This window comes from Phyllobates terribilis, unplaced genomic scaffold (genome assembly GCF_046119375.1).
Source record: "Phyllobates terribilis strain yellow unplaced genomic scaffold, ASM4611937v1 Scaffold_8__6_contigs__length_399053987, whole genome shotgun sequence".
Lineage (NCBI taxonomy): Eukaryota > Metazoa > Chordata > Amphibia > Anura > Dendrobatidae > Phyllobates > Phyllobates terribilis.
In genome coordinates this window covers 387,640,106-387,706,539 of record NW_027362768.1, presented here as the reverse complement: position 1 = coordinate 387,706,539, position 66,434 = coordinate 387,640,106, and the positions used below count along the sequence as shown (strand labels likewise).

Sequence of the window (66,434 nt, the reverse complement as noted above, 5' to 3'; positions counted from 1 at the left end):
ATATAACCTCCAGACATTACACCATATGTGACTGATATCAGCTCCTCTTATAACGCTCCAGTACTGATATAACCTCCAGACATTACACCATATGTGACTGATATCAGCCCCTCTTATAACGCTCCAGTACTGATATAACCTCCAGACATTACACCATATGTGACTGATATCAGCCTCTTATAACGCTCCAGTACTGATATAACCTCCAGACATTACATCCTATGTGACTGATATCAGCTCCTCTTATAATGCTCCAGTACTGATATAACCTCCAGACATTACACCATATGTGACTGATATCAGCCTCTTATAACGCTCCAGTACTGATATAACCTCCAGACATTACATCATATGTGACTGATATCAGCTCCTCTTATAATGCTCCAGTAGTGATATAACCTCCAGACATTACACCATATGTGACTGATGTCAGCCCCTCTTATAACGCTCCAGTACTGATCTAACCTCCAGACATTACATCACATGTGACTGATATCAGCTCCTCTTATAACGCTCCAGTACTGATATAACCTCCAGACATTACACCATATGTGACTGATATCAGCCCCTCTTATAACGCTCCAGTACTGATATAACCTCCAGACATTACATCATATGTGACTGATATCAGCCTCTTATAACGCTCCAGTACTGATATAACCTCCAGACATTACATCATATGTGACTGATATCAGCCTCTCTTATAACGCTCCAGTACTGATATAACCTCCAGACATTACACCATATGTGACTGATATCAGCTCCTCTTATAATGCTCCAGCACTGATATAACCAACAGACATTACACCATCTGTGACTGATATCAGCCTCTTATAACACTCGAGTACTGATATAACCTCCAGACATTACACCATATGTGACTGATGTCAGCCCCTCTTATAACGCTCCAGTACTGATATAACCTCCAGACATTACACCATATGTGACTGATGTCAGCCCCTCTTATAACGCTCCAGTACTGATATAACCTCCAGACATTACACCATATGTGACTGATATCAGCCCCTCTTATAACGCTCCAGTACTGATATAACCCCCAGACATTACACCATATGTGACTGATATCAGCCCCTCTTATAATGCTCCAGTACTGATATAACCTCCAGACATTACACCATATGTGACTGATATCAGCCCCTCTTATAACGCTCCAGTACTGATATAACCTCCAGACATTACACCATATGTGACTGATATCAGCCCCTCTTATAATGCTCCAGTACTGATATAACCTGCAGACATTACACCATATGTGACTGATATCAGCCCCTCTTATAACGCTCCAGTACTGATATAACCTCCAGATATTACACCATATGTGACTGATATCAGCCCCTCTTATAACACTCCAGTACTGATATAACCTCCAGACATTACACCATATGTGACTGATATCAGCCTCTTATAATGCTCCAGTACTGATACAACCTCCAGACATTACACCATATGTGACTGATATCAGCCCCTCTTATAACGCTCCAGTACTGATATAATCTTCTGCCATTACACCATATGTGACTGATATCAGCCTCTTATAACGCTCCAGTAGTGATATAACCTCCAGACATTACATCATATGTGACTGATATCAGCCCCTCTTATAACGCTCCAGTACTGATATAACCTCCAGACATTACATCATATGTGACTGATATCTCCCTCTTATAACGCTCCAGTACTGATATAACCTCCAGACATTACACCATATGTAAATGATATCAGCCCCTCTTATAACGCTCCAGTGCTGATATAACCTCCAGACATTACACCATATGTGACTGATATCAGCCTCTTATAATGCTCCAGTACTGATATAACCTCCAGACATTACACCATATGTGACTGATATCAGCCCCTCTTATAACGCTCCAGTACTGATATAACCTCCAGACATTACATCATATGTGACTGATATCAGCTCCTCTTATAACGCTCCAGTACTGATATAACCTCCAGACATTACATCATATGTGACTGATATCAGCTTCTTATAACGCTCCAGTACTGATATAACGTCCAGACATTACATCATATGTGACTGATATCAGCCCCTCTTATAACGCTAGAGTACTGATATAACCTCCAGACATTACATCATATGTGACTGATATCAGCCCCTCTTATAACGCTCCAGTACTGATATAACCTCCAGACATTACATCATATGTGACTGCTATCAGCCCCTCTTATAACGCTCCAGTACTGATATAACCTCCAGACATTACATCATATGTGACTGATATCAGCCTCTTATAACGCTCCAGTACTGATATAACCTCCAGACATTACATCATATGTGACTGATATCAGCCCCTCTTATAACGCTCCAGTACTGATATAACCTCCAGACATTAATTCATATGTGATTGATATCAGCCTCTTATAACGCTCCAGCACTGATATAACCTCCAGACATTACATCATATGTGACTGATATCAGCTCCTCTTATAACGCTCCAGTACTGATATAACCTCCAGACATTACATCATATGTGACTGATATCAGCCTCTTATAACGCTCCAGTACTGATATAACCTCCAGACATTACACCATATGTGACTGATATCAGCCCCTCTTATAACGCTCCAGTACTGATATAACCTCCAGACATTACATCATATGTGACTGATATCAGCTCCTCTTATAACGCTCCAGTACTGATATAACCTCCAGACATTACATCATATGTGACTGATATCAGCCTCTTATAACGCTCCAGTACTGATATAACCTCCAGACATTACATCATATGTGACTGATATCAGCTCCTCTTATAACGCTCCAGTACTGATATAACCTCCAGACATTACATCATATGTGACTGATATCAGCCTCTTATAACGCTCCAGTACTGATATAACCTCCAGACATTACACCATATGTGACTGATATCAGCCTCTTATAACGTTCCAGTAGTGATACAACCTCCAGACATTACACCATATGTGACTGATATCAGCCTCTTATAACGCTCCAGTAGTGATATAACCTCCAGACATTACACCATATGTGACTGATATCAGCCTCTTATAATGCTCCAGTACTGATATAACCTACAGACATTACATCATATGTGACTGATATCAGCCTCTTATAACGCTCCAGTGCTGATATAACCTCCAGACATTACACCATATGTGACTGATATCAGCCCCTCTTATAACGCTCCAGTACTGATATAACCTCCAGACATTACACCATATGTGACTGATATCAGCCTCTTATAACGCTCCAGTACTGATATAACCTCCAGACATTACACCATATGTGACTGATATCAGCCTCTTATAACGCTCCAGTACTGATATAACCTCCAGACATTACATCATATGTGACTGATATCAGCCTCTTATAACGCTCCAGTACTGATATAACCTCCTGACATTACATCATATGTGACTGATATCAGCCCCTCTTATAACGCTCCAGTACTGATATAACCTCCAGACATTACATCATATGTGACTGATATCAGACCCTCTTATAACGCTCCAGTACTGATATAACCTCCAGACATTACACCATATGTGACTGATATCAGCCCCTCTTATAACGCTCCAGTACTGATATAACCTCCAGACATTACATCATATGTGACTGATATCAGCCCCTCTTATAACGCTCCAGTACTGATATAACCTCCAGACATTACACCATATGTGACTGATATCAGCCTCTTATAACGCTCCAGTACTGATATAACCTCCAGACATTACATCATATGTGACTGATATCAGCCTCTTATAAGGCTCCAGTACTGATATAACCTCCTGACATTACATCATATGTGACTGATATCAGCTCCTCTTATAACGCTCCAGTACTGATATAACCTCCAGACATTGCACCATATGTGACTGATATCAGCCTCTTATAACGCTCCAGTAGTGATATAACCTCCAGACATTACACCATATGTGACTGATATCAGCCTCTTATAACGCTCCAGTACTGATATAACCTCCAGACATTACACCATATGTGACTGATATCAGCCTCTTATAACGCTCCAGTACTGATATAACCTCCAGACATTACATCATATGTGACTGATATCTGCCTCTTATAACGCTCCAGTACTGATATAACCTCCAGACATTACACCATATGTGACTGATATCAGCCTCTTATAACGCTCCAGTACTGATATAACCTCCAGACATTACACCATATGTGACTGATATCAGCCTCTTATAACGCTGCAGTACTGATATAACCTCCAGACATTACATCATATGTGACTGATATCAGCCCCTCTTATAACGCTCCAGTATTGATATAACCTCCAGACATTACACCATACGTGACTGATATCAGCCCCTCTTATAACGCTCCAGTACTGATATAACCTCCAGACATTACACCATATGTGACTGATATCAGCCTCTTATAACGCTCCAGTACTGATATAACCTCCAGACATTACATCATATGTGACTGATATCTGCCTCTTATAACGCTCCAGTACTGATATAACCTCCAGACATTACACCATATGTGACTGATATCAGCCTCTTATAACGCCCCAGTACTGATATAACCTCCAGACATTACACCATATGTGACTGATATCAGCCTCTTATAACGCTCCAGTACTGATATAACCTCCAGACATTACATCATATGTGACTGATATCAGCCCCTCTTATAACGCTCCAGTATTGATATAACCTCCAGACATTACACCATATGTGACTGATATCAGCCCCTCTTATAACGCTCCAGTACTGATATAACCTCCAGACATTACATCATATGTGACTGATATCAGTCCCTCTTATAAAGCTCCAGTACTGATATATCCTCCAGACATTACACCATATGTGACTGATATCAGCCTCTTATAACGCTCCAGTATTGATATAACCTCAAGACATTACATCATATGTGACTGATATCAGCCTCTTATAACGCTCCAGTACTGATATAACCTCCAGACATTACACCATATGTGACTGATATCAGCCCCTCTTATAACGCTCCAGTACTGATATAACCTCCAGACATTACACCATATGTGACTGATATCAGCCTCTTATAACGCTCCAGTACTGATATAACCTCCAGACATTACACCATATGTGACTGATATCAGCTCCTCTTATAACGCTCCAGTACTGATATAACCTCCAGACATTACATCATATGTGACTGATATCAGCCCCTCTTATAACGCTCCAGTACTGATATAACCTAAAGACATTACACCATATGTGACTGATATCAGCCCCTCTTATAACGCTCCAGTACTGATATAACCTAAAGACATTACACCATATGTGACTGATATCAGCCCCTCTTATAACACTCCAGTTCTGATATAACCTCCAGACATTACACCATATGTGACTGATATCAGCCTCTTATAACGCTCCAGTACTGATATAACCTCCAGACATTACACCATATGTGACTGATATCAGCCTCTTATAACGCTCCAGTACTGATATAACCTCCAGACATTACACCATATGTGACTGATATCAGCCTCTTATAACGCTCCAGTACTGATATAACCTCCAGATATTACATCATATGTGACTGATATCAGCCCCTCTTATAACGCTCCAGTACTGATATAACCCCCAGACATTACATCATATGTGACTGATATCAGCTTCTCTTATAGCGCTCCAGTACTGATATAACCTCCAGACATTACACCATATGTGACTGATATCAGCCTCTTATAATGCTCCAGTACTGATATAATCCTTGGGGTGTGGCTGGCGCTGCCCTTTTGGGGGCGCACTTCCTTCTTGGGTTCGGGCGGCGTGAATGATTTTGTATGACATCACTTGTTGTGGGCGGGGCTGTGAGATCTTGCAGCCAATCAGGATGTTTATTCATTGTTTACTTTTCACACTTTTGGGGATGAAATGTAGATAAAGTTACAGTTCCCGGCGCGGTCTGATGGCGGCTGCTCCGTCCTCTGTGCCGCGGCTTCGTCTTCACTTGTGTCTGATTCTTTTTGGCTTTAGAGATTGTGGGAAATTGAAATGTAAATGAACACAAATAGGACAATCATCTGAAAAAATACAAAATACCGCCCCCCCCATTATAACTGCAGCCCCCGATCACCGCTGCTGAATTATAGAGAATCACAGCAACCGGGAGATGTATGCCCCTCCCCCACCATGCACATTACTCCCTCCCCCGCAGTTACATGTGGAGGGCTGCTACATGACAACTATTGTCTCAGACTTGCAAATGGTTGTCAGACTCCACCCACTTATGACATGTCTCTATACAGTCATGTGACCACTAAGCTCCACCCATGCTGGACATGATGCATCATGGGACACCAGAGATGTTCGCCCCCTTCTGTGAGCAGTCTCTGCCGCGCCATCCTGTGTAGCATCGACACTGGAACTGGGGCCACACGGCGTCCATGCCGGGGCGCCTTCTGTTGACCATGTAGCCTTTTCCCTGAGGGTCCTTCTCAATGGTGAAGATTTGGGGATCGAGGTGCAGGTGGTCATCGGAATACGAGCGTCTGCGCACGCAGCGTCCATTCCCGGAGCACCGGCCTCTGCTGCACATCGATACGGCGGTGGTGACGTTCTTCAGGTAGCGGCCCAGAGTCTCGTCTACGTACGACTTCACAGCCAGACAGGAATCCTGCAAACGGCAGCACATGGGGTCACAGCGGCCGAGAAGCCCCCAATCACGAGCCCCATCATGGCAGATGAGGAGCCCCCAATCACCAGCCCCATCATGGCAGGTGAGAAGACCCCAATCACCAGCCCCATCATGGCAGGTGAGAAGACCCCAATCGCCAGTCCCATCATGGCAGGTGAGAAGCCCACAATCACTAGCCCCATCATGACAGGTGAGAAGACCCGAATCACCAGCCCCATCATGACAGGTGAGAAGCCCCCAATCATCAGCCCCATTATGGTAGAGGAGAAGCCCCCAATCACCAGCCCCATCATGGCAGGTGAGAAGCCCCCAATCACCAGCCCCATCATGACAGGTGAGAAGACCCGAATCACCAGGCCAATCATGGCAGGTGAGAAGCCCCCAATCACCAGCCCCATCATGGCAGATGAGAAGCCCCCAATCACCAGCCACAACATCAAGCGAGTGAGACGCCCCCAATCACCAGCCCCATCATAGCTTGTGAGAAGCCCACAATCACCAGCCCCATCATGATAGGCGAGAAGCCCCCAATCACCAGCCCCATCATGACAGGTGAGAAGACCCGAATCACCAGCCCCATCATGACAGGTGAGAAGCCCCCAATCACCAGCCCCATCATGACAGGTGAGAAGCCCCCAATCACCAGCCCCATCATGACAGGTGAGAAGCCCCCAATCATCAGCCCCATTATGGTAGAGGAGAAGCCCCCAATCACCAGCCCCATCATGGCAGGTGAGAAGCCCCCAATCACCAGCCCCATCATGACAGGTGAGAAGCCCCCAATCACCAGCCCCATTATGGTAGAGGAGAAGCCCCCAATCACCAGCCCCATCATGGCAGGTGAGAAGACCCCAATCACCAGCAACATCATGTGGGTGAGAAGCCCCCAATCACCAGCCCCATCATGGCAGGTGAGAAGCCCCCAATCACCAGCCCCATTATAGTAGAGGAGAAGCCCCCAATCACCAGCCCCATCATGGTAGGTGAGAAGCCCCCAATCACCAGCCCCATCATGGCAGGTGAGAAGCCCCCAATCACCAGCCCCATCATGACAGGTGAGAAGACCCGAATCACCAGGCTAATCATGGCAGGTGAGAAGCCCCCAATCACCAGCCCCATCATGGCAGATGAGAAGCCCCCAATCACCAGCCACAACATCATGCGAGTGAGAAGCCCCCAAACACCAGCCCCATCATAGCAGGTGAGAAGCCCACAATCACCAGCCCCATCATTATAGGTGAGAAGCCCCCAATCACCAGCCCCATCATGACAGGTGAGAAGACCCGAATCACCAGCCCCATCATGACAGGTGAGAAGCCCCCAATCACCAGCCCCATCATGACAGGTGAGAAGCCCCCAATCACCAGCCCCATCATGACAGGTGAGAAGCCCCCAATCACCAGACCCATCATGACAGGTGAGAAGCCCCCAATCACCAGCCCCATCATGACAGGTGAGAAGCCCCCAATCATCAGCCCCATTATGGTAGAGGAGAAGCCCCCAATCACCAGCCCCATCATGGCAGGTGAGAAGCCCCCAATCACCAGCCCCATCATGACAGGTGAGAAGCCCCCAATCACCAGCCCCATTATGGTAGAGGAGAAGCCCCCAATCACCAGCCCCATCATGGCAGGTGAGAAGACCCCAATCACCAGCAACATCATGTGGGTGAGAAGTCCCCAATCACCAGCCCCATCATGGCAGGTGAGAAGCCCCCAATCACCAGCCCCATTATAGTAGAGGAGAAGCCCCCAATCACCAGCCCCATCATGGTAGGTGAGAAGCCCCCAATCACCAGCCCCATCATGGCACGTGAGAAGCCCCCAATCACCAGCCCCATTATGACAGGTGAGAAGACCCGAATCACCAGGCTAATCATGGCAGGTGAGAAGCCCCCAATCACCAGCCCCATCATGGCAGATGAGAAGCCCCCAATCACCAGCCACAACATCATGCGAGTGAGAAGCCCCCAAACACCAGCCCCATCATAGCAGGTGAGAAGCCCACAATCACCAGCCCCATCATGATAGGTGAGAAGCCCCCAATCACCAGCCCCATCATGACAGGTGAGAAGACCCGAATCACCAGCCCCATCATGACAGGTGAGAAGCCCCCAATCACCAGCCCCATCATGACAGGTGAGAAGCCCCCAATCACCAGCCCCATCATGACAGGTGAGAAGCCCCCAATCATCAGCCCCATTATGGTAGAGGAGAAGCCCCCAATCACCAGCCCCATCATGGCAGGTGAGAAGCCCCCAATCACCAGCCACATCATGACAGGTGAGAAGCCCCCAATCACCAGCCCCATTATGGTAGAGGAGAAGCCCCCAATCAGCAGCCCCATCATGGCAGGTGAGAAGACCCCAATCACCAGCAACATCATGTGGGTGAGAAGCCCCCAATCACCAGCCCCATCATGGCAGGTGAGAAGCCCCCAATCACCAGCCCCATTATGGTAGAGGAGAAGCCCCCAATCACCAGCCCCATCATGGTAGGTGAGAAGCCCCCAATCACCAGCCCCATCATGACAGGTGAGAAGACCCGAATCACCAGGCCAATCATGACAGGTGAGAAGCCCCCAATCACCAGCCCCATCATGGTAGGTGAGAAGCCCCCAATCACCAGCCCCATCATGACAGGTGAGAAGACCCGAATCACCAGGCCAATCATGGCAGGTGAGAAGCCCCCAATCACCAGCCCCATCATGACAGGTGTGAAGCCCCCAATCACCAGCCCCATCATGGCAGGTGAGAAGACTCCAATCACCAGCAACATCATGTGGGTGAGAAGCCCCCAATCACCAGCCCCATCATGGCAGGTGAGAAGCCCCCAATCACCAGCCCCATTATGGTAGAGGAGAAGCCCCCAATCACCAGCCCCATCATGGCAGATGAGAAGCCCCCAATCACCAGCCACAACATCATGCGAGTGAGAAGCCCCCAAACACCAGCCCCATCATAGCAGGTGAGAAGCCCACAATCACCAGCCCCATCATGATAGGTGAGAAGCCCCCAATCACCAGCCCCATCATGACAGGTGAGAAGACCCGAATCACCAGCCCCATCATGACAGGTGAGAAGCCCCCAATCACCAGCCCCATCATGACAGGTGAGAAGCCCCCAATCACCAGCCCCATCATGACAGGTGAGAAGCCCCCAATCATCAGCCCCATTATGGTAGAGGAGAAGCCCCCAATCACCAGCCCCATCATGGCAGGTGAGAAGCCCCCAATCACCAGCCACATCATGACAGGTGAGAAGCCCCCAATCACCAGCCCCATTATGGTAGAGGAGAAGCCCCCAATCAGCAGCCCCATCATGGCAGGTGAGAAGACCCCAATCACCAGCAACATCATGTGGGTGAGAAGCCCCCAATCACCAGCCCCATCATGGCAGGTGAGAAGCCCCCAATCACCAGCCCCATTATGGTAGAGGAGAAGCCCCCAATCACCAGCCCCATCATGGTAGGTGAGAAGCCCCCAATCACCAGCCCCATCATGACAGGTGAGAAGACCCGAATCACCAGGCCAATCATGACAGGTGAGAAGCCCCCAATCACCAGCCCCATCATGGTAGGTGAGAAGCCCCCAATCACCAGCCCCATCATGACAGGTGAGAAGACCCGAATCACCAGGCCAATTATGGCAGGTGAGAAGCCCCCAATCACCAGCCCCATCATGACAGGTGAGAAGCCCCCAATCACCAGCCCCATCATGGCAGGTGAGAAGACTCCAATCACCAGCAACATCATGTGGGTGAGAAGCCCCCAATCACCAGCCCCATCATGGCAGGTGAGAAGCCCCCAATCACCAGCCCCATTATGGTAGAGGAGAAGCCCCCAATCACCAGCCCCATCATGGCAGGTGAGAAGCCCACAATCACCAGCCCCATCATGATAGGTGAGAAGCCCCCAATCACCAGCCCCATCATGACAGGTGAGAAGACCCGAATCACCAGCCCCATCATGACAGGTGAGAAGACCCGAATCACCAGCCCCATCATGACAGGTGAGAAGCCCCCAATCACCAGCCCCATCATGACAGGTGAGAAGCCCCCAATCACCAGCCCCATCATGACAGGTGAGAAGCCCCCAATCACCAGCCCCATCATGGCAGGTGAGAAGACTCCAATCACCAGCAACATAATGTGGGTGAGAAGCCCCCAATCACCAGCCCCATCATGGCAGGTGAGAAGCCCCCAATCACCAGCCCCATTATGGTAGAGGAGAAGCCCCCAATCACCAGCCCCATCATGACAGCTGAGAAGCCCCCAATCGCCAGCCCCATCATGACAGGTGAGAAGCCCCCAATCATCAGCCACATTATGGTAGAGAAGCCCCCAATCACCAGCCCCATCATGGTAGGTGAGAAGCCCTCAATCACCAGCCCCATCATGGCAGGTGAGAAGCCCGCAGTCACCAGCCCCATCATGACAGGTGAGAAGACCCGAATCACCAGCCCAATCATGGCAGGTGAGAAGCCCCCAATCACCAGCCCCATCATGACAGGTGAGAAGCCCCCCATCGCCAGCCCCATTATGGTAGAGGAGAAGCCCCCAATCACCAGCCCCATCATGGTAGGTGAGAAGCCCGCAGTCACCAGCCCAATCATGACAGGTGAGAAGACCCGAATCACCAGCCCAATCATGACAGGTGAGAAGCCCCCAATCACCAGCCCCATCATGACAGGTGAGAAGCCCCCAATCACCAGCCCCATTATGGTAGAGGAGAAGACCCCAATCACCAGCAACATCATGTGGGTGAGAAGCCCCCAATCACCAGCCCCATCATGGCAGGTGAGAAGCCCCCAATCACCAGCCCCATTATGGTAGAGGAGAAGCCCCCAATCACCAGTCCCATCATGGTAGGTGAGAAGCCCCCAATCACCAGCCCCATCATGGCAGGTGAGAAGCCCCCAATCACCAGCCCCATCATGGCAGGTGAGAAGCCCACAATCGCCAGCCCCATCATGGTAGGTGAGAAGCCCCCAATCGCCAGCCCCATCATGGTAGGTGAGAAGCCCCCAATCACCAGCCCCATAATGCTAGTGAGAAGCCCCCAATCACCAGCCCCATCATGACAGCTGAGAAGCCCCCAATCACCAGCCCCATCATGCGGGTGAGAAGCCCCCAGTCACCAGCCCCATCATGGTAGGTGAGAATCCCCCAGTCACCAGCCCCATCATGGTAGGTGAGAAGCCCCCAGTCACCAGCCCCATCATGGTAGGTGAGAAGCCCCGAATCACCAGCCCCATCATGAGGGTGAGAAGCCCCGAGTGACCAGACTCATCACATGACTATGACATTTGGGGGTCACATAGTGACCAGCAGAGTGACAGAGGGTCCCACAGTAGCCGGGTACTGTGGTATCTGGTCTCTTGGGGGGGATACACTGTAAATTACAGCCGTGCAGATGTTAAATCCACAGAATGTCCATTTCTGGGGCGAATTTCCCCCTTTCCAATATATAAAGCAGCAGCAGATCCACAACTTGTCCTCATGGATCTCTAGGAAATCTGCAGCGGAGCATGTACAGCAGTGTTCAGAATAACATCAGTGTGTCAAACACATGAGCTCAGCACAGAATCTTTCTCCTAGTTGTTATTTCCAGCATTGGGAACATTGCTCGCTGTTTTCTAATTCACAACATGAAGAGAAATGTAGATAATTTTTAGCTACTTTACAGAAAATAAAAAAAAATGACCATTGTTCTGTTCTACAATACAGCAGTGTCCGCATTTGTCTTTACAATCTCACAATATGTCCTCTTCTCTCTTTTTTTGAGGATTTCGCATTCCTGTGAATCACTAAGCTATTATTTAGTTGTATATCACAGTTTTTTAGAACTGCTTCACATCTATGTTGCATAGAGTCAACCAACTTCTGGTCCCGGTCAGCTGTTATTCCAGCCCAGGATGATTTCACTACATCCCACAACTTTTTGGCATTTTTTGGCTTTGCCTCAGAAACGGCATTTTTGATGTCACCCCACAAGTGTTCTATCAGATTAAGGGCTGAGGATTGGGCTGGCCACTCCAGAACCTCAATTTTGTTGGACTGGAACCAAGATTTTGCGTGTTTAGGGTCGTTGTTTTGTTCAAACACCCATTTCAAGGGCATATCCTCTTCAGCGTAAGGCAACACATGACCTCTTCAAGTATTTTAATATATGCAAACTGGTCCATGATCCTTGGTAAGTGGTAAATAGGTCCAGCACCATAGTAAGAGAAGCATGCACATATCATGAGGCTTCCACCATGCTTCACTGTCTTCAGGGTGTACTGTGGCTGAATGCAGAGTTTGGGGGTCGTCTGATGAACTGTCTGCGGCCCATGGACCCAAAAAGAACAATTTTATTTTCATCACTCCACAAAATGTTTCTCCATTTCTCTTTAGGCCAGTTGATGTGTTCTTTGGCAGATTGTATCCGCTTCAGTACATGTCTTTTTTTAACAGTGGACTTTGCGGGGACTTCTTGGTAAGAGATTAGCTTCACACAGGCGTCTTCTGAACAATGTCTGGAACGACCCATATTTCTCAGGCTTTCAAGGAGAAATGCATGTACAACATGTGCTGCTTCACCCTTATATAAGGGCCGCCTGATTCACACCTGTTTCCTCACAGAATGATTGACCCCCACACTCAGGGTCGGTCTGGGCTGGCGGGATACCGGGAAATTTCCCGGTGGGCCCCGCCCCTGCTGCAGAGTAGAGGGGGGAGAAGAGAACAAAAAAAAATCCTGCGGTTTTAAGGGGCACGGGCCCTTTAAAAGCACAGGCACAGTGTATGCAGGGACGCGCGCACACGCAGCGTTCATTACCTGAACCACCGCGGCGCACGTCCCAGTGAAGCAGCTGAAGCTGCGTGTCTCCCTTCCCCGGCCGGCGTATGACGTCATCGTCATGCGCCTGCTGTGAAGGAGGCGCGCAACTCAGGAGAAGGAGGACACCGCACGGGATCGCAGGAAGGTAAGAGGTGTGTGTGTGTGTGTGTGTGTAATGGTCTGGACACACAAGGCGGGGGCCAGCAGGACACACAAGGGGGGGCCCAGCTGGACAGACCCACAAGGGGGGGGCCCAGCTGGACAGACACACAAGGGGGGGCCAAGTTGGACAGACACACAAGGGGGGGGCCCAGCTGGACAGACACACAAGGGGGGGGCCAAGCTGGACAGACACACAAGGGGGGGGCCCAGCTGGACAGACACACAAGGGGGGGCCCAGCTGGACAGACACACAAGGGGGGCCCAGCTGGACAGACACACAAGGGGGGGGCCAAGCTGGACAGACACACAAGGGGGGGCCCAGCTGGACAGACACACAAGGGGGGGCCCAGCTGGACAGACACACAAGGGGGGGGCCAAGCTGGACAGACACACAAGGGGGGGGCCCAGCTGGACAGACACACAAGGGGGGGCCCAGCTGGACAGACACACAAGGGGGGGCCCAGCTGGACAGACACACAAGGGGGGGCCCAGCTGGACAGACACACAAGGGGGGGCCCAGCTGGACAGACACACAAGGGGGGGCCCAGCTGGACAGACACACAAGGGGGGCCCAGCTGGACGGACACACAAGGGGGGCCCAGCTGGATGGACACACGAGGGGGGGCCCAGCTGGACGGACACACGAGGGGGGGCCCAGCTGGACGGACACACGAGGGGGGGCCCAGCTGGACGGACACACGAGGGGGGGCCCAGCTGGACGGACACACGAGGGGGGGCCCAGCTGGACGGACACACGAGGGGGGGCCCAGCTGGATGGACACACGAGGGGGGGCCCAGCTGGACGGACACACGAGGGGGGGCCCAGCTGGACGGACACACGAGGGGGGGCCCAGCTGGACGGACACACGAGGGGGGGCCCAGCTGGACGGACACACGAGGGGGGGCCCAGCTGGATGGACACACGAGGGGGGCCCAGCTGGACGGACACACGAGGGGGGGCCCAGCTGGACGGACACACGAGGGGGGGCCCAGCTGGACACACGAGGGGGGGCCCAGCTGGACACACGAGGGGGGGCCAAGCTGGACACACGAGGGGGGGCCAAGCTGGACACACGAGGGGGGAACCCTGGCTGGACACGCAAGGGGGGGGGCCCTGGCTGGACACGCAAGGGGGGGAGCCTTGGCTGGACACGCAAGGGGGGAGCCCTGGCTGGACACGCAAGGGAGGGGAGCCCTGGCTGGACACACAAGAGGGAGCCCTGGCAGGACACACAAGGGGGAACCAAGGTGGACCCAGGCAAAGGGGGGTAGGCAGGATGGGTATATGGGGGGGGCAGGATGGATATATGGGGGGGGGCAGGATGGATATATGGGGGGCAAGATGGATATATGGAGGCCAGGATGGATATATGGGGGGGGGCAAGCTGGACTTATGGAGGCCAGGATGGATATATGGGGGGGGGGCAGGCTGAACACATGGAGGCCAGGATGGATATATGGGGGGGGCTAGGATGAATATGTGGGGGGGCAGACTGGCACATGGGGGGGCTAGGATGGGTATATGGGAGGGGGCAGGCTCGATACACATGTGCTAGGATAAATATATGGAGGGGTCACACTAGACAAATGGTGGCCAGAAGGGACATATGGGGTGCCTGGCTAGACAAGGGACTTAATTACTGTTTGGGAGCCAGATTGAGGAACATACTTTATTAGTTTATGGTGACCAGTGGGGAACATTATTACTTTAGATTCCAATTATTATTACATTATTACTTCTGTAATATAATTTACTTTTTAGGAAATTGTTTTCCATGGGATGTGACAAAAGAGAGGTCCTGTTACTGTGCAGGACGGCACTATGTTGCTTTTTTTCTTCAACTGGTGTAGTGTAGAAGTCGGGGGGAAAAGTGGGAATATTCTCTAGAAGAGATCAGTTATTAATAACTGTGTGTTATTTTCTGCAGAGATGATTCCTGGCTGGAAGAAGTGATGGCCGTCTGTGCCAGATGAAGAAGAAAAGCGAAGATGAAGGACTTCACCTAGAGACGTCACTGGTGAGTCAGTGTATTACATGTACACTTACACTACACACGTGGTCAAAATTGTTGGTACTCCTCGTTTAATGAAAGAAAAACCCACAATGGTCACAGAAATAACTTCAATCTGATAAATTACAAATTTTTGAAAATGAAGAGATGAAGGTCAGACATTGATTTTCTGCTTCCACAGAATTTAAAAAAAAATTAACCTCATGAAATCGGCCCGGACAGAAATGATGGTTCTTCTTCTTAACTTAATATTTTGTTGAACCTTTTGAGGCGATCACTGCGATCAGACGATTCCTGTAACTGTCAATGAGACTTCTGCGCCTCTCGACAGGTATTTTGGAGACTCCTCATGAGCAAACTGCTCCAGTTGTCTCGTGGTTGAAGGTTGCCTTTTCCAGAATGTTTCAGCTCTTTCCAAAGATGCTCAATAGGATTGAGGTCAGGGCTCATAGAAGCCACTTCAGAATAGTCCAATGTTTTCCTCTTAGCCATTCTTGGGTGTTTTTAGCTGTGTGTTTTGGGTCATTATCCTGTTGCTAGACCTGCGACTGAGACCAAGCTTTCTGACACTGGGCAGCACATTTCTCTCTAGAATCCCTTGATATTCTTGAGATATCATTGTACCCTGCACAGATTCAAGACACCCTGTGCCAGATGCAGCAGAGCAGCCCCAGAACACAACATAGCCTCCACCATGTTTCACAGTAGGGACAGTGTTCTTTTCTTGATATGCTTCATTTTTCCATCTGTGAACATAGAGCTGATGTGCCTTGCCAAAAACTTCAATTTTTGTCTCATCTGTCCATAGGACATTCTCCCAGAAGCTTTGTGGCTTGTCAACATGTAGTTTGGCAAATTTCAGTCTGGCTTTTTTACTATTTTTTTTTTCAACAATGGTGTTCTCCTTGGTCGTCTTACATGAAGTTCACTTTGGATCAAACAACGGTGGATAGTACGATCTGACACTGATGTTCCTTGAGCTTGAAGTTCACCTTTAATCTCTTTAGAAGTTATTCTGGGCTCTTTTGTTACCATTCATATTATCCGTCTCTTTGATTTGTCATCAATTTTCCTCCTGCACCCACGTCCAGGGAGGTTGGCTACAGTCCCATGGATCTTAAATTTCTGAATAATATGTGCACCTGTAGTCACAGAAACATCAAGCTGCTTGGAGATGGTCTTATAACCTTTACCTTTTAACATGCTTTTCTATAATTTTCTTTCTAATCTCCTGAGACAACTCTTTCCTTTGCTTCTTCTGGTCCATGTTGAGTGTGGTACACACCATGTTACCAAACAACACAGTGAGTATCTGTAGCCCTATATACAGGCACAGTGAGTATCTGTAGCTCTATATACAGGCACAGTGAGTATCTGTAGCCCTATATACAGCACAGTGAGTATCTGTAGCCCTATATACAGCACAGTGAGTATCTGTAGCTCTATATACAGCACAGTGAGTATCTGTAGCTCTATATACAGGCACAGTGAGTATCTGTAGCCCTATATACAGGCACAGTGAGTATCTGTAGCTCTATATACAGCACAGTGAGTATCTGTAGCCCTATATACAGGCACAGTGAGTATCTGTAGCCCTATATACAGCACAGTGAGTATCTGTAGCTCTATATACAGGCACAGTGAGTATCTGTAACCCTATATACAGCACAGTGAGTATCTGTAGCTCTATATACAGCACAGTGAGTATCTGTAGCCCTATATACAGGCACAGTGAGTATCTGTAGTCCTATATACAGGCACAGTGAGTATCTGTAGCCCTATATACAGCACAGTGAGTATCTGTAGCTCTATATACAGCACAGTGAGTATCTATAGCTCTATATACAGGCACAGTGAGTATCTGTAGCTCTATATACAGCACAGTGAGTATCTGTAGCCCTATATACAGGCACAGTGAGTATCTGTAGCTCTATATACAGCACAGTGAGTATCTGTAACCCTATATACAGCACAGTGAGTATCTGTAGCTCTATATACAGCACAGTGAGTATCTGTAGCCCTATATACAGCACAGTGAGTATCTGTAGCTCTATATACAAGCACAGTGAGTATCTGTAGCTCTATATACAGCACAGTGAGTATCTGTAGCCCTATATACAGGTACAGTGAGTATCTGTAGCCCTATATACAGCACAGTGAGTATCTGTAGCCCTATATACAGGCACAGTGAGTATCTGTAGCTCTATATACAGCACAGTGAGTATCTGTAGCTCTATATACAAGCACAGTGAGTATCTGTAGCTCTATATACAGCACAGTGAGTATCTGTAGCCCTATATACAGGTACAGTGAGTATCTGTAGCCCTATATACAGGCACAGTGAGTATCTGTAGCTCTATATACAGGCACAGTGAGTATCTGTAACCCTATATACAGGTACAGTGAGTATCTGTAACCCTATATACAGGCACAGTGAGTATCTGTAGCTCTATATACAGCACAGTGAGTATCTGTAGCTCTATATACAAGCACAGTGAGTATCTGTAGCTCTATATACAGCACAGTGAGTATCTGTAGCCCTATATACAGGCACAGTGAGTATCTGTAGCCCTATATACAGCACAGTGAGTATCTGTAGCTCTATATACAGGCACAGTGAGTATCTGTAGCCCTATATACAGCACAGTGAGTATCTGTAGCTCTATATACAAGCACAGTGAGTATCTGTAGCTCTATATACAGCACAGTGAGTATCTGTAGCCCTATATACAGCACAGTGAGTATCTGTAACCCTATATACAGGCACAGTGAGTATCTGTAGCTCTATATACAGCACAGTGAGTATCTGTAGCTCTATATACAAGCACAGTGAGTATCTGTAGCTCTATATACAGCACAGTGAGTATCTGTAGCCCTATATACAGCACAGTGAGTATCTGTAGTCCTATATACAGCACAGTGAGTATCTGTAGCTCTATATACAGGCACAGTGAGTATCTGTAGCTCTATATACAGCACAGTGAGTATCTGTAGCCCTATATACAGCACAGTGAGTATCTGTAGCTCTATATACAGCACAGTGAGTATCTGTAGCCCTATATACAGGCACAGTGAGTATCTGTAGCCCTATATACAGCACAGTGAGTATCTGTAGCTCTATATACAAGCACAGTGAGTATCTGTAACCCTATATACAGGCACAGTGAATATCTGTAACCCTATATACAGCACAGTGAGTATCTGTAGCCCTATATACAGCACAGTGAGTATCTGTAGCCCTATATACAGCACAGTGAGTATCTGTAGCCCTATATACAGGCACAGTGAATATCTGTAACCCTATATACAGGCACAGTGAGTATCTGTAACTCTATATACAGGCACAGTGAGTATCTGTAACCCTATATACAGGCACAGTGAATATCTGTAACCCTATATACAGGCACAGTGAGTATCTGTAACCCTATATACAGGCACAGTGAGTATCTGTAGCCCTATATATAGCACAGTGAGTATCTGTAGCTCTATATACAAGCACAGTGAGTATCTGTAACCCTATATACAGGCACAGTGAATATCTGTAACCCTATATACAGGCACAGTGAGTATCTGTAACTCTATATACAGGCACAGTGAGTATCTGTAACCCTATATACAGGCACAGTGAGTATCTGTAGCCCTATATACAGCACAGTGAGTATCTGTAGCCCTATATACAAGCACAGTGAGTATCTGTAACCCTATATACAGGCACAGTGAATATCTGTTACCCTATATACAGGCACAGTGAGTATCTGTAGTCCTATATACAGCACAGTGAGTATCTGTAGCTCTATATACAGGCACAGTGAGTATCTGTAGTACTATATACAGGCACAGTGAGTATCTGTAGCCCTATATACAGGCACAGTGAGTATCTGTAGCTCTATATACAGGCACAGTGAGTATCTGTAGCCCTATATACAGCACAGTGAGTATCTGTAGCTCTATATACAGGCACAGTGAGTATCTGTAGCTCTATATACAGCACAGTGAGTATCTGTAGCCCTATATACAGGCACAGTGAGTATCTGTAGCTCTATATACAGGCACAGTGAGTATCTGTAGCTCTATATACAGGCACAGTGAGTATCTGTAGTCCTATATACAGGCACAGTGAGTATCTGTAGCTCTATATACAGGCACAGTGAGTATCTGTAGCTCTATATACAGCACAGTGAGTATCTGTAGCCCTATATATAGCACAGTGAGTATCTGTAGCCCTATATACAGCACAGTGAGTATCTGTAGCCCTATATACAGGCACAGTGAGTATCTGTAACCCTATATACAGGCACAGTGAGTATCTGTAGCCCTATATACAGCACAGTGAGTATCTGTAGCCCTATATACAAGCACAGTGAGTATCTGTAACCCTATATACAGGCACAGTGAATATCTGTTACCCTATATACAGGCACAGTGAGTATCTGTAGTCCTATATACAGGCACAGTGAGTATCTGTAGCTCTATATACAGCACAGTGAGTATCTGCAGCCCTATATATAGCACAGTGAGTATCTGTAGCCCTATATACAGCACAGTGAGTATCTGTAGCCCTATATACAGGCACAGTGAGTATCTGTAACCCTATATACAGGCACAGTGAGTATCTGTAGCCCTATATACAGCACAGTGAGTATCTGTAGCCCTATATACAAGCACAGTGAGTATCTGTAACCCTATATACAGGCACAGTGAATATCTGTTACCCTATATACAGGCACAGTGAGTATCTGTAGTCCTATATACAGCACAGTGAGTATCTGTAGCTCTATATACAGGCACAGTGAGTATCTGTAGTACTATATACAGGCACAGTGAGTATCTGTAGCCCTATATACAGGCACAGTGAGTATCTGTAGCTCTATATACAGGCACAGTGAGTATCTGTAGCCCTATATACAGCACAGTGAGTATCTGTAGCTCTATATACAGGCACAGTGAGTATCTGTAGCTCTATATACAGCACAGTGAGTATCTGTAGCCCTATATACAGGCACAGTGAGTATCTGTAGCTCTATATACAGGCACAGTGAGTATCTGTAGCTCTATATACAGGCACAGTGAGTATCTGTAGTCCTATATACAGGCACAGTGAGTATCTGTAGCTCTATATACAGGCACAGTGAGTATCTGTAGCTCTATATACAGGCACAGTGAGTATCTGTAGTCCTATATACAGGCACAGTGAGTATCTGTAGCTCTATATACAGGCACAGTGAGTATCTGTAGTCCTATATACAGGCACAGTGAGTATCTGTAGCTCTATATACAGCACAGTGAGTATCTGCAGCCCTATATATAGCACAGTGAGTATCTGTAGCCCTATATACAGCACAGTGAGTATCTGTAGCCCTATATACAGGCACAGTGAGTATCTGTAGCCCTATATACAGGCACAGTGAGTATCTGTAGCCCTATATACAGCACAGTGAGTATCTGTAGCCCTATATACAGCACAGTGAGTATCTGTAGCCCTATATACAGCACAGTGAGTATCTGTAGCCCTATATACAGCACAGTGAGTATCTGTAGCCCTATATACAGCACAGTGAGTATCTGTAGCCCTATATACAGCACAGTGAGTATCTGTAGCTCTATATACAGCACAGTGAGTATCTGTAGCCCTATATACAGCACAGTGAGTATCTGTAGCCCTATATACAGCACAGTGAGTATCTGTAGCCCTATATACAGCACAGTGAGTATCTGTAGCCCTATATACAGCACAGTGAGTATCTGTAGCCCTATATACAGCACAGTGAGTATCTGTAGCCCTATATACAGCACAGTGAGTATCTGTAGCCCTATATACAGCACAGTGAGTATCTGTAGCTCTATATACAGCACAGTGAGTATCTGTAGCTCTATATACAGCACAGTGAGTATCTGTAGTCCTATATACAGGCACAGTGAGTATCTGTAGCTCTATATACAGCACAGTGAGTATCTGTAGTCCTATATACAGCACAGTGAGTATCTGTAGCTCTATATACAGGCACAGTGAGTATCTGTAGCCCTATATACAGGCACAGTGAGTATCTGTAGCCCTATATACAGGCACAGTGAGTATCTGTAGCCCTATATACAGCACAGTGAGTATCTGTAGCTCTATATACAGGCACAGTGAGTATCTGTAGCCCTATATACAGCACAGTGAGTATCTGTAGCTCTATATACAGCACAGTGAGTATCTGTAGCTCTATATACAGCACAGTGAGTATCTGTAGCCCTATATACAGGCCCACTGACTGATTACAAGATTGTAGACACCTGTGATGCTAATTAGTGGACACAACTTTATTTAACATGTCCCTTTTGTCACATTATTTTCAGGGGTACCATTATTTCTGTCCAGGCCGATTTCATGAGTTTAATTTTTTTTTTAAATTCAGTGGAAGCAGAAAAGCAATGTCTGACTTTCATTTGTTCATTTTCATAGATTTTTAATTTATTATTACTTTTGTCAGATTCAAGTTATTTCTGTGACCATTGTGTGTTTTTCTTTCATTAAACGAGGGGTACCAACAATTCTGACCACGTGTGTATATAGTATATACAGAACTCCTGTGTATGTCACTGGTGATCACTATATTATGTATACACTATATACAGAGCTTCTGTGTATAATGTCACTTGTGACCACTGTATTACCTGTGCACTATATACAGAGCTCCAGTGTATAATGTCACTGGTGATCACTGTATTACCTGTACACTGACATTATATACAGAGCTCCTGTGTATAATGTCACTGGTGATCCCTGTATTACCTGTACACTATACACTATATACAGAGCTCCTGTGTATAATGTCACTGGTGACCACTGTATTACCTGTACACTATATACAGAGCTCCTGTGTATAATGTCACTGGTGACCACTGTATTATCTGTACACTATATACAGAGCTCCTGTGTATAATGTCACTGGTGACCACTGTATTACCTGTGCAATATATACAGAGCTCCTGTGTATAATGTCACTGGTGACCACTGTATTACCTGTACACTATATACAAAGCTCCTGTGTATAATGTCACTGGTGACCACTGTATTATCTGTACACTATATACAGAGCTCCTGTGTATAATGTCACTGGTGACCACTGTATTACCTGTGCACTATACACTATGTACAGAGCTCCTGTGTATAATGTCACTGGTGACCACTGTATTACCTGTACACTATATACAGAGCTCCTGTGTATAATGTCACTGGTGACCACTGTAATACCTGTACACTAAATACAGAGCTCCAGTGTATAATGTCACTGGTGATCACTGTATTACCTGTACACTGACACTCTATACAGAGCTCCTGTGTATAATGTCACTGGTGAACCCTGTATTACCTGTACACTGACACTATATACTGAGCTCCAGTGTATAATGTCACTGGTGGTCACTGTATTACCTGTACACTGTACACTATATACAGAGCTCCTGTGTATAATGTCACTGGTGATCCCTGTATTACCTGTACACTGACACTATATACAGAGCTCCTGTGTATAATGTCACTGGTGATCCCTGTATTACCTGTACACTGACACTATATACAGAGCTCCTGTGTATAATGTCACTGGTGGTAATAACAGTGTTGTTAGTATTGTGGTTTGTATTCATGATCAGTAGTATTTGGTCACTTTGGGGTGGTAATATGTGGTCTGGTCATGGTGTGGCCGTATTTGTTCCTTGTATGTAGTATTATTCGGTCACTATGTGGTGGTAATATGTGATCTAGTCATGGTGTGGCGATATTTGTCTCTTTTGTATGTGGTATTATTGGTGTTGATATAGTGGACTGTGTTGTGTATGGCAGTCATTTTGTTCTTGCTGATATTAACTAGGAAAAGATTTTTTTCCATTAGGCCACAGCCCCACCATCAGTGTTCGGTCAGTATTTTTTCTCAGGAGTAGCTGCCAAAACCAGGAGGGGGTGATAAATACAGAATTGGTGACTTGTTTCTATTATACCTTTTCTCTGATTGTTCCTCACCTGGTTTTGGCTCCCACTCCTGAGAAAAAATACTGACCAAATACTGATAGTGGGGCCGCAGCCTTAGAGATTAAATACTTGGACCAGAGCGGCAGAGATGCACTTACAGGGGTTCTCTGGTGAAAACAAGTAATCACCTCTCCACAGGATCAGTGATGATATTGATTGGTGGGGGTCTGACCGCTGGGACACAATCGGCAGAATGTGGAGCTTTTCTCCCCATTAGACTGGAGCGGCATGTGAGATGCGACCACTGATCCATTCATTCCTAAAGTGGCTGTGAGCGCTGCTCTTTTTTGGAAGCTGCATTTTAAAATGGGGATAAGTGTCCTGTCAGGGATGAAACTTCCCCATTCTTCTGATAGGCGCGTTTTCCAATGTTCGGACCCAAACGATCAATAAGTGATCACCGATCCTGTGGATCCCATGGATCGGTGATAACTTGTTTTAACCAAAGAAGCCCTTTAATGCAAACTACCGTAATTGTACATCCCAGTTATAGTGTGCACAGTGTATGTGCCGGAGCCGCCAGTCAATGCTCCACTATAATAGGGATAGTGGATAACAGATATTTGCATATGGCTGTAGGTGGGCCCCTAGAGTCAGTTCTCCCTGTGGGCCCCAGACACCCCAGTCCGACCCTGCTCACACTGCTATTATATTGAACACCCCGTGCAATTAATTATTCAGATACACAGAGTCAGAAACCTGCAGATCATGAATGCGGAGTCTGGGGGTTTCTTACAATCTACTGCGCCGACTGGTAAGTTGTGTGACATGTGGTGATAGAATTTATACCAAAACCAGCGATTAATCATAGAATCATAGAATCATAGAATGTAGAGTTGGAAGGGACCTCCTGGGTCATCTGGTCCAACCCCCGGCTCAAAGCAGGATTCACTAGATCATCTCAGACAGATGTCTGTCCAGCCTCTGTTTGAAGACGTCCATTGAAGGGGAACTCACCACCTCTCGTGGCCGCCTGTTCCACTCATTAATCACCCTAACTGTCAAAAAGTTTTTTCTAATATCTAATCTGTGTCTCCTCCCATTTAGTTTCATCCCATTGCTTCTAGTCTTTCCTTGTGCAAATGAGAATAAAGATGATCCTTCTACAATGTGACAGCCCTTGACATATTTGTAGACAGCTATTAAGTCTCCTCTCAGTCTTCTTTTTTGCAAGCTAAACATTCCCAAATCCTGCAACCGTTCCTCATAGGACATGGTTTGCAGACCAGTCACCATTCTGGTCGCTCTTCTCTGAACTTGCTCCAGTTTGTCTATGTCTTTTTTAAAATGTGGTGCCCAAAACTGTACACAGTATTCCAGATGAGGTCTGACCAAAGAGGAGTAAAGACCGATAATGACTTCACGTGATCTAGACTGTATGCTTCTGTTAATACATCCCAGAATTGTATTTGCCTTTTTTGCTGCTGCATCACACTGTTGACTCATGTTCAGTCTATGATCTATTAGTATACCTAAGTCTTTTTCACATGTACTGTTGCTTAGCTCTATTCCTCCCATTCTGTATATGCTTTTTTCATTTTTATTGCCCAGATGTAGTACTTTGCATTTTTCCCTGTTAAAAACCATTCTGTTGGTTGCTGCCCACTGCTCCAGTTTATTTAGGTCTTTTTGAATCCTCTCTCTCTCTTCTCTAGTATTAGCTATCCCTCCTAGCTTTGTGTCATCAGCAAATTTAATCAGTTTACCCTCAATTCCTTCATCTAAATCATTGATAAAGATGTTGAACAATACAGGTCCCAGGACGGAGCCCTGTGGTACCCCACTGGAGACATTCATCCAGCTGGATGTGAAGCCATTTACAACCACCCTTTGAGTCCGATCACTAAGCCAGTTATGAATCCACCTAACAGTTGCCTGGTCCATTGCATACTTGGTCATTTTTTCAATAAGGATGATGTGAGATACTTTGTCAAATGCTTTGCTGAAGTCAAGATATACTATATCTACAGCATTTCCCTGATCCACCCAGTCAGTGATTCTGTCATAGAAGGAAATTAAGTTTGTCTGTCATAATGGCTGCTGGTATTCTGAACACTACTGTATGTGGACATAGTGATTTTCATGACTGGGAATCTCTCCTGATGGTTTGTTACAATGTACCAGTCGGGCCGACTGTATAAAGCCTAGTTCAGACTTCATGCACGGACCGGCCGCAGGTCTCCTCATAGGATGTCTGAGGCCAGGAGACCCCCGGCTGCTCCGTGCACCCATGTCTGAATGAGGCCTGAAGAGGATCCTGTACACAGATGTAGCAAACCCTCAGCTGTGAGCAGTGTAAGGGCCGGTCAGCTAGAAAGTATGATCACCTTGCTGGAGCTGTAGTCTGAGTTCCCCCATAAGATGACTCCAGTGGCCCCCATAGCTGCGCTCTGCCCAATCGTCTGGATGAGATCGTCCTACAGGAGAACAAGCAACATGGAGGATGATCAGTGGTAGCATGATAGGATTAGATACAGCTCAGCAGGCGGTATCACACAGGAGAGGATTAGATACAGCTCAGCAGGCGGTATCACACAGGAGAGGATTAGATACAGCTCAGCAGGCGGTATCACACAGGAGAGGATTGGATACAGCTCAGCAGGCGGTATCACACAGGAGAGGATTAGATACAGCTCAGCAGGCGGTATCACACAGGAGAGGATTAGATACAGCTCAGCAGGCGGTATCACACAGGAGAGGATTAGATACAGCTCAGCAGGCGGTATCACACAGGAGAGGATTAGATACAGCTCAGCAGGCGGTATCACACAGGAGAGGATTAGATACAGCTCAGCAGGCGGTATCACACAGGAGAGGATTAGATACAGCTCAGCAGGCGGTATCACACAGGAGAGGATTAGGTACACAGCTCAGCAGTCAGTATCACACAGGAGAGGATTAGATACACGGCTCAGCAGACAGTATCACACAGGAGAGGATTAGATACACGGCTCAGCAGACAGTATCACACAGGATAGGATTAGGTACACAACTCAGCAGTCAGTATCACACAGGAGAGAATTAGATACAGCTCAGCAGGCAGTATCACACAGGATAGGATTAGATACACGGCTCAGCAGGCAGTATCACACAGGAGAGGATTAGGTACACAACTCAGCAGTCAGTATCACACAGGAGAGGATTAGATACAGCTCAGCAGGCAGTATCACACAGGATAGGATTAGATACATGGCTCAGCAGACAGTATCACACAGGAGAGGATTAGATACAGCTCAGCAGACAGTATCACACAGGATAGGATTAGATACACAGCTCAGCAGACAGTATCACACAGGATAGGATTAGATACATGGCTCAGCAGACAGTATCACACAGGAGAGGATTAGATACAGCTCAGCAGACAGTATCACACAGGAGAGGATTAGATACAGCTCAGCAGGCAGTATCACACAGGATAGGATTAGATACATGGCTCAGCAGACAGTATCACACAGGATAGGATTAGATACAGCAGTCAGTATCACACATGATGGGATTAGATACAGCAGTCAGTATCACACATGATGGGATTAGATACAGCAGGCAGTATCACACATGATACGATTAGATACAGCAGGCAGTATCACACATGATACGATTAGATACAGCAGGCAGTATCACACATGATGGAATTAGATACAGCAGGCAGTATCACACATGATGGGATTAGATACAGCAGGCAGTATAACACATGATGGGATTAGATACAGCAGGCAGTATCGCACATGATGGGATTAGATACAGCAGGTAGTATGACACATGATGGGATTAGATACAGCAGGCAGTATGACACATGATGGGATAAGATACAGCAGGCAGTATCACACATGATGGGATTAGATACAGCAGGCAGTATCACACATGATGGGATTAGATACAGCAGGCAGTATGACACATGATGGGATTAGATACAGCAGGCAGTATAGCACATGATGGGATTAGATACAGCAGGCAGTATAACACATGATGGGATTAGATACAGCAGGCAGTATAACACATGATTGGATTAGATACAGCAGGCAGTATCACACATGATGGGATTAGATACAGCAGGCAGTATGACACATGATGGGATAAGAGACAGCAGGCAGTCTCACACATGATGGGATTAGATACAGCAGGCAGTATGACACATGATGGGATTAGATACAGCAGGCAGTATGACACATGATGGGATTCGATACAGCAGGCAATATCACACATAATGGGATTAGATACAGCAGGCAGTATGACACATGATGGGATTAGATACAGCAGGCAGTATCACACGTGATGGGATTAGATACAGCAGGCAGTATCACACATGATGGGCTTAGATACAGCAGGTAGTATGACACATGATGGGATTAGATACAGCAGGCACTATCACACATGACGGGATTAGATACAGCAGGCAGTATCACACATAAGATTAGATACAGCAGGCAGTATCACACATAATTGGATTAGATACAGCAGGCAGTATGACACATGATGGGATTAGATACAGCAGGCAGTATCACACATGATGGGATTAGATACAGCAGGTAGTATGACACATGATGGGATTAGATACAGAAGGCGGTATCACACATGATGGGATTAGATACAGCAGGCAGTATCACACATGATGGGACTAGACACAGCAGTCAGTATCACACATGATGGGATTAGATACAGCAGGCAGTATGACACATGATACGATTAGATACAGCAGGCAGTATCACACATAAGATTAGATACAGTAGTCAGTATCACACATGATGGGAATAGATGCAGCAGGCGGTTTCACACATGATGGGATTAGATACAGCAGGCAGTATCACACATGATGGGATTAGATACAGCAGGCGGTATCACACATGATGGGATTAGATGCAGCAGGCAGTATCACACATGATGGGATTAGATACAGCAGGCAGTATCACACAATGGGATTAGATACAGCAGGCGGTATCACACATGATGGGATTAGATACAGCAGGCGGTATCACACATGATGGGATTAGATACAGCAGGCGGTATCACACATGATGGGTTTAGATACAGCAGGCGGTATCACACATGATGGGATTAGATACAGCAGGTAGTATCACACATAATATTAGATTCAGCAGGCAGTATCACATGATGGGATTAGATACAGCAGGCAGTATGGCACATGATGGGATTAGATACAGCAGGCACTATCACACATGATGGGATTAGATACAGCAGGCACTATCACACATGATGGGATGAGATACAGCAGGCAGTATCACACATGATGGGATTAGATACAGCAGTCAGTATCACACATGATAAGATTAGATACAGCAGGCAGTATCACATAAAATTAGATACAGAAGTCAGTATCACACATGATGGGATTAGATGCAGCAGGCAGTATAACACATAATGGGATTAGATACAGCAGGCGGTATCACACATGATGGGATTAGATACAGCAGGCAGTATCACACATGATGGGATTAGATACAGCAGGCGGTATCACACATGATGGAATTAGATACAGCAGGCGGTATCACACATGATGGGATTAGATACAGCAGGCAGTATCACACATGATGGGATTAGATACAGCAGGCAGTATCACACATGATGGGATTAGATACAGCAGGCGGTATCACACATGATGGAATTAGATACAGCAGGCGGTATCACACATAATGGGATTAGATACAGCAGGCACTATCACACATGATGGGATGAGATACAGCAGGCAGTATCACACATGATGGGATGAGATACAGCAGTCAGTATCACACATGATGGGATTAGATACAGCAGGCAGTATCACACATGATGGGATTAGATACAGCAGGCGGTATCACACATGATGGGATTAGATACAGCAGGCGGTATCACACATGATGGGATTAGATACAGCAGGCGGTATCACACATGATGGGATTAGATACAGCAGGCGGTATCACACATGATGGGATTAGATACAGCAGGCGGTATCACACATGATGGGATTAGATACAGCAGGCGGTATCACACATGATGGGATTAGATACAGCAGGCGGTATCACACATGATGGGATTAGATACAGCAGGCAGTATGACATGATGGGATTAGATACAGCAGGCGGTATCACACATGATGGGATTAGATACAGCAGGTAGTATGACACATGATGGGATTAGATACAGAAGGTGGTATCACACATGATGGGATTAGATACAGAAGGCGGTATCACACATGATGGGATTAGATACAGCAGGCAGTATCACACATGATGGGACTAGACACAGCAGTCAGTATCACACATGATGGGATTAGATACAGCAGGCAGTATGACACATGATACGATTAGATACAGCAGGCAGTATCACACATAAGATTAGATACAGCAGGCGGTATCACACATGATGGGATTAGATACAGCAGGCAGTATGACACATGATACGATTAGATACAGCAGGCAGTATCACACATAAGATTAGATACAGTAGTCAGTATCACACATGATGGGAATAGATGCAGCAGGCGGTTTCACACATGATGGGATTAGATACAGCAGGCAGTATCACACATGATGGGATTAGATACAGCAGGCGGTATCACACATGATGGGATTAGATGCAGCAGGCAGTATCACACATGATGGGATTAGATACAGCAGGCAGTATCACACAATGGGATTAGATACAGCAGGCGGTATCACACATGATGGGATTAGATACAGCAGGCGGTATCACACATGATGGGATTAGATACAGCAGGCGGTATCACACATGATGGGTTTAGATACAGCAGGCGGTATCACACATGATGGGATTAGATACAGCAGGCGGTATCACACATGATGGGATTAGATACAGCAGGCGGTATCACACATGATGGGATTAGATACAGCAGGCGGTATCACACATGATGGTATTAGATACAGCAGGCGGTATCACACATGATGGGATTAGATACAGCAGGCAGTATCACACATGATGGGATTAGATACAGCAGGCAGTATGACATGATGGGATTAGATACAGCAGGCGGTATCACACATGATGGGATTAGATACAGCAGGTAGTATGACACATGATGGGATTAGATACAGAAGGTGGTATCACACATGATGGGATTAGATACAGCAGGCGGTATCACACATGATGGGATTAGATACAGCAGGCGGTATCACACATGATGGGATTAGATACAGCAGGCGGTATCACACATGATGGGTTTAGATACAGCAGGCGGTATCACACATGATGGGACTAGATACAGCAGGCGGTATCACACATGATGGGATTAGATACAGCAGGCGGTATCACACATGATGGGTTTAGATACAGCAGGCGGTATCACACATGATGGGATTAGATACAGCAGGCGGTATCACACATGATGGGATTAGATACAGCAGGCGGTATCACACATGATGGGACTAGATACAGCAGGCGGTATCACACATGATGGGATTAGATACAGCAGGCGGTATCACACATGATGGGTTTAGATACAGCAGGCGGTATCACACATGATGGGATTAGATACAGCAGGCGGTATCACACATGATGGGTTTAGATACAGCAGGCGGTATCACACATGATGGGATTAGATACAGCAGGCGGTATCACACATGATGGGATTAGATACAGCAGGCGGTATCATACATGATGGGATTAGATACAGCAGGCAGTATCACACATGATGGGATTAGATACAGCAGGCGGTATCACACATGATGGTATTAGATACAGCAGGTGGTGTCACACATGATGGGATTAGATACAGCAGGCAGTATCACACATGATGGGATTAGATACAGCAGGCAGTATGACATGATGGGATTAGATACAGCAGGTAGTATGACACATGATGGGACTAGATACAGAAGGTGGTATCACACATGATGGGATTAGATACAGCAGGCAGTATGACACATGATGGGATTAAATACAGCAGTCAGTATCACACATGATGGGATTAGATACAGCAGGCAGTATGACACATGATACGATTAGATACAGCAGGCAGTATCACACATAAGATTAGATACAGAAGTCAGTATCACACATGATGGGATTAGATGCAGCAGGCAGTATCACACATGATGGGATTAGATACAGCAGGCGGTATCACACATGATGGGATTAGATACAGCAGGCGGTATCACACATGATGGGATGAGATACAGCAGGCAGTATCACACATGATGGGATGAGATACAGCAGGCAGTATCACACATGATGGGATTAGATACAGCAGGAGGTATCACACATGATGGGATTAGATGCAGCAGGCGGTATCACACATAATGGGATTAGATACAGCAGGCGGTATCACACATGATGGGATTAGATACAGCAGGAAGTATCACACATGATGGGATTAGATACAGCAGGCAGTATGACATGATGGGATTAGATACAGCAGGCGATATCACACATGATGGGATTAGATACAGCAGGCGATATCACACATGATGGGATTAGATACAGCAGGCGATATCACACATGATGGGATTAGATACAGCAGGCGGTATCACACATGATGGGATTAGATACAGCAGGCGGTATCACACATGATGGGAGTAGATACAGCAGGCGGTATCACACATGATGGGATTAGATACACTGCTCAGCAGTATCACACAGGATGGGATTAGATGCACAGCTCAGCAGTATCACACATGATGAGATTAGATAGAGCAGGCGGTATCACATAAAATTAGATACAGAAGTCAGTATCACACATGATGGGATTAGATACAGCAGGCAGTATAACACATAATGGGATTATATACAGCAGGCGGCATCACACATGATGGGATTAGATACAGCAGGCAGTATCACACATGATGGGATGAGATACAGCAGGTGGTATCACACATGATGGGATTAGATACAGCAGGCGGTATCACACATGATGGGATTAGATACAGCAGGCGGTATCACAGATGATGGGATTAGATACAGCAGGCGGTATCACACATGATGGGATTAGATACAGCAGTCGGTATCACACATGATGGGATTAGATACAGCAGGCGGTATCACACAGGATGGGATTAGATACACTGCTCAGCAGTATCAGACAGGATGGGATTAGATACAGCAGGCAGTATAACACATAATGGGATTAGATACAGCAGGCGGCATCACACATGATGGGATTAGATACAGCAGGCGGTATCACACATGATGGGATTAGATGCAGCAGGCGGTATCACACATGATGGGATGAGATACAGCAGGCAGTATCACACATGATGGGATGAGATACAGCAGGCAGTATCACACATGATGGGATGAGATACAGCAGGCAGTATCACACATGATGGGATTAGATACAGCAGGCAGTATCACACATGATGGGATTAGATACAGCAGGCGGTATCACACATGATGGGATTAGATATAGCAGGCGGTATCACACATGATGGGATTAGATACAGCAGGCGGTATGACACATGATGGGATTAGATATAGCAGGCGGTATCACACATGATGGGATTAGATACAGCAGGCGGTATGACACATGATGGGATTAGATATAGCAGGCGGTATCACACATGATGGGATTAGATACAGCAGTCGGTATCACACATGATGGGATTAGATGCAGCAGGCGGTATCACACAGGATGGGATTAGATACACTGCTCAGCATTATCACACAGGATGGGATTAGATGCACAGCTCAGCAGTATCACACATGATGAGATTAGATAGAGCAGGCGGTATCACATAAAATTAGATACAGAAGTCAGTATCACACATGATGGGATTAGATACAGCAGGCAGTATAACACATAATGGGATTAGATACAGCAGGCGGCATCACACATGATGGGATTAGATACAGCAGGCAGTATCACACCTGATGGGATGAGATACAGCAGGTGGTATCACACATGATGGGATTAGATACAGCAGGCGGTATCACACATGGTGGGATTAGATACAGCAGGCGGTATCACAGATGATGGGATTAGATACAGCAGGCGGTATCACACATGATGGAATTAGATACAGCAGTCGGTATCACACATGATGGGATTAGATGCAGCAGGCGGTATCACACAGGATGGGATTAGATACACTGCTCAGCAGTATCAGACAGGATGGGATTAGATACAGCAGGCAGTATAACACATAATGGGATTAGATACAGCAGGCGGCATCACACATGATGGGATTAGATACAGCAGGCGGTATCACACATGATGGGATTAGATGCAGCAGGCGGTATCACACATGATGGGATGAGATACAGCAGGCAGTATCACACATGATGGGATGAGATACAGCAGGCAGTATCACACATGATGGGATGAGATACAGCAGGCAGTATCACACATGATGGGATTAGATACAGCAGGCAGTATCACACATGATGGGATTAGATACAGCAGGCGGTATCACACATGATGGGATTAGATATAGCAGGCGGTATCACACATGATGGGATTAGATACAGCAGGCGGTATGACACATGATGGGATTAGATATAGCAGGCGGTATCACACATGATGGGATTAGATACAGCAGGCGGTATGACACATGATGGGATTAGATATAGCAGGCGGTATCACACATGATGGGATTAGATACAGCAGTCGGTATCACACATGATGGGATTAGATGCAGCAGGCGGTATCACACAGGATGGGATTAGATACACTGCTCAGCAGTATCACACAGGATGGGATTAGATGCACAGCTCAGCAGTATCACACATGATGGGATTAGATACAGCAGGCAGTATCACACATGATGGGATTAGATACAGCAGGCGGTATCACACATGATGGGATTAGATACAGCAGGCAGTATCACACATGATGGGATTAGATACAGCAGGCAGTATCACACATGATGGGATTAGATGCAGCAGGCGGTATCATACATGATGGGATTAGATACAGCAGGCGGTATCACACATGATGGGATTAGATACAGCAGGCGGTATCATACATGATGGGATTAGATACAGCAGGCAGTATCACACATGATGGGATTAGATACAGCAGGCAGTATCACACATGATGGGATTAGATACAGCAGGCAGTATCACACATGATGGGATTAGGTACAGCAGGCGGTACCACACATGGGGGCTTAGATGCGGTGGAGCAGAGCACGCTGTCCTTACCGCTGTGAGGAAGTCCATGCTGTGGGTGTACACGATGCGGGCATAGGGCAGGACGGGGAGCTCTGCGCCCCCTGGCAGCTGGGACACTCTGATGGCTTCCTGCAGGCGGTGCCTGATGAATGGCCGCACGTGGCCCGAGCCCTGCAGCTCTCTCCCCAGGTAGATGTGCGGGTACAGGGCCCGGCTGATGTTCCAGAGCCAGCTCTGCTGGTCGTTCCTCCGCACCTCGCCCCGCGGGCACCTCCCGCTGTACTTCTTGCTGCTGTTCTTGTTTTCGAAGTTATAACATTCTGGAAATCCATAGAAGCCCCAGAGGCCACCGGGTCTGTGTTGGCGGCAGAGCTGAAGAGTGGCCGCCATGAAGTCCTGGGCCGCTGCCTCAAATTGCCGCTTGGCCACTTTCCTCAACTTCCCGAAGGACCAGTTTGGATGCCACTGGCTGAGGAGCTGGAGCGAGCGCTGCTGGTAGAGGAGCATTCCCTCCCAGTTACGGTCCCACAGGGGTCTCCAGTGCTCCCAGTCCACCACAGCCACTCCCGTGAAGTTTTTGTCAGCCATGAAGGTCGTCAGGTCCTGATGAACTTTGTCCAGATGTTCTCCTAGGCTGGCGTTCTGGGGAAGACCCCCATTGACCGCCTCATCGTTTTGGTCGTAGTAGGGGTACAGGCCCAGTTGGTTGTTGTAGAAGATCATCACCTCGGGACCCAGGAACGATTGGTTCTGGTTGATGATGATGTCATAAGACGACAGGTCAATCGCTACCCCATGGCTGTCCAGGCACGGGCGGGTTGGTGCGTTCCAGAAGATGAGAAATGGCGGCTGCGAGACGTCTACATCAGAATAGGCCGGAACATACAAGAGGAAGAGAAGAAAAGAGGAGCGGACGGAGATGAGGCGGTGGCTGGGGGGCATGCTGCCACTGAGGGTCCTACCTGCGGAGAGAGAGGGTGTGAGGACATGGATCCACCACATCAGTCACTCCTCTACATCTCTGTTCTGTCCACACGGTTTGTTACAGTGTATCAGTGCAGGTGAGATGTTAGACTACATACAATGTAACCAATCCTCAGCTGTGACAACTGTTCACCAACTGCAGGAATGGCGAGAAATTACAGCACAACGTTAACATGAAACTCCAACTATAACTCTCATCATTCTGCCCATTATCCCTGTGAAGAATATTGGAGATACAATTCCATGTCAATCATTGCAACTAGTGATGAGCGAGCATGCTCGTTACTCGAGATTTACAAGCATGCTCAGGTGTTTTCCGAGTATCTTCAGCGTGCTCGGCCATTATGTTTGAGTCACTCTGTGTGCATGATTTGCGACTGTTTGATAGCTTTAATACATGTAAGGAATGCCTATTTCTTAGGCATTCCTCACATGTAATAAAGCTGTCAAACAGTCGCAAATCATGCACACGGAGTGACGCAAATCATGCACACGGAGTGACTCAAACATAACACCCGAGCACGCTGAAGATACTCGGCGACCACCCGAGCATGCTCGCCGAAAGGGTTAACAGAACATACTCGCTCGTCACTAATTTTAACCTATTTGGCAGGGAATTAGATAACCCCCTTCAGTGTGCAGTTGTAACAGAACAGCTAGCAGCAGCAAAGGGGGTCAAGAGACTGAGTGACAAATATCACACCTGGAGCCAGCTCAACTGAGAACAAAGGACTTGCATGCCATATGGTCACAATCCATGTGGGTTTCCTTTAGTTAGACAGATAGGAATTCCATATCGAGTTATGGAAATACTATACGTCCTAGGCATGCTTCAAATAGATTTTTGACATCCCATGGACAGGGTGAATGTCGACCTGGGGCTCGACCCAGTCTAGCACATAGGGATAGGGAGATGCACAGCCATTCGGAAACCCCTAGGGCCACTGTGTTTAGTCTCCTCGTGTAGCAGGGGGCCGGCTGGATTCAATGACACTAGAACCAGCTCCCTAGGACGGTCCACTAAGGAGTTATGACCCATCTTAGTTTCTGGAGTTTACAGCTGCTAGAAGCCAGGGGTGGACATTTGAATTCAGCCCAGGGGGCAGAAGGGGGTGACCCAGAGGGGTTAAAAAGCCCCTGCAGCTCTTGGCCTATTGACACAGAGCTCCAAATGCTCTGCACAGACATAGACATGGAGGAGATCTACAGCCTCAACTACAGCGATCTAAACTGGAGGGACCAAATGTCTCCTCTAGTGACTGGGTGGTCATACCAAGCGGAGGTCGTAGTGTCGAGTCGTCGTCTGAGTTCACCATCTGGAGTCACACTGGACGTGGGGTCCACATAGAAGGCGATTCTCACCCAGGTGCCACAGATGTGCCTGCTCCCTTCACCTCTGTGTAATGCGATGCTCTGCAGGGATACTGATCACGGACGCAGCTCTGATGTGAGAGGAGACAGAAGAGCAGTAAGATAGCACTCAGCTTTCCTGCAGCCCAGAGCAGACAGATGACAAGCTGCACAGGACACAAACCTGCAACTTCACTGCAGCAGCTCCAGAGACTGAAGAAGGTACAAACCTCGGGGCACAGAGCACCTGCGTCACTCCGACTCCTCCTCTGTGCAGCTGGAGGGGACTGAGGTGCAGAGAGGAAAGAAGGAGGAAGCAGCAGATAATATATATTATACTTGTAGACTGTGAGCCCTCGCAGGCAGGGTCCTCGCTCCCCCTGTACCAGACGCCGACTCGTTTTGTAATTATTGTAATTGTTTTTTGCTAAGTATACAACGATCACATGTAAAGCGTCATGGAATAAATGGCGCTATAATAATAAACTATAATAAATAACTATTCTACGGGAGACTTCAGACTAGCACCAATAAATCTCCCACAGGACGACCTAAATACTTCACATACAGAAGTATAAATATATACAGTCACCACTAGAGGGGGCTCCTCACATACAGATGTGTATATATATATACAGTCACCACTAGAGGGGGCTCATCACATACAGATGTGTATATATATACAGTCACCACTAGAGGGGGCTCCTCACATACAGATGTGTATATATGCAGTCACCACAAGAGGGGGCTCCTCACATACAGATGTGTATATATACAGTCACCACTAGAGGGGGCTCCTCATATACAGATGTGTATATATACAGTCACCACTAGAGGGGGCTCCTCACATACAGATGTGTATATATACAGTCACCACTAGAGGGGGCTCCTCATATACAGATGTGTATATATACAGTCACCACTAGAGGGGGCTCCTCACATACAGATGTGTATATATACAGTCACCACTAGAGGGGGCTCCTCACATACAGATGTGTATATATACAGTCACCACTAGAGGGGGCTCCTCATATACAGATGTGTATATATACAGTCACCACTAGAGGGGGCTCCTCATATACAGATGTGTATATATACAGTCACCACTAGAGGGGGCTCCTGACATACAGATGTGTATATATATACAGTCACCACTAGAGAGGGCTCCTCACATACAGATGTGTATATATGTCCAGCCACCACTAGAGGGGGCTCCTCACATACAGATGTGTATATATACAGTCACCACTAGAGAGGGCTCCTCACATACAGATGTGTATATATGTCCAGCCACCACTAGAGGGAGCTCCTCACATACAGATGTGTATATATATAGTCACCACTAGAGGGGGCTCCTCACATACAGATGTGTATATATACAGTCACTACTAGAGGGGGCTCCTCATATACAGATGTGTATATATATACAGTCACCACTAGAGGGGGCTCCTCACATACAGATGTGTATATATACAGTCATCACTAGAGGGAGCTCCTCACTTACAGATGTGTATATATACAGTCACTACTAGAGGGGACTCCTCACATACAGATGTGTATATATACAGTCACTACTAGAGGGGGCTCCTCACATACAGATGTGTATATATATACAGTCACCACTAGAGAGGGCTCCTCACATACAGATGTGTATATATGTCCAGCCACCACAAGAGGGGGCTCCTCACATACAGATGTGTATATATATACAGTCACCACTAGAGGGGGCTCCTCACATACAGATGTGTATATATGTCCAGCCACCACTAGAGGGGGCTCCTCACATACAGATGTGTATATATACAGTCAGCACTAGAGGGGGCTCCTCACATACAGATGTGTATATATACAGTCACCACTAGAGGGGGCTCCTCACATACAGATGTGTATATATACAGTCACCACTAGAGGGAGCTCCTCACATACAGATGTGTATATATATACAGTCACCACTAGAAGGGGGCTCCTCACATACAGATGTGTATATATACATTCACCACTAGAGGGGGCTCCTCACATACAGATGTGTATATATATACAGCCACCACTAGAGGGGGCTCCTCACATACAGATGTGTATATATATACAGTCAACACTAGAGGGGGCTCCTCACATACAGATGTGTATATATACAGTCACCACTAGAGGGGGCTCCTCACATACAGATGTGTATATATATACAGCCACCACTAGAGGGAGCTCCTCACATACAGATGTGTATATATACAGTCACAACTAGAGGGGGATCCTCACATACAGATGTGTATATATACAGTCACCACTAGAGGGGGCTCCTCACATACAGATGTGTATATATACGGTCAGCACTAGAGGGGGCTCCTCACATACAGATGTGTATATATACAGTCACCACTAGAGGGGGCTCCTCACATACAGATGTGTGTATATATACAGTCACAACTAGAGGGAGCTCCTCACATACAGATGTGTATATATATACATCCACCACTAGAGGGGTCTCCTCACATACATATGTGTATATATACAGTCACCACTAGAGGGGGCTCCTCACATACAGATGTGTATATATGCAGTCGCCACTAGAGGGGGCTCCTCACATACAGATGTGTATATATACAGTCACCAGTAGAGGGGGCACCTCACATACAGATGTGTATATATATACAGTCACCACTAGAGGGGGCTCCTCACATACAGATGTGTATATATATACAGTCACCACTAGAGGGAGCTCCTCACATACAGATGTATATATACAGTCATCACTAGAGAGGGTCCTCACATACAGATGTGTATATATACAGTCACCACTAGAGGGGGCTCCTCACATACAGATGTGTATATATGCAGTCGCCACTAGAGGGTGCTCCTCACATACAGATGTGTATATATACAGTCACCACTAGAGGGGGCGCCTCACATACAGATGTGTATATATACAGTCACCACTAGAGGGGGCTCCTCACATACAGATGGGTATATATACAGTCATCACTAGAGAGGGCTCCTCACATACTAATGTGTATATATACAGTCACCACTAGAGGGGCTCCTCACATACAGATGTGTATATATACAGTCACCACTAGAGGGGGCGCCTCACATACAGATGTGTATATATACAGTCACCACTAGAGGGGGCTCCCCACATACAGATATATATATATATATATATATATATATATATATATATATATATATATATATATACAGTCACCACTAGAGGGGGCTCCTCACATACAGATGTGTATATATACAGTCACCACTAGAGGGGGTTCCTCGAATACAGATGTGTATATATACAGTCATCACTAGAGGGGGCTCCTCACATACAGATGTGTATATATATATAAAGTCACCACTAGAGGGGGCTCCTCACATACAGATGTGTATATATGCAGTCACCACAAGAGGGGGCTCCTCACATACAGATGTGTATATATACAGTCACCACTAGAGGGGGCTCCTCACATACAGATGTGTATATATATATACAGTCACCACTAGAGGGGGCTCCTCACATACAGATGTGTATATATACAGTCACCACAAGAGGGGGCTCCTCACATACAGATGTGTATATATACAGTCACCACTAGAGGGGGCTCCTCACATACAGATGTGTATATATACAGTCACCACTAGAGGGGGCTCCTCACATACAGAAGTATAAATATATACAGTCTCCACTAGAGGGGGCTCCTCACATACAGATGTGTATATATACAGTCACCACTAGAGGGGGCTCCTCACATACAGATGTGTATATATACAGTCACCACTAGAGGGGGCTCCTCACATACAGATATGTATATATACAGTCACCACTAGAGGGGGCTCCTCACATACAGATGTGTATATATGCAGTCGCCACTAGAGGGGGCTCCTCACATACAGATGTGTATATATACAGTCACCACTAGAGGGGGCGCCTCACATACAGATGTGTGTATATATACAGTCACAACTAGAGGGAGCTCCTCACATACAGATGTGTATATATATACATCCACCACTAGAGGGGTCTCCTCACATACATATATGTATATATACAGTCACCACTAGAGGGGGCTCCTCACATACAGATGTGTATATATACAGTCACCACTAGAGGGGGCTCCTCACATACAGATGTGTATATATGCAGTCGCCACTAGAGGGGGCTCCTCACATACAGATGTGTATATATACAGTCACCACTAGAGGGGGCACCTCACATACAGATGTGTATATATACAGTCACCACTAGAGGGGCTCCTCACATACAGATGTGTATATATACAGTCACCACTAGAGGGGGCTCCTCACATACAGATGTGTATATATACAGTCACCACTAGAGGGGGCTCCTCACATACAGATGTGTATATATACAGTCACCACTAGAGGGGGCTCCTCACATACAGATGTGTATATATGCAGTCACCACTAGAGGGGGCGCCTCACATACAGATGTGTATATATACAGTCACCACTAGAGGGGGCTCCTCACATACAGATGGGTATATATACAGTCATCACTAAAGAGGGCTCCTCACATACTAATGTGTATATATACAGTCACCACTAGAGGGGCTCCTCACATACAGATGTGTATATATACAGTCACCACTAGAGGGGGCGCCTCACATACAGATGTGTATATATACAGTCACCACTAGAGGGGGCTCCCCACATACAGATATATATATATATATATATATATATATATATACAGTCACCACTAGAGGGGGCTCCTCACATACAGATGTGTATATATACAGTCACCACTAGAGGGGGTTCCTCGAATACAGATGTGTATATATACAGTCATCACTAGAGGGGGCTCCTCACATACAGATGTGTATATATATATACAGTCACCACTAGAGGGGGCTCCTCACATACAGATGTGTATATATGCAGTCACCACAAGAGGGGGCTCCTCACATACAGATGTGTATATATACAGTCACCACTAGAGGGGGCTCCTCACATACAGATGTGTATATATATACAGTCACCACTAGAGGGGGCTCCTCACATACAGATGTGTATATATATAGTCACCACAAGAGGGGGCTCCTCACATACAGATGTGTATATATACAGTCACCACTAGAGGGGGCTCCTCACATACAGATGTGTATATATACAGTCACCACTAGAGGGGGCTCCTCACATACAGAAGTATAAATATATACAGTCTCCACTAGAGGGGGCTCCTCACATACAGATGTGTATATATACAGTCACCACTAGAGGGGGCTCCTCACATACAGATGTGTATATATACAGTCACCACTAGAGGGGGCTCCTCACATACAGATGTGTATATATACAGTCACCACTAGAGGGGGCTCCTCACATACAGATGTGTATATATGCAGTCGCCACTAGAGGGGGCTCCTCACATACAGATGTGTATATATACAGTCACCACTAGAGGGGGCGCCTCACATACAGATGTGTATATATACAGTCACCACTAGAGGGGGCTCCTCACATACTAATGTGTTTATATACAGTCACCACTAGAGGGGCTCCTCACATACAGATGTGTATATATACAGTCACCACTAGAGGGGGCTCCTCACATACAGATGTGCATATATGCAGTCGCCACTAGAGGGGGCGCCTCACATACAGATGTGTATATATACAGTCACCACTAGAGGGGGCTCCTCACATACAGATGGGTATATATACAGTCATCACTAGAGAGGGCTCCTCACATACTAATGTGTATATATACAGTCACCACTAGAGGGGATCCTCACATACAGATGTGTATATATACAGTCACCACTAGAGGGGGCTCCTCACATACAGATATGTATATATACAGTCACCACTAGAGGGGGCTCCTCACATACAGATGTGTATATATACAGTCACCACTAGAGGGGGCTCCTCACATACAGATGTGTATATATGCAGTCACCACTAGAGGGGGCGCCTCACATACAGATATGTATATATACAGTCACCACTAGAGGGGGCTCCTCACATACAGATGGGTATATATACAGTCATCACTAGAGAGGGCTCCTCACATACTAATGTGTATATATACAGTCACCACTAGAGGGGCTCCTCACATACAGATGTGTATATATACAGTCACCACTAGAGGGGGCGCCTCACATACAGATGTGTATATATACAGTCACCACTAGAGGGGGCTCCCCACATACAGATATATATATAGATATATATATATATATATATATATATATATATATACAGTCACCACTAGAGGGGGCTCCTCACATACAGATGTGTATATATACAGTCACCACTAGAGGGGGTTCCTCGAATACAGATGTGTATATATACAGTCATCACTAGAGGGGGCTCCTCACATACAGATGTGTATATATATATACAGTCACCACTAGAGGGGGCTCCTCACATACAGATGTGCATATATGCAGTCACCACAAGAGGGGGCTCCTCACATACAGATGTGTATATATACAGTCACCACTAGAGGGGGCTCCTCACATACAGATGTGTATATATATACAGTCACCACTAGAGGGGGCTCCTCACATACAGATGTGTATATATACAGTCACCACAAGAGGGGGCTCCTCACATACAGATGTGTATATATACAGTCACCACTAGAGGGGGCTCCTCACATACAGATGTGTATATATACAGTCACCACTAGAGGGGGCTCCTCACATACAGAAGTATAAATATATACAGTCTCCACTAGAGGGGGCTCCTCACATACAGATGTGTATATATACAGTCACCACTAGAGGGGGCTCCTCACATACAGAAGTGTATATATACAGTCACCACTAGAGGGGGCTCCACACATACAGATGTGTATATAAACAGTCACCACTAGAGGTGGCTCCTCACATACAGATGTGTATATATACAGTCACCACTAGAGGGGGCTCCTCACATATAGAAGTATAAATATATACAGTAACAACTAGAGGGGTCTCCTCACATACAGATGTGTATATATACAGTCACCACTAGAGGGGGCTCCTCACATACAGAAGTATAAATATATACAGTCACCACTAGAGGGGGCTCCTCACATACAGATGTGTATATATACAGTCACCACGAGAGGGGGCTCCTCACATACAGAAGTATAAATATATACATTCTCCACTAGAGGGGGCTCCTCACATACAGATGTGTATATATACAGTCACCACTAGAGGGGGTTCCTCGAATACAGATGTGTATATATACAGTCATCACTAGAGGGGGCTCCTCACATACAGATGTGTATATATATATACAGTCACCACTAGAGGGGGCTCCTCACATACAGATGTGTATATATGCAGTCACCACAAGAGGGGGCTCCTCACATACAGATGTGTATATATACAGTCACCACTAGAGGGGGCTCCTCACATACAGATGTGTATATATATACAGTCACCACTAGAGGGGGCTCCTCACATACAGATGTGTATATATACAGTCACCACAAGAGGGGGCTCCTCACGTACAGATGTGTATATATACAGTTACCACTAGAGGGGGCTCCTCACATACAGATGTGTATATATACAGTCACCACTAGAGGGGGCTCCTCACATACAGAAGTATAAATATATACAGTCTCCACTAGAGGGGGCTCCTCACATACAGATGTGTATATATACAGTCACCACTAGAGGGGGCTCCTCACATACAGAAGTGTATATATACAGTCACCACTAGAGGGGGCTCCTCACATACAGATGTGTATATATACAGTCACCACTAGAGGTGGCTCCTCACATACAGATGTGTATATATACAGTCACCACTAGAGGGGGCTCCTCACATACAGAAGTATAAATATATACAGTCACAACTAGAGGGGTCTCCTCACATACAGATGTGTATATATACAGTCACCACTAGTGGGGGCTCCTCACATACAGAAGTATAAATATATACAGTCACCTATAGAGGGGGCTCCTCACATACAGATGTGTATATATACAGTCACCACTAGAGGGGGTTCCTCGAATACAGATGTGTATATATACAGTCATCACTAGAGGGGGCTCCTCACATACAGATGTGTATATATGCAGTCACCACAAGAGGGGGCTCCTCACATACAGATGTGTATATATACAGTCACCACTAGAGGGGGCTCCTCACATACAGATGTGTATATATATACAGTCACCACTAGAGGGGGCTCCTCACATACAGATGTATATATATATATATATATATATACAGTCACCACTAGAGGGGGCTCCTCACATACAGATGTGTATATATACAGTCACCACGAGAGGGGGCTCCTCCCATACAGAAGTATAAATATATACAGTCTCCACTAGAGGGGGCTCCTCACATACAGATGTGTATATATACAGTCACCACTAGAGGGGGCTACTCACATACAGAAGTATAAATATATACAGTCACCACTAAAGGGGGCTCCTCACATACAGATGTGTATATATACAGTCACCACTAGAGAGGGCTCCTGACATACAGATGTGTATATATACAGTCACCACTAGAGGGGGCTCCTCACATACAGAAGTATAAATATATACAGTCACAACTAGAGGGGTCTCCTCACATACAGATGTGTATATATACAGTCACCACTAGTGGGGGCTCCTCACATACAGAAGTATAAATATATACAGTCACCTATAGAGGGGGCTCCTCACATACAGATGTGTATATATACAGTCACCACTAGAGGGGGTTCCTCGAATACAGATGTGTATATATACAGTCATCACTAGAGGGGGCTCCTCACATACAGATGTGTATATATATATACAGTCACCACTAGAGGGGGCTCCTCACATACAGATGTGTATATATGCAGTCACCACAAGAGGGGGCTCCTCACATACAGATGTGTATATATACAGTCACCACTAGAGGGGGCTCCTCACATACAGATGTGTATATATATACAGTCACCACTAGAGGGGGCTCCTCACATACAGATGTATATATATATATATACAGTCACCACTAGAGGGGGCTCCTCACATACAGATGTGTATATATACAGTCACCACGAGAGGGGGCTCCTCACATACAGAAGTATAAATATATACAGTCTCCACTAGAGGGGGCTCCTCACATACAGATGTGTATATATACAGTCACCACTAGAGGGGGCTACTCACATACAGAAGTATAAATATATACAGTCACCACTAAAGGGGGCTCCTCACATACAGATGTGTATATATACAGTCACCACTAGAGAGGGCTCCTGACATACAGATGTGTATATATACAGTCATCACTAGAGGGGGCTCCTCACATACAGATGTGTATATATATATACAGTCACCACTAGAGGGGGCTCCTCACATACAGATGTGTATATATGCAGTCACCACAAGAGGGGGCTCCTCACATACAGATGTGTATATATACAGTCACCACTAGAGGGGGCTCCTCACATACAGATGTGTATATATATACAGTCACCACTAGAGGGGGCTCCTCACATACAGATGTGTATATATACAGTCACCACAAGAGGGGGCTCCTCACATACAGATGTGTATATATACAGTCACCACTAGAGGGGGCTCCTCACATACAGATGTGTATATATACAGTCACCACTAGAGGGGGCTCCTCACATACAGAAGTATAAATATATACAGTCTCCACTAGAGGGGGCTCCTCACATACAGATGTGTATATATACAGTCACCACTAGAGGGGGCTCCTCACATACAGAAGTGTATATATACAGTCACCACTAGAGGGGGCTCCTCACATACAGATGTGTATATATACAGTCACCACTAGAGGTGGCTCCTCACATACAGATGTGTATATATACAGTCACCACTAGAGGGGGCTCCTCACATACAGATGTGTATATATACAGTCACCACTAGAGGGGGCTCCTCACATACAGAAGTATAAATATATACAGTCACCACTAGAGGGGGCTCCTCACATACAGATGTGTATATATACAGTCACCACGAGAGGGGGCTCCTCACATACAGAAGTATAAATATATACAGTCTCCACTAGAGGGGGCTCCTCACATACAGATGTGTATATATACAGTCACCACTAGAGGGGGCTCCTCACATACAGAAGTATAAATATATACAGTCACCACTAGAGGGGGCTCCTCACATACAGATGTGTATATATACAGTCACCACGAGAGGGGGCTCCTCACATACAGAAGTATAAATATATACAGTCTCCACTAGAGGGGGCTCCTCACATACAGATGTGTATATATACAGTCACCACTAGAGGGGGCTACTCACATACAGAAGTATAAATATATACAGTCACCACTAAAGGGGGCTCCTCACATACAGATGTGTATATATACAGTCACCACTAGAGAGGGCTCCTGACATACAGATGTGTACATATATATATACAGTCACCACTAGAGGGAGCTCCTCACATACAGATGTGTATATATACAGTCACCACTAGAGGGGGCTCCTCACATACAGATGTGTATATATACAGTCACCACTAGAGGGGGCTCCTCACATACAGATGTGTATATATACAGTCACCACTAGAGAGGGCTCCTCACATACAGATGTGTATATATACAGTCACCACTAGAGAGGGCTCCTCACATACAGATGTGTATATATACAGTCACCACTAGAGGGGGCTCCTCACATACAGATGTGTATATATACAGTCACCACTAGAGGGGGCTCCTCACATACAGATGTGTATATATACAGTCACCACTAGAGGGGGCTCCTCACATACAGATGTGTATATATGCAGTCGCCACTAGAGGGGGCTCCTCACATACAGATGTGTATATATACAGTCACCACTAGAGGGGGCGCCTCACATACAGATGTGTATATATACAGTCACCACTAGAGGGGGCTCCTCACATACTAATGTGTATATATACAGACACCACTAGAGGGGCTCCTCACATACAGATGTGTATATATACAGTCACCACTAGAGGGGGCTCCTCACATACAGATGTGTATATATGCAGTCGCCACTAGAGGGGGCGCCTCACATACAGATGTGTATATATACAGTCACCACTAGAGGGGGCTCCTCACATACAGATGGGTATATATACAGTCATCACTAGAGAGGGCTCCTCACATACTAATGTGTATATATACAGTCACCACTAGAGGGGCTCCTCACATACAGATGTGTATATATACAGTCACCACTAGAGAGGGCTCCTGACATACAGATGTGTACATATATATATACAGTCACCACTAGAGGGAGCTCCTCACATACAGATGTGTATATATACAGTCACCACTAGAGGGGGCTCCTCACATACAGATGTGTATATATACAGTCACCACTAGAGGGGGCTCCTCACATACAGATGTGTATATATACAGTCACCACTAGAGAGGGCTCCTCACATACAGATGTGTATATATACAGTCACCACTAGAGAGGGCTCCTCACATACAGATGTGTATATATACAGTCACCACTAGAGGGGGCTCCTCACATACAGATGTGTATATATACAGTCACCACTAGAGGGGGCTCCTCACATACAGATGTGTATATATACAGTCACCACTAGAGGGGGCTCCTCACATACAGATGTGTATATATGCAGTCGCCACTAGAGGGGGCTCCTCACATACAGATGTGTATATATACAGTCACCACTAGAGGGGGCGCCTCACATACAGATGTGTATATATACAGTCACCACTAGAGGGGGCTCCTCACATACTAATGTGTATATATACAGACACCACTAGAGGGGCTCCTCACATACAGATGTGTATATATACAGTCACCACTAGAGGGGGCTCCTCACATACAGATGTGTATATATGCAGTCGCCACTAGAGGGGGCGCCTCACATACAGATGTGTATATATACAGTCACCACTAGAGGGGGCTCCTCACATACAGATGGGTATATATACAGTCATCACTAGAGAGGGCTCCTCACATACTAATGTGTATATATACAGTCACCACTAGAGGGGCTCCTCACATACAGATGTGTATATATACAGTCACCACTAGAGGGGGCTCCTCACATACAGATGTGTATATATACAGTCACCACTAGAGGGGGCTCCTCACATACAGATGTGTATATATACAGTCACCACTAGAGGGGGCTCCTCACATACAGATGTGTATATATGCAGTCACCACTAGAGGGGGCGCCTCACATACAGATGTGTATATATACAGTCACCACTAGAGGGGGCTCCTCACATACAGATGGGTATATATACAGTCATCACTAGAGAGGGCTCCTCACATACTAATGTGTATATATACAGTCACCACTAGAGGGGCTCCTCACATACAGATGTGTATATATACAGTCACCACTAGAGGGGGCGCCTCACATACAGATGTGTATATATACAGTCACCACTAGAGGGGGTTCCTCGAATACAGATGTGTATATATACAGTCATCACTAGAGGGGGCTCCTCGCATACAGATGTGTATATATATATACAGTCACCACTAGAGGGGGCTCCTCACATACAGATGTGTATATATGCAGTCACCACAAGAGGGGGCTCCTCACATACAGATGTGTATATATACGGTCACCACTAGAGGGGGCTCCTCACATACAGATGTGTATATATATACAGTCACCACTAGAGGGGGCTCCTCACATACAGATGTGTACATATACAGTCACCACAAGAGGGGGCTCCTCACATACAGATGTGTATATATATACAGTCACCACTAGAGGGGGCTCCTCACATACAGATGTGTATATATACAGTCACCACAAGAGGGGGCTACTCACATACAGATGTGTATATATACAGTTACCACTAGAGGGGGCTCCTCACATACAGATGTGTATATATACAGTCACCACTAGAGGGGGCTCCTCACATACAGAAGTATAAATATATACAGTCTCCACTAGAGGGGGCTCCTCACATACAGATGTGTATATATACAGTCACCACTAGAGGGGGCTCCTCACATACAGAAGTGTATATATACAGTCACCACTAGAGGGGGCTCCTCACATACAGAAGTATAAATATATACAGTCACAACTAGAGGGGTCTCCTCACATACAGATGTGCATATATACAGTCACCACTAGTGGGGGCTCCTCACATACAGAAGTATAAATATATACAGTCACCTATAGAGGGGGCTCCTCACATACAGATGTGTATATATGCAGTCACCACAAGAGGGGGCTCCTCACATACAGATGTGTATATATACAGTCACCACTAGAGGGGGCTCCTCACATACAGATGTGTATATATATACAGTCACCACTAGAGGGGGCTCCTCACATACAGATGTGTATATATACAGTCACCACAAGAGGGGGCTCCTCACATACAGATGTGTATATATACAGTCACCACTAGAGGGGGCTCCTCACATACAGATGTGTATATATACAGTCACCACTAGAGGGGGCTACTCACATACAGAAGTATAAATATATACAGTCTCCACTAGAGGGGGCTCCTCACATACAGATGTGTATATATACAGTCACCACTAGAGGGGGCTCCTCACATACAGAAGTGTATATATACAGTCACCACTAGAGGGGGCTCCTCACATACAGATGTGTATATATACAGTCACCACTAGAGGTGGCTCCTCACATACAGATGTGTATATATACAGTCACCACTAGAGGGGGCTCCTCACATACAGAAGTATAAATATATACAGTCACCACTAGAGGGGTCTCCTCACATACAGATGTGTATATATACAGTCACCACTAGAGGGGGCTTCTCACATACAGAAGTATAAATATATACAGTCACCACTAGAGGGGGCTCCTCACATACAGATGTGTATATATGCAGTCACCACGAGAGGGGGCTCCTCACATACAGAAGTATAAATATATACAGTCTCCACTAGAGGGGGCTCCTCACATACAGATGTGTATATATACAGTCACCACTAGAGGGGCTACTCACATACAGAAGTATAAATATATACAGTCACCACTAAAGGGGGCTCCTCACATACAGATGTGTATATATACAGTCACCACTAGAGAGGGCTCCTGACATACAGATGTGTATATATATATATATACAGTCACCACTAGAGGGAGCTCCTCACATACAGATGTGTATATATACAGTCACCACTAGAGGGGGCTCCTCACATACAGATGTGTATATATACAGTCACCACTAGAGGGGGCTCCTCACATACAGATGTGTATATATACAGTCACCACTAGAGAGGGCTCCTCACATACAGATGTGTATATATACAGTCACCACTAGAGTGGGCTCCTCACATACAGATGTGTATATATACAGTCACCACTAGAGGGGGCTCCTCACATACAGATGTGTATATATACAGTCACCACTAGAGGGGGCTCCTCGAATACAGATGTGTATATATACAGTCATCACTAGAGGGGGCTCCTCACATACAGATGTGTATATATATATACAGTCACCACTAGAGGGGGCTCCTCACATACAGATGTGTATATATATACAGTCACCACTAGAGGGGGCTCCTCACATACAGATGTGTATATATACAGTCACCACAAGAGGGGGCTCCTCATATACAGATGTATATATACAGTTACCACTAGAGGGGGCTCCTCACATACAGATGTGTATATATACATTCACCACTAGAGGGGGCTCCTCACATACAGAAGTATAAATATATACAGTCACCACTAGAGGGGGCTCCTCACATACAGAAGTGTATATATACAGTCACCACTAGAGGGGGCTCCTCACATACAGATGTGTATATATACAGTCACCACTAGAGGTGGCTCCTCACATACAGATGTGTATATATACAGTCACCACTAGAGGGGGCTCCTCACATACAGAAGTATAAATATATACAGTCACAACTAGAGGGGTCTCCTCACATACAGATGTGTATATATACAGTCACCACTAGTGGGGGCTCCTCACATACAGAAGTATAAATATATACAGTCACCTATAGAGGGGGCTCCTCACATACAGATGTGTATATATGCAGTCACCACAAGAGGGGGCTCCTCACATACAGATGTGTATATATACAGTCACCACTAGAGGGGGCTCCTCACATACAGATGTGTATATATATACAGTCACCACTAGAGGGGGCTCCTCACATACAGATGTGTATATATACAGTCACCACAAGAGGGGGCTCCTCACATACAGATGTGTATATATACAGTCACCACTAGAGGGGGCTCCTCACATACAGATGTGTATATATACAGTCACCACTAGAGGGGGCTCCTCACATACAGAAGTATAAATATATACAGTCTCCACTAGAGGGGGCTCCTCACATACAGATGTGTATATATACAGTCACCACTAGAGGGGGCTCCTCACATACAGAAGTGTATATATACAGTCACCACTAGAGGGGGCTCCTCACATACAGATGTGTATATATACAGTCACCACTAGAGGTGGCTCCTCACATACAGATGTGTATATATACAGTCACCACTAGAGGGGGCTCCTCACATACAGAAGTGTATATATACAGTCACCACTAGAGGGGGCTCCTCACATACAGATGTGTATATATACAGTCACCACTAGAGGTGGCTCCTCACATACAGATGTGTATATATACAGTCACCACTAGAGGGGGCTCCTCACATACAGAAGTATAAATATATACAGTCACAACTAGAGGGGTCTCCTCACATACAGATGTGTATATATACAGTCACCACTAGTGGGGGCTCCTCACATACAGAAGTATAAATATATACAGTCACCTATAGAGGGGGCTCCTCACATACAGATGTGTATATATGCAGTCACCACAAGAGGGGGCTCCTCACATACAGATGTGTATATATACAGTCACCACTAGAGGGGGCTCCTCACATACAGATGTGTATATATATACAGTCACCACTAGAGGGGGCTCCTCACATACAGATGTGTATATATACAGTCACCACAAGAGGGGGCTCCTCACATACAGATGTGTATATATACAGTCACCACTAGAGGGGGCTCCTCACATACAGATGTGTATATATACAGTCACCACTAGAGAGGGCTCCTCACATACAGATGTGTATATATACAGTCACCACTGGAGGGGGCTCCTCACATACAGATGTGTATATATACAGTCACCACTAGAGGGGGCTCCTCGAATACAGATGTGTATATATACAGTCACCACTAGAGGGGGCTCCTCACATACAGATGTGTATATATATATACAGTCACCACTAGAGGGGGCTCCTCACATACAGATGTGTATATATGCAGTCACCACAAGAGGGGGCTCCTCACATACAGATGTGTATATATATACAGTCACCACTAGAGGGGGCTCCTCACATAGAGATGTGTATATATATACAGTCACCACTAGAGGGGGCTCCTCACATACAGATGTGTATATATACAGTCACCACAAGAGGGGGCTCCTCACATACAGATGTGTATATATACAGTCACCACTAGAGGGGGCTCCTCACATACAGATGTGTATATATACAGTCACCACTAGAGGGGGCTCCTCACATACAGAAGTATGAATATATACAGTCTCCACTAGAGGGGGCTCCTCACATACAGATGTGTATATATACAGTCACCACTAGAGGGGGCTCCTCACATACAGATGTGTATATATACAGTCACCACTAGAGGGGGCTCCTCACATACAGATGTGTATATATACAGTCACCACTAGAGGTGGCTCCTCATATACAGATGTGTATATATACAGTCACCACTAAAGGGGGCTCCTCACATACAGAAGTATAAATATATACAGTCACAACTAGAGGGGTCTCCTCACATACAGATGTGTATATATACAGTCACCACTAGAGGGGGCTCCTCACATACAGAAGTATAAATATATACAGTCACCACTAGAGGGGGCTCCTCACATACAGATGTGTATATATACAGTCACCACGAGAGGGGGCTCCTCACATACAGAAGTATAAATATATAAAGTCACCACTAGAGGGGGCTCCTCACATACAGAAGTATAAATATATACAGTCACCACTAAAGGGGGCTCCTCACATACAGATGTGTATATATACAGTCACCACTAGAGAGGGCTCCTGACATACACATGTGTATATATATATACAGTCACCACTAGAGGGAGCTCCTCACATACAGATGTGTATATATACAGTCACCACTAGAGGGGGCTCCTCACATACAGATGTGTATATATACAGTCACCACTAGAGGGGGCTCCTCACATACAGATGTGTATATATACAGTCACCACTAGAGAGGGCTCCTCACATACAGATGTGTATATATACAGTCACCACTAGAGAGGGCTCCTCACATACAGATGTGTATATATACAGTCACCACTAGAGGGGGCTCCTCGAATACAGATGTGTATATATACAGTCATCACTAGAGGGGGCTCCTCACATACAGATGTGTATATATATATACAGTCACCACTAGAGGGGGCTCCTCACATACAGATGTGTATATATACAGTCACCACTAGAGGGGGTTCCTCGAATACAGATGTGTATATATACAGTCATCACTAGAGGGGGCTCCTCACATACAGATGTGTATATATATATACAGTCACCACTAGAGGGGGCTCCTCACATACAGATGTGTATATATGCAGTCACCACAAGAGGGGGCTCCTCACATACAGATGTGTATATATACAGTCACCACTAGAGGGGGCTCCTCACATACAGATGTGTATATATATACAGTCACCACTAGAGGGGGCTCCTCACATACAGATGTGTATATATACAGTCACCACAAGAGGGGGCTCCTCACATACAGATATATATATAGTCACCACTAGAGGGGGCTCCTCACATACAGATGTGTATATATACAGTCACCACTAGAGGGGGCTCCTCACATACAGAAGTATAAATATATACAGTCTCCACTAGAGGGGGCTCCTCACATACAGATGTGTATATATACAGTCACCACTAGAGGGGGCTCCTCACATACAGATGTGTATATATACAGTCACCACTAGAGGGGGCTCCTCACATACAGATGTGTATATATACAGTCACCACTAGAGGTGGCTCCTCACATACAGATGTGTATATATACAGTCACCACTAGTGGGGGCTCCTCACATACAGAAGTATAAATATATACAGTCACAACTAGAGGGGTCTCCTCACATACAGATGTGTATATATACAGTCACCACTAGAGGGGGCTCCTCACATACAGATGTGTATATATACAGTCACCACTAGAGGGGGTTCCTCGAATACAGATGTGTATATATACAGTCATCACTAGAGGGGGCTCCTCACATACAGATGTGTATATATATATACAGTCACCACTAGAGGGGGCTCCTCACATACAGATGTGTATATATGCAGTCACCACAAGAGGGGGCTCCTCACATACAGATGTGTATATATACAGTCACCACTAGAGGGGGCTCCTCACATACAGATGTGTATATATATACAGTCACCACTAGAGGGGGCTCCTCACATACAGATGTGTATATATATAGTCACCACAAGAGGGGGCTCCTCACATACAGATGTGTATATATACAGTCACCACTAGAGGGGGCTCCTCACATACAGATGTGTATATATACAGTCACCACTAGAGGGGGCTCCTCACATACAGAAGTATAAATATATACAGTCTCCACTAGAGGGGGCTCCTCACATACAGATGTGTATATATACAGTCACCACTAGAGGGGGCTCCTCACATACAGATGTGCATATATACAGTCACCACTAGAGGGGGCTCCTCACATACAGATGTGTATATATACAGTCACCACTAGAGGGGGCTCCTCACATACAGATGTGTATATATGCAGTCGCCACTAGAGGGGGCTCCTCACATACAGATGTGTATATATACAGTCACCACTAGAGGGGGCTCCTCACATACAGATGTGTATATATATACAGTCACCACTAGAGGGGGCTCCTCACATACAGATGTGTATATATACAGTCACCACTAGAGGGGGCTCCTCACATACAGAAGTATAAATATATACAGTCTCCACTAGAGGGGGCTCCTCACATACAGATGTGTATATATACAGTCACCACTAGAGGGGGCTCCTCACATACAGATGTGTATATATATACAGTCACCACTAGAGGGGGCTCCTCACATACAGATGTGTATATATACAGTCACCACAAGAGGGGGCTCCTCACATACAGATGTGTATATATATAGTCACCACTAGAGGGGGCTCCTCACATACAGATGTGTATATATACAGTCACCACTAGAGGGGTCTCCTCACATACAGAAGTATAAATATATACAGTCTCCACTAGAGGGGGCTCCTCACATACAGATGTGTATATATACAGTCACCACTAGAGGGGGCTCCTCACATACAGATGTGTATATATACAGTCACCACTAGAGGGGGCTCCTCACATACAGATGTGTATATATACAGTCACCACTAGAGGTGGCTCCTCACATACAGATGTGTATATATACAGTCACCACTAGTGGGGGCTCCTCACATACAGAAGTATAAATATATACAGTCACAACTAGAGGGGTCTCCTCACATACAGATGTGTATATATACAGTCACCACTAGAGGGGGCTCCTCACATACAGATGTGTATATATACAGTCACCACTAGAGGGGGTTCCTCGAATACAGATGTGTATATATACAGTCATCACTAGAGGGGGCTCCTCACATACAGATGTGTATATATATATACAGTCACCACTAGAGGGGGCTCCTCACATACAGATGTGTATATATGCAGTCACCACAAGAGGGGGCTCCTCACATACAGATGTGTATATATACAGTCACCACTAGAGGGGGCTCCTCACATACAGATGTGTATATATATACAGTCACCACTAGAGGGGGCTCCTCACATACAGATGTGTATATATATAGTCACCACAAGAGGAGGCTCCTCACATACAGATGTATATATATACAGTCACCACTAGAGGGGGCTCCTCACATACAGATGTGTATATATACAGTCACCACTAGAGGGGGCTCCTCACATACAGAAGTATAAATATATACAGTCTCCACTAGAGGGGGCTCCTCACATACAGATGTGTATATATACAGTCACCACTAGAGGGGGCTCCTCACATACAGATGTGTATATATACAGTCACCACTAGAGGGGGCTCCTCACATACAGATGTGTATATATACAGTCACCACTAGAGGGGGCTCCTCACATACAGATGTGTATATATGCAGTCGCCACTAGAGGGGGCTCCTCACATACAGATGTGTATATATACAGTCACCACTAGAGGGGGCGCCTCACATACAGATGTGTATATATACAGTCACCACTAGAGGGGGCTCCTCACATACTAATGTGTTTATATACAGTCACCACTAGAGGGGCTCCTCACATACAGATGTGTATATATACAGTCACCACTAGAGGGGGTTCCTCGAATACAGATGTGTATATATACAGTCATCACTAGAGGGGGCTCCTCACATACAGATGTGTATATATACAGTCACCACTAGAGGGGGTTCCTCGAATACAGATGTGTATATATACAGTCATCACTAGAGGGGGCTCCTCACATACAGATGTGTATATATATATACAGTCACCACTAGAGGGGGCTCCTCACATACAGATGTGTATATATGCAGTCACCACAAGAGGGGGCTCCTCACATACAGATGTGTATATATACGGTCACCACTAGAGGGGGCTCCTCACATACAGATGTGTATATATATACAGTCACCACTAGAGGGGGCTCCTCACATACAGATGTGTACATATACAGTCACCACAAGAGGGGGCTCCTCACATACAGATGTGTATATATATACAGTCACCACTAGAGGGGGCTCCTCACATACAGATGTGTATATATACAGTCACCACAAGAGGGGGCTACTCACATACAGATGTGTATATATACAGTTACCACTAGAGGGGGCTCCTCACATACAGATGTGTATATATACAGTCACCACTAGAGGGGGCTCCTCACATACAGAAGTATAAATATATACAGTCTCCACTAGAGGGGGCTCCTCACATACAGATGTGTATATATACAGTCACCACTAGAGGGGGTTCCTCACATACAGAAGTGTATATATACAGTCACCACTAGAGGGGGCTCCTCACATACAGAAGTATAAATATATACAGTCACAACTAGAGGGGTCTCCTCACATACAGATGTGCATATATACAGTCACCACTAGTGGGGGCTCCTCACATACAGAAGTATAAATATATACAGTCACCTACAGAGGGGGCTCCTCACATACAGATGTGTATATATGCAGTCACCACAAGAGGGGGCTCCTCACATACAGATGTGTATATATACAGTCACCACTAGAGGGGGCTCCTCACATACAGATGTGTATATATATACAGTCACCACTAGAGGGGGCTCCTCACATACAGATGTGTATATATACAGTCACCACAAGAGGGGGCTCCTCACATACAGATGTGTATATATACAGTCACCACTAGAGGGGGCTCCTCACATACAGATGTGTATATATACAGTCACCACTAGAGGGGGCTCCTCACATACAGAAGTATAAATATATACAGTCTCCACTAGAGGGGGCTCCTCACATACAGATGTGTATATATACAGTCACCACTAGAGGGGGCTCCTCACATACAGAAGTGTATATATACAGTCACCACTAGAGGGGGCTCCTCACATACAGATGTGTATATATACAGTCACCACTAGAGGTGGCTCCTCACATACAGATGTGTATATATACAGTCACCACTAGAGGGGGCTCCTCACATACAGAAGTATAAATATATACAGTCACAACTAGAGGGGTCTCCTCACATACAGATGTGTATATATACAGTCACCACTAGAGGGGGCTTCTCACATACAGAAGTATAAATATATACAGTCACCACTAGAGGGGGCTCCTCACATACAGATGTATATATATACAGTCACCACGAGAGGGGGCTCCTCACATACAGAAGTATAAATATATACAGTCTCCACTAGAGGGGGCTCCTCACATACAGATGTGTATATATACAGTCACCACTAGAGGGGGCTACTCACATACAGAAGTATAAATATATACAGTCACCACTAAAGGGGGCTCCTCACATACAGATGTGTATATATACAGTCACCACTAGAGAGGGCTCCTGACATACAGATGTGTATATATATATATATACAGTCACCACTAGAGGGAGCTCCTCACATACAGATGTGTATATATACAGTCACCACTAGAGGGGGCTCCTCACATACAGATGTGTATATATACAGTCACCACTAGAGGGGGCTCCTCACATACAGATGTGTATATATACAGTCACCACTAGAGAGGGCTCCTCACATACAGATGTGTATATATACAGTCACCACTAGAGAGGGCTCCTCACATACAGATGTGTATATATACAGTCACCACTAGAGGGGGCTCCTCACATACAGATGTGTATATATACAGTCACCACTAGAGGGGGCTCCTCGAATACAGATGTGTATATATACAGTCATCACTAGAGGGGGCTCCTCACATACAGATGTGTATATATATATACAGTCACCACTAGAGGGGGCTCCTCACATACAGATGTGTATATATATACAGTCACCACTAGAGGGGGCTCCTCACATACAGATGTGTATATATACAGTCACCACAAGAGGGGGCTCCTCACATACAGATGTATATATACAGTTACCACTAGAGGGGGCTCCTCACATACAGATGTGTATATATACATTCACCACTAGAGGGGGCTCCTCACATACAGAAGTATAAATATATACAGTCTCCACTAGAGGGGGCTCCTCACATACAGATGTGTATATATACAGTCACCACTAGAGGGGGCTCCTCACATACAGAAGTGTATATATACAGTCACCACTAGAGGGGGCTCCTCACATACAGATGTGTATATATACAGTCACCACTAGAGGTGGCTCCTCACATACAGATGTGTATATATACAGTCACCACTAGAGGGGGCTCCTCACATACAGAAGTATAAATATATACAGTCACAACTAGAGGGGTCTCCTCACATACAGATGTGTATATATACAGTCACCACTAGTGGGGGCTCCTCACATACAGAAGTATAAATATATACAGTCACCTATAGAGGGGGCTCCTCACATACAGATGTGTATATATGCAGTCACCACAAGAGGGGGCTCCTCACATACAGATGTGTATATATACAGTCACCACTAGAGGGGGCTCCTCACATACAGATGTGTATATATATACAGTCACCACTAGAGGGGGCTCCTCACATACAGATGTGTATATATACAGTCACCACAAGAGGGGGCTACTCACATACAGATGTGTATATATACAGTCACCACTAGAGGGGGCTCCTCACATACAGATGTGTATATATACAGTCACCACTAGAGGGGGCTCCTCACATACAGAAGTATAAATATATACAGTCTCCACTAGAGGGGGCTCCTCACATACAGATGTGTATATATACAGTCACCACTAGAGGGGGCTCCTCACATACAGAAGTGTATATATACAGTCACCACTAGAGGGGGCTCCTCACATACAGATGTGTATATATACAGTCACCACTAGAGGTGGCTCCTCACATACAGATGTGTATATATACAGTCACCACCAGAGGGGGCTCCTCACATACAGAAGTGTATATATACAGTCACCACTAGAGGGGGCTCCTCACATACAGATGTGTATATATACAGTCACCACTAGAGGTGGCTCCTCACATACAGATGTGTATATATACAGTCACCACTAGAGGGGGCTCCTCACATACAGAAGTATAAATATATACAGTCACAACTAGAGGGGTCTCCTCACATACAGATGTGTATATATACAGTCACCACTAGTGGGGGCTCCTCACATACAGAAGTATAAATATATACAGTCACCTATAGAGGGGGCTCCTCACATACAGATGTGTATATATGCAGTCACCACAAGAGGGGGCTCCTCACATACAGATGTGTATATATACAGTCACCACTAGAGGGGGCTCCTCACATACAGATGTGTATATATATACAGTCACCACTAGAGGGGGCTCCTCACATACAGATGTGTATATATACAGTCACCACAAGAGGGGGCTCCTCACATACAGATGTGTATATATACAGTCACCACTAGAGGGGGCTCCTCACATACAGATGTGTATATATACAGTCACCACTAGAGAGGGCTCCTCACATACAGATGTGTATATATACAGTCACCACTAGAGGGGGCTCCTCACATACAGATGTGTATATATACAGTCACCACTAGAGGGGGCTCCTCGAATACAGATGTGTATATATACAGTCATCACTAGAGGGGGCTCCTCACATACAGATGTGTACATATATATACAGTCACCACTAGAGGGGGCTCCTCACATACAGATGTGTATATATGCAGTCACCACAAGAGGGGGCTCCTCACATACAGATGTGTATATATATACAGTCACCACTAGAGGGGGCTCCTCACATAGAGATGTGTATATATATACAGTCACCACTAGAGGGGGCTCCTCACATACAGATGTGTATATATACAGTCACCACAAGAGGGGGCTCCTCACATACAGATGTGTATATATACAGTCACCACTAGAGGGGGCTCCTCACATACAGATGTGTATATATACAGTCACCACTAGAGGGGGCTCCTCACATACAGAAGTATGAATATATACAGTCTCCACTAGAGGGGGCTCCTCACATACAGATGTGTATATATACAGTCACCACTAGAGGGGGCTCCTCACATACAGATGTGTATATATACAGTCACCACTAGAGGGGGCTCCTCACATACAGATGTGTATATATACAGTCACCACTAGAGGGGGCTCCTCATATACAGATGTGTATATATACAGTCACCACTAAAGGGGGCTCCTCACATACAGAAGTATAAATATATACAGTCACAACTAGAGGGGTCTCCTCACATACAGATGTGTATATATACAGTCACCACTAGAGGGGGCTCCTCACATACAGAAGTATAAATATATACAGTCACCACTAGAGGGGGCTCCTCACATACAGATGTGTATATATACAGTCACCACGAGAGGGGGCTCCTCACATACAGAAGTATAATTATATAAAGTCACCACTAGAGGGGGCTCCTCACATACAGAAGTATAAATATATACAGTCACCACTAAAGGGGGCTCCTCACATACAGATGTGTATATATACAGTCACCACTAGAGAGGGCTCCTGACATACACATGTGTATATATATATACAGTCACCACTAGAGGGAGCTCCTCACATACAGATGTGTATATATACAGTCACCACTAGAGGGGGCTCCTCACATACAGATGTGTATATATACAGTCACCACTAGAGGGGGCTCCTCACATACAGATGTGTATATATACAGTCACCACTAGAGGGGGCTCCTCACATACAGAAGTATGAATATATACAGTCTCCACTAGAGGGGGCTCCTCACATACAGATGTGTATATATACAGTCACCACTAGAGGGGGCTCCTCACATACAGATGTGTATATATACAGTCACCACTAGAGGGGGCTCCTCACATACAGATGTGTATATATACAGTCACCACTAGAGGTGGCTCCTCATATACAGATGTGTATATATACAGTCACCACTAAAGGGGGCTCCTCACATACAGAAGTATAAATATATACAGTCACAACTAGAGGGGTCTCCTCACATACAAATGTGTATATATACAGTCACCACTAGAGGGGGCTCCTCACATACAGAAGTATAAATATATACAGTCACCACTAGAGGGGGCTCCTCACATACAGATGTGTATATATACAGTCACCACGAGAGGGGGCTCCTCACATACAGAAGTATAAATATATAAAGTCACCACTAGAGGGGGCTCCTCACATACAGAAGTATAAATATATACAGTCACCACTAAAGGGGGCTCCTCACATACAGATGTGTATATATACAGTCACCACTAGAGAGGGCTCCTGACATACACATGTGTATATATATATACAGTCACCACTAGAGGGAGCTCCTCACATACAGATGTGTATATATACAGTCACCACTAGAGGGGGCTCCTCACATACAGATGTGTATATATACAGTCACCACTAGAGGGGGCTCCTCACATACAGATGTGTATATATACAGTCACCACTAGAGAGGGCTCCTCACATACAGATGTGTATATATACAGTCACCACTAGAGAGGGCTCCTCACATACAGATGTGTATATATACAGTCACCACTAGAGGGGGCTCCTCGAATACAGATGTGTATATATACAGTCATCACTAGAGGGGGCTCCTCACATACAGATGTGTATATATATATACAGTCACCACTAGAGGGGGCTCCTCACATACAGATGTGTATATATACAGTCACCACTAGAGGGGGTTCCTCGAATACAGATGTGTATATATACAGTCATCACTAGAGGGGGCTCCTCACATACAGATGTGTATATATATATACAGTCACCACTAGAGGGGGCTCCTCACATACAGATGTGTATATATGCAGTCACCACAAGAGGGGGCTCCTCACATACAGATGTGTATATATACAGTCACCACTAGAGGGGGCTCCTCACATACAGATGTGTATATATATACAGTCACCACTAGAGGGGGCTCCTCACATACAGATGTGTATATATACAGTCACCACAAGAGGGGGCTCCTCACATACAGATGTGTATATATATAGTCACCACTAGAGGGGGCTCCTCACATACAGATGTGTATATATACAGTCACCACTAGAGGGGGCTCCTCACATACAGAAGTATAAATATATACAGTCTCCACTAGAGGGTGCTCCTCACATACAGATGTGTATATATACAGTCACCACTAGAGGGGGCTCCTCACATACAGATGTGTATATATACAGTCACCACTAGAGGGGGCTCCTCACATACAGATGTGTATATATACAGTCACCACTAGAGGTGGCTCCTCACATACAGATGTGTATACATACAGTCACCACTAGTGGGGGCTCCTCACATACAGAAGTATAAATATATACAGTCACAACTAGAGGGGTCTCCTCACATACAGATGTGTATATATACAGTCACCACTAGAGGGGGCTCCTCACATATAGATGTGTATATATACAGTCACCACTAGAGGGGGTTCCTCGAATACAGATGTGTATATATACAGTCATCACTAGAGGGGGCTCCTCACATACAGATGTGTATATATATATACAGTCACCACTAGAGGGGGCTCCTCACATACAGATGTGTATATATGCAGTCACCACAAGAGGGGGCTCCTCACATACAGATGTGTATATATACAGTCACCACTAGAGGGGGCTCCTCACATACAGATGTGTATATATATACAGTCACCACTAGAGGGGGCTCCTCACATACAGATGTGTATATATATAGTCACCACAAGAGGGGGCTCCTCACATACAGATGTGTATATATACAGTCACCACTAGAGGGGGCTCCTCACATACAGATGTGTATATATACAGTCACCACTAGAGGGGGCTCCTCACATACAGAAGTATAAATATATACAGTCTCCACTAGAGGGGGCTCCTCACATACAGATGTGTATATATACAGTCACCACTAGAGGGGGCTCCTCACATACAGATGTGTATATATACAGTCACCACTAGAGGGGGCTCCTCACATACAGATGTGTATATATGCAGTCGCCACTAGAGGGGGCTCCTCACATACAGATGTGTATATATACAGTCACCACTAGAGGGGGCGCCTCACATACAGATGTGTATATATACAGTCACCACTAGAGGGGGCTCCTCACATACTAATGTGTTTATATACAGTCACCACTAGAGGGGCTCCTCACATACAGATGTGTATATATGCAGTCACCACTAGAGGGGGCTCCTCACATACAGATGTGCATATATGCAGTCGCCACTAGAGGGGGCGCCTCACATACAGATGTGTATATATACAGTCACCACTAGAGGGGGCTCCTCACATACATATGGGTATATATACAGTCATCACTAGAGAGGGCTCCTCACATACTAATGTGTATATATACAGTCACCACTAGAGGGGATCCTCACATACAGATGTGTATATATACAGTCACCACTAGAGGGGGCTCCTCACATACAGATGTGTATATATACAGTCACCACTAGAGGGGGCTCCTCACATACAGATGTGTATATATACAGTCACCACTAGAGGGGGCTCCTCACATACAGATGTGTATATATGCAGTCACCACTAGAGGGGGCGCCTCACATACAGATGTGTATATATACAGTCACCACTAGAGGGGGCTCCTCACATACAGATGGGTATATATACAGTCATCACTAGAGAGGGCTCCTCACATACTAATGTGTATATATACAGTCACCACTAGAGGGGCTCCTCACATACAGATGTGTATATATACAGTCACCACTAGAGGGGGCGCCTCACATACAGATGTGTATATATACAGTCACCACTAGAGGGGGCTCCCCACATACAGATATATATATAGATATATATATATATATATATACAGTCACCACTAGAGGGGGCTCCTCACATACAGATGTGTATATATACAGTCACCACTAGAGGGGGTTCCTCGAATACAGATGTGTATATATACAGTCATCACTAGAGGGGGCTCCTCACATACAGATGTGTATATATATATACAGTCACCACTAGAGGGGGCTCCTCACATACAGATGTGTATATATGCAGTCACCACAAGAGGGGGCTCCTCACATACAGATGTGTATATATACAGTCACCACTAGAGGGGGCTCCTCACATACAGATGTGTATATATATACAGTCACCACTAGAGGGGGCTCCTCACATACAGATGTGTATATATACAGTCACCACAAGAGGGGGCTCCTCACATACAGATGTGTATATATACAGTCACCACTAGAGGGGGCTCCTCACATACAGATGTGTATATATACAGTCACCACTAGAGGGGGCTCCTCACATACAGAAGTATAAATATATACAGTCTCCACTAGAGGGGGCTCCTCACATACAGATGTGTATATATGCAGTCACCACTAGAGGGGGCTCCTCACATACAGAAGTGTATATATACAGTCACCACTAGAGGGGGCTCCACACATACAGATGTGTATATATACAGTCACCACTAGAGGTGGCTCCTCACATACAGATGTGTATATATACAGTCACCACTAGAGGGGGCTCCTCACATATAGAAGTATAAATATATACAGTAACAACTAGAGGGGTCTCCTCACATACAGATGTGTATATATACAGTCACCACTAGAGGGGGCTCCTCACATACAGAAGTATAAATATATACAGTCACCACTAGAGGGGGCTCCTCACATACAGATGTGTATATATACAGTCACCACGAGAGGGGGCTCCTCACATACAGAAGTATAAATATATACAGTC

At 45.7% G+C, this 66,434-nt stretch overlaps 1 protein-coding gene across 2 annotated transcripts; it reads right to left on the bottom strand.

Moving 5' to 3' along the window:
* Positions 1–5,820: 5,820 nt before the first annotated feature.
* LOC141157647 (hyaluronidase-1-like) lies at positions 5,821–37,318 on the bottom strand. 2 transcript variants are annotated; one of them, XM_073645160.1, is made up of 5 exons: positions 37,247–37,318; positions 36,986–37,154; positions 34,759–35,690; positions 25,998–26,087; positions 5,821–6,643 (listed from the first exon to the last, which is right to left on the bottom strand). In XM_073645160.1, exons 2-5 carry the CDS (start codon positions 37,026–37,028, stop codon positions 6,317–6,319), a joined length of 1,392 nt encoding a protein of 463 aa, XP_073501261.1. In that variant the 5' UTR covers positions 37,029–37,154; positions 37,247–37,318; the 3' UTR covers positions 5,821–6,316. The 2 variants fall into 2 exon arrangements, with proteins under 2 accessions (XP_073501261.1, XP_073501262.1); XM_073645161.1 differs by lacking the exon at positions 25,998–26,087.
* Between the last annotated feature and the right edge of the window lie 29,116 nt (positions 37,319–66,434).

Bases quoted from the DNA above. Each gene is read 5' to 3' on its own strand.
- LOC141157647 (XM_073645160.1), bottom strand. From the start codon at position 37,028: ATGGTGAACTCAGACGACGACTCGACACTACGACCTCCGCTTG. The intron at 35,691-36,985 runs GTATGACCACCC...CTCTCTCCGCAG, and splicing joins GACACTACGACCTCCGCTTG to GTAGGACCCTCAGTGGCAGC. The intron at 26,088-34,758 runs GTAAGGACAGCG...GTTCTCCTGTAG, and splicing joins GCATGGACTTCCTCACAGCG to GACGATCTCATCCAGACGAT.